This window comes from Amblyomma americanum, chromosome 3, assembly GCF_052857255.1.
Source record: "Amblyomma americanum isolate KBUSLIRL-KWMA chromosome 3, ASM5285725v1, whole genome shotgun sequence".
NCBI lineage: Eukaryota > Metazoa > Arthropoda > Arachnida > Ixodida > Ixodidae > Amblyomma > Amblyomma americanum.
The window spans coordinates 45,830,750-45,902,838 of record NC_135499.1 but is presented as its reverse complement, the minus strand read 5'-3'; the positions used below and the strand labels follow the sequence as shown (position 1 = coordinate 45,902,838).

Below are 72,089 nucleotides of genomic sequence, written 5' to 3'. Positions count from 1 at the left end.
TTCTTTTATTCGAATAAAACACCAATGGAGAACTTCTCGACGATAGTAGAAACGTCAATGCCCAAAAATGCAAGCATGCCGAGGGTAGATCTGCGGATACAATGCTTGTTTTAGTGGAATATTAAATTATATTAAAAATTGTCTCAATAACTGTTTCTCGTTGCAAATTGTTTTCGTATAGAATTACTGGGCATCTTTTACTGCCCCGCTCTTATTTTTGGTGGGACCCCTTCTATTGTGGGGCATATATGCCAACCCTCTCACGCGAGGAAATGCTAGACGCGCTCGCTCACACATAGGCTTGCTTGCGTGAACTAGCCCCTCATCGAATGCGCGATTAGGTAAAACAATCCTTCCAGTCAACACAAATGGTGAGAGTTTCACATGGCCCCGCAGCGGTGGCTCAGTGGTTAGGGTGCTCGACTACTGATCCGGAGTTCCCGGGTTCGAACCCGACCGCGGCGGCTGCGTTTTTATGGAGGAAAAACGCTAAGGCGCCCGTGTGCTCTGCGATGTCAGTGCACGTTAAAGATCCCCAAGTGGTCGAAATTATTCCGGAGCCCTCCACTTCGGCACTTCTCTCTTCCTTTCTTCTTTCACTCCCTTCTTTACCCTTCCCTTACGGCGCGGCTCAGGTGTCCAACAATATATGAGAGAGATACTGCGCCATTTCCTTTCCCCCCGAAACCAATTATTATTATTATTATTCACATGTGCCACCTTTCCCACTAGTGACAGTTTTGGCGCATGACTGCGAAAATCGATGCTGATGATCGATATTTTGTAACAAAAATCTTCTGGCTACACGAAGCGCATAACGCAAGAAGTGTAAAGATAAAATGAAGGATGGGCTCCGCGAAAAATTCAATATAAGGTGCGTCTCTATTGGAAGGAAGGTTTTATTCCCCTCACCTACGAAGATCATCCCGCTTATATAAATTATTTCGAAATTCCGTGGATAAATTTGTCAGCATCAGGTAAAAAAGAGCATGTGCTCCTCCTTCGGCTTTTAATCTAGAGTAATCGGCGGTTAATTTATCTTCTTCTTCATCAGCCTGACTACACCAACTGCAGGGCAAAGTCCTCTCCCATGTCTCTCTAGTTAAGCCTCTCCTTTGCCAGCTGCGCCCACCCTATGCCTGCAAAATTCTTAATCTTATCCGCCTACCTGACTTTCTGCCGCCCTCTGCTACGCTTGCCTCCTCTTGGAATCCACTCCGTTACCCTTAGGGAGAATCGGTTATCCAGCCTTCGCATCACATGCCCTGGCCGCGAATATTTCTTCCTCTTGATTTCGACCAGGGTGTCATAAACCGGCGTTTGTTCCTTCACCAAGTCTGCCCGCTTCCGGTCTCTTAACGTTACACGTATCATTTTTCTTTCCACGGCTAGCTGCGTTGTCCTCAACTTAAGCTGAACCCTTTTCTTTAGCTTCCACGTTTCTGCCCCGTAGGTGAGTACCGGTAAGATACAGCTGTTGTACACTTTTCTCTTGAGAGATATTGGTAAACTGCCATTTATGATCTGAGAGAGCTTGCCATGTGCGCTGCACCCAATTCTTCTTCTAGTTATTTCCCTCTCATGATCCAGACTAGCTGTCACTACATGTCCTAAGAAGGCGCATTCCTTTACCACTTCCAGCACCTCGCTTATCCTTGTGAACTGCTCTTTCCTTGCTATACTCTTAAAAATTATTTTTGTTTTATGCGCGCTTCTAATCATTTTTTTCTGTTCAAAAAAGCATGTTTTGTTACCATGGCATTTGATGCAGCTTGATCTTCTCGATGCAATTGCGATGCGATTTCTTATCTAGTGCCGCGATTGCGCAGTAAATATCTGGGTTCGTAATTATACATTAATTTTGACCTGCTTGCGAAAGAGCATCGATGAATTCTCGGTGTATACAAAGTATAAGCCCCGCCACGGTGGCTCAGTGGTTAGGGCGCTCGACTACTGATCCGGAGTTCCCGGTTTCGAACCCGACCGCGGCGGCTACGTTTTTATGGAGGAAAAACGCTAATGCGCCCGTGTGCTGTGCGATGTCAGTGCACGTTAAAGATCCCCAGGTGGTCGAAATTATTCCGGAGCCCTCCACTACGGCACCTATTATTCCTTTCTTTCACTCCCTCCTTTATCCCTTCCCTTACGGCGCGGTTCAGGTGTCCAAAGATATATGAGACAGATACTGCGCCATTTCCTTTCCCCAAAAAACCAATTAAACTAAATACAAAGTATAATTATTGAATATGAGATTTCGTGCGGAGTACTACTGCTTCTTGAAATATTTGTGCATTCATTCAGTAATGCTCTTTGGGCGATATAGGCTTTGGAAATAAATTAACAGCGTATTCTGTCAGAAATATGACAGGATGAAGAGGTGAGGTTGACGGCAGGGTGCGGCCCACATTGCCAGCAGTCATTACACAAGTTCCCGACGCCAATCTTCAAAGAAGCGGCCAAATGAAAAATGCAAATTGGTTTTTTGGGCAAAGGAAGTGGCACAGTATCTGTCTCACACATCGGTGGACATCTGAACTTCGCCGTAAGGGGACGGATAAAATTTGAATGAAAAAAAGAATGGAAGAAAGAGTTGCCGTAGTGGAGGGCTCCGGAATAATTTCGACCACCTGGGTATCTTTAACGTGCACTGACACCGCACAGCACACGGACGCCTTTTGCGTTTCGCCTCCATCGAAACGCGGCCGCCGCGGTCGGGTTTAAACCCGGGCTTAGTAGACGAGCGCCATAACCACTGAGCCACCGCGGCGAGTCACGGTGGGCAGTTTTCTCTACTATTTGGTGGTCAGGTTGTGGTGACGCGGCAAGGTGATGTGACCTACATGGCCCACCTGCCTACTAGGTTTCTCTCTGGGCACTACATGCCATTGTCATTCATGCTGGGTGAACAGCGCAACAAAGGCGGGACAAAGCAAGACAAGCGCTTACTAGCAAATTAGTTTATTGAAGAACAAAAAGTTGTAATATGTACTGAACGTAAATAATAAAATAAATAAAAAACCGACAAAAGGGGGTAAACAACATAGGCCATGTGCAAGTCCAGATATTGAATTTCCTTGTCACTAAATGTCGCAGAAGGATTTCTGATGCACTTTACTCCTAGATTATGAATGTGATATGCTTCCATGATTTCTCGGGTCACCTTGTTCTTATGGTAGAACAGCACTGCTGTCTTCTTGTAAAGCCATTGTCATCCTCGTGAAGTTTTCGCTCACAACGCCGACGCCGACAACGCCGACACAGGATTTTTCGCACAACGGGAGGCTATCGCATTAATACCCTTTTTCACTGTAGGCTTAAAGAGATGACAGACAGCGCAGGCTATTTAGCCATCATATAAACTGCAAACGATCTGAAATACACTGGACAGGCTAGGCTAGCTTGTTACCTACACGGGGATCCAGCTGGCCAGGCAGCGCTTGAAAAGAGATTGTGGAAATAAAATAGAGTACCTGTCTGCAGTAATGACTGACGCTTGGCTGACTTGTGTAGCCCTTGTACATGCGGTGTAAATGATAACGTGACAGGAATCGAAGCTTTGTCAAGATATATTAATAATAGTCTATCGGCTACAGATGTCCCTTAGTATTGCGGAAACATTACTTGACGATGTTCGCGTTTTCGTGTCAGTGGGACATGGACGCAAAGCGTGTCCGCAAGCAGGTCTTGTGTCGTTCGATAAAGGGTAGCGGTAAAATAAAGGTTGTATGAGGTAGATTATGACGAAATGTCGCTTCGCGCCGAGTTTTGTTGATGTTTTACCAGCGCAAGAAGACGCGGACGAAGGAACACGGGCAAGACAAGCGGGCGCTGAAATGCAACCTTATTTTGGAAAGACTCAAAACCCTTACATATATATATACCCTCAGAGCCACAGCCTACCAGGAAAAAACATCGGGAAATTAAAACACGTGCCAATAACCAGGATAAAACGGCACGTACAAAGGGTCAAACTATACAGACGAACAGATACCAAGCCAACCCCAGATTGGGTGAAAAAAGAAGCAGCGCGAAAAAGTAGCGCGAAGGAATTTTTTCTCCATTTATTTCCACGTAAAAAACGAAAAGGAGCTAATAAAACGTGACACGAAAACACGCGCACTTAAAAGTGAAAAAAAAAACAAGACAATACACAATATGGAAGCACTAAGACCATGGACACGATGAAAAACATGATGCACATCAAAACCAACAAAGAAACACGGCTATACGAAACCCGAGGTGGATGACAGAGTGCTTTAAAAACACAAAAATACACCTGCAAGCAAGCATGTCTATAAAAGCGAAAAAAAAAAGAGAGAGGCGAAGTTAAAAACCCGCTGAAAAACTTTACATAAGCACTGACAGCCAACAATGAACACAGCTATACAATAAAATATCGAGGCAAATGACAAGAAGTGACAACACAGAAGATAAAATGTGAATACTACAGGCGGAAGACAAGGCATGTAATGGCCACTTGTCTGTAAAACTGTGAATACTCGACACGGATTCTAAATGTCCCTACGGGAAACATAGAGCATTAAGTCAGTCATTAAATGGAGCGTTGTTAACAGGTTAGCTTTGATTTGAAACTCTTTCGGAAAGACATCCCCCTCCTTCCCTCCTCTCGTGGCGCCGCGATGGCTGGGTGGTTATGGCGCTCGGCTGCTGGCGCGAAAGACGCGGGTTCGATCCCGGCCGCGTCGGTCGAATTTTGACGGAGGTTAGATTCTATAGGCCCGTGTACTGTGCGATGTTATTTCACATTAAACAACACCAGTTGGTAGAAATTTGCGGAGCTTTTCACTGCGGCGTCTCTCATAGCCTGAGTCGCTTTGGGACGTAAAACCCCTGTACACCATTAACCATCCTTCAATCCTCCCCTCCTATCTGTTTGTAAAGAAAATGCCTTGTTGCCTTCCAATTTTAAGATGTGATTGCGACTGCGCCTTCGAGGCCTTCCGCACAATTCCAGCCAGTCTTTCTGCGCAGGTTCGCACTTTCGCTCAAGATTTTGTGTGTACTTCCATCTGGATTGGGTGACGTCTCAGTTCGAGTTCAGAGAGAACTTCCTTGCTTTGCTATAAGCGGCTTTCTTCCGAATGGCTTTGCCACTGCACATTTCTGTCGGCCAGTATAGAGTCGCGCCGTGCTAATCAAGAGAAAATGATACATCTTTTCTAGCTTTGCTACTGCCTGCCTCCCAAGCTACGCATTCCATACGTTTGCGAGTAAGGCCCTGCTCGCAAGCCGGACGTCTGTTTCCCTGTTGGCAACGGACACAGGAAGTAACCTGCTTCTGTTCCTTTTTCCGTGCTTCGACAAAATCAACAAGCTTCCCAATCCTTGTTATGACTCGCCATCTTACCTGGCTCCTTATTAAGTGAATGATTTTGGCGGAAATATTTGGCTTCGCTGTCGCTAAATCTTTTCTTGACGTACTGAGCAGAACTTCCTCTCCCGTTGCAACAGAGTACTGCACAATACTACAGAAAATCCTGTGGTCACAAGAATTCTTGTCGTCCGATCCCAAAGCACCGCACGAAAATCAGATGAGACGCCAAAAAGTCTTCTGTTGTGTTTTTCGATAGGCTACCTATTTATTTTTAATTGTGCGCGGTCTTAACTTTATTTGCCTTTTCTTTCCGCTGTTTACTTGCGATGGCTGGATATAATTTATAAACGCGGGAGATAAATTCCCTTTACGTCCGAAGCAAAAAGCACTCGACACGACGAGTAGAAACCAACAGAATTAAGAGAATAATTGCATATTTGAACGGTTTAACTGATGGCTGAAGACGCGGCTGCATGATTTCAATCACTCCGCAGCGGTGGCGCAGTGGTCATGGCACTCGGCTGCTAACCCCAAAGGGGCGGGTTCGATCCCGGCCTTGGTGGTTGCAGTTAGGTGGAGCTGTGTGCTAACTCGGATGCTTTGCTCAGCATAGCTTTTAATTATAACTTAAACCAGGTTGTTCAGAAACCTACGCGCATTACAGCAAATACGAGTTCTCTTCTTGACCTGGTATTTATATCAGACCCTGTTAGTCAATTGGGCTTTTCGAGAGATGTCTTTCCCGGAATATCAGACCATGAAGCGGTGCTCTTTAAAAGCGAATTGATGCGACCAGTAATTGTTCATCAGGAAGGAAAAGCGTTTCGCGACTTTAACAATGCTCAGGATGAAAGCGTTCTAGATCAGCTTGAACTGACGTATGAATCCTTTGCTAAAAAATACACTGATGGGCGTACAAGTGTGAACGACTTGTGGTTAGAATTCAAAAGTACGGTTCATCAATGTATTAACAAGTACGTGCCGCTTAAACATAAGAAGCTGAAAATGGCGTGTCCCTGGATAACACGCGAGATCATACAGTTAAAACGTCGCGTGAAGCGCTTATCAAGGTCAAGCAATAAAGTTGGTGGTGCTTTGCCGGCTCTTCGGGCTGAACTGCGTTCAAAAATGAAATTTTCACGGTAGCACTTTTTTAATGTCAAGATGCACAATTTTCTAAAAACTGACCCCCAAAAGTTCTGAAGGCATCTGTCACAGAAAAAAGACCCGGTTAACAAACTTCTCCTTAACAGCACAGTTGTTACCGACTCCCTCTGCTTAGCGACTGCCTTCAATGAGCACTTTTCTTCTGTATTCCTGAGTAACAGCAACTCAGTCTCCGAATCTGGAGCTAGCCATTTCAATCTGCCAGACCTAATTCTTAACGAGGAGGGTATTGTTTCGGCTCTATTGCAGTTGAACAGAAAAAAATCCTCTGGACCAGACGATATTCCTAACGCTTTTCTGTACAGATATGCTGAGTGGTGCGCTAAATACCTTTTCATTATTTTTACTGAAAGTCTCAGGACAGGAGAAATTCCAAACGATTGGAAAACAGCAAAGGTGATACCCATTCACAAATCAGGAGACAAGCTTTGCGTGAAGAATTACAGGCCAATTTCTTTGTTATGTACGTCCAGTAAGGTGTTAGAACATTTTATTTTCAAGCACATAAGTTCATTCCTAGAGGGAAGCGGTTTTTTTATTGAAAGCCAGCACGGGTTTCGGCAAGGCTTGTCGACAGTGACGCAGCTTATTCATATCATAAATGAAATTATGATGTCACTAGACAATAATGGACAGGTAGATTTAATTTTCATTGACTTCGAAAAAGCGTTTGACCGGGTATCGCATGGCAATCTTTTCTTAAAAATAAGGTGGTGGTTAAATAATCGGCAAGTAGTACAATGGTTAGATTCCTACCTTACACAGCGGCATCAGTTTGTCCAGATATCTGAATCTCACTCCACAAAAGCGCCGGTACTTTCAGGAGTTCCCCAGGGCTCAGTCCTTGGGCCGCTTCTCTTCCTTATTTATTTGAACGACCTGTCCTTCAACTCACACATACGCTGTCGGTTCTTCGCCGACGACTGTGTTATATACCATAGTATCACATCAGTCGAAGACCAGACACTCCTAGCGGAATACTTAACAGCAGTTTCCAGCTGGTGTTGTACTTGGCAAATGGGTATAAACAGTTCAAAATGCGGAAAAATGACAGTAACACGAAAGAAACAACCGCTCCAAAGCACATACAAAATCAATGGCCTTCCGATCAACTCAGTGACTTAGGTGAAATATCTTGGGGTAACCATGACATCCAACCTGAACTGGAGCGTACACATTCAGTCCATTGTCTTAGCAGCGTCCAAAAAACTTCGATTATTAAAGCAACGCCTAAAGCATTGCACGAGAAAAACTAAACTGACAGCATACACATCACTTGTGCGTCCAGTGCTCGAATACGCCGACGCTGTATGGGATCCGCACACAAAAACGGATATAAAAAATTTTGAAGGCGTCCAGAGGAAAGCACTCCGGTTTATTTACCACGCTTATGGTCGGCAGGTTTCGGTGTATGATTTGCTCAACAGATCTGGGCTTCCCACTCTTGAATCCCGTCGCAAGCAGCACCGACTAAAAATGTTGTTCAATATCATACATAATAAAACAAAACTGAATTTTCAGAGTTACATGCAATACAACACAACACGCCCCACCCGTAACAAACACGAAAGGACTATCTTGATGCCACGATGTCGAACAAAAGCATATTCTTGTTCCTTCTTTCCACGCACCATTTCCGAATGAACCGACTGCCAAGCGATATCACCAACCTGGTATCTTCAGAATCCTTCTTGTCGGCTGTTTCGGCTCATGTATCGCAGTAGCGTGTATAGTACACAGTGTATTTCGGTTTCCTTGTTTTTATTCTGTTCACTTAGTCTGTTTGACGTCAGATGATTTGCCTGTACTTTTTTTTTTGGCTTCCCGTTGGTCTTATTGAATTTTGTCCTCGTACTGTAATCGCCCTTTGTCGCTTTTACTTTGTTGTTACCACCTTGTAATTTTTGTCCTTTGTGCACTCCTGCCTTGACCGCCAAAGGGCAGTCGGCAGTATTTATGAAATAAATAAATAATAAATAAATAAATAAATGCTAATGGCCCATGTGCTGCGCGATGTCAAGCAGGTTAAATATTCTCAGGTGGCCGAAATTATCCTGAGCCCTCCACTACAGCGCGCCTCATAGGCTGAGGAGGTTTGCGACGTGAAACGAAAAAGAAATGATACTAGTGAGTTGATTTCTGTTCAGTTAAGCCTGAAGATTTTGTTGGTGTTTTATGCCAAACATAGCTCCTCCCACTCTGCAATGCCGCTATTAGGTTCTTTACAATCATGAAAAAAAATTGAACGCGTTTTTGAAAAATAACGGTGGTTTAGCTTTGGTTAAACCGAGGGAGAAGCGGTAGTATCACGATGGTTGAGCGCGGCAAAGTCTTGTTATGACCCGATTTTGGTTGACCTTGACTTCACCTTGACGACCATGCTGTCCTTGACTTGGCCCTGTCTTGACCTTTCGCCTCGGCCTCCGACCTTTGCAATGACTTGACCTTTGGTCCGACCATTGAAAATTCACTGGGTCTCCAAACTTGTAGACTCAAGGCTTGACCTTGGCTGAGCATTGAAAATAATGGGAAGTACACGGCGATCTCAGCCCGTTACCTCTAGTAGTCAAGCTATCGCTTCATAAAGACCGTTATCTCGAAAACTGAATCAATGAATAACCAGGAGCACTTATGCTAGTTTTCGCAAAAGCTTTTCCGCAGAACAGACGTAGATTGCGAAGGTAAATGTGCATGGTGCACTCAGGGCGCTGATTTGAAGGAATAATTATCGTGCAAAGTGCACAACGTTTTGCAGCTTCAACAAAACAAACTACTTAATGCACAGCATTAAGGGAACTTTCAAAATTAATCTACTTTGATGTTGTCTTTGACTTTGTTTGATCGCACACCTTTCGAGCTTCCAGCACCAGAGGACTAAGAATGCATTTTCTGTGGATGTAGAGAAAAGGATTTCATTAAAGGCTTGGCTTCGCTTCGTACGACGCCACCATTGTGGATAAAAATTGGTTTACAGTGGGAAGGAAACCGTGCAGCATCTGTCTCACATCTCGGCGGGCATCTGAACTGCACCGTAAGGGAAGTGTTAAAGAAGGGACTAAAAGAAGAAATGAAGAAAGAGGTGCCGAAGTGGAGGGCTCTCGAATAATTTCGACCATCTGGGGATCTTTGTGTGTAAATATTTTGTATATTTTGTAAATTTTGTAATAGTTCTTGTGTAAATATTGTATATATTACCTCTCCCCCTATCCTCTCTTCCTCTTCGCTTACCTCTTTCATTTCTATTCTGCCTGCTATCCTTTACTTCCGCTGCCCCATCTCAGGTGCTTCAGTATCGATGGCAGATGCCGGAGATAGCAAAAATTTTTCCTTCCATTTTATTATTATTTTAATGAAGCCACTTACTACTACTACTACTACTACTACTATTACTACTACTACTACTACCTCATTGTGCACTGACATCGCACAGCACACGGGCGCCTTTGCCTTTCGCCTCCACCGAAACGCGGCTGCCGCAGTTGGGTTCGAACCCGGGTACACCGGATCAGTAGCCGAGCGCCCTAACCACTGAGCCACCGCGGTGGGTAACCCTTGAGGAACCGTGGATAAACGAGGCAATGTGGTCTATACGTGCTTTAAAATTCTTGATTTTCGGCACACCCGTTTTGTTATGGTGCTACGCCAGGAGCACTATGATTGGCTTGCTTCGCAGCTGCAACTTACGGCGGACACGACCCGAAGTTTAGGATTCTCGCGTTATGAAGTTCACTACGGCGAAAAGGCCTAACTTCTGTGGCCTATTTCGCCTCAAACAGGGTGTACAAAAATTCGGCAGCAATCAATTAAAAAGCGACAATACAGACAGCTTAACAGGTTAAGACTAAAAGCTAAATATCGATTCGCTATTTTCCACTTAGAGTAATGGACGGGCCTCATTTCGAGGCCAAGGTCCGGCCAGGCGCAAGGCTAGGCCCGATGCTTCGATTCCGAGGCAGGCGCCGCTGCTCAAAGTTTTCATAAGGCGAGTTCCATAATTCCATACATTTCAATATGGATTATATGCGCTCAGTATGGAGTATATGGAGTCGTTATGGACATTGTGGAAAGCGGTTATCAAAACTTGCCGACTCCATATGACGTCAGGGACATATTATAGACCTTATGTGGAAGTTTTTATGAAACGTTTTTGAACTTCATTGAAAGATGTAAGGATTTCCATAAATAATTCCGCATCATGGGGTCTCCAAATTCCCATAATTCGATACAAGCGATTAGTATCCCATATAAGCGACAAGTAACGCCTCATAATCACCGAACAGCGTATGGCGGCAACTTTAAAGCAAATCGAACGACGGGAAAAGATAATGCTCACCAGCAGCTCTGTGCCTCCACAATAGTACCGCGAATCTTTGCCGTGTTTGTTCCTTCTTCAAATTCACATTAAATATTAAGAGGGCGAGAACTTAGCCCTGGGGCACTCCTCTGTTGGAAGTGAAGTTACCAAAGGGCTTTCCGTGGACACGTACACTGAAGGATCGATTTGCTAAAAAAGCGTGAATGGAGAGGAAGAACTGGTGAGGGAGACCAAGAATTTGAAGGGAGGCAAGAACGGCACAGTGAAGGATGTTATCATATACCTTTGTTATGTCTGTAGCGATCACATTTCCTACAAGGTGACCCTGCGGAGAGTGCTCAACCACACCAGCAGCCAAAGTCGCAAGACCGTCGTCTGTTCCAATTTATGGGCGGAAACCAATTTGGGAGTCTGGGTAAACAGTCAAGGGATTCCAGGCACCACGACAAGCGTGCGCCGAGAATGTTTTCATAAAGGTTGCAGATAGTAGGCTTAAGGGAAATGGGACGAAAGGCCGAGAGAGATATTGGAGGCTGACCTGACTTTGGTATTGGAACAACAATACTATGCTTCCAGTCTCCCGCCATGACGCCAGAATGCCACACTTCGATAAAAGTATAAAGTAGGGTTTTCAAAGCCGTCCCTTCCCAGTTACGGAATAACAAGTTAGGTATGCCGTCATGCCCGGGGCTACTGGAAGATTTTAGGCGTTTAATGGAGGCCAGCAGCTCTGCCATGGTTAGGTCAGAAGTAATCCCATCGAAGGGCTGTGTAACGGATAAGTCAGGCGGAGACGTAGCGGTGCAGTCATGGTGTGGAAAAACTTACAGGCCGCTTGTTCTGCAAATGTGTCCTCATCCGCATTCAGCGCGAGGGGAAGGCTCTTTGTGTAATCTGCAACCTGAGAAGGGCGCTTCATGGCGTGAAACACTCTCCCAAGATTATGATTTCCCTGCGCAAAAGACAGGAGGCTCACCATGCAGCCCAGCATTGCCTGCCTAGCCGCTTTGCATAGTGCCGCGCACGTGCGGTAGCGCGGCGAGGAGTGGGAAGAGCCTATGGTTCATAGGGTTGACGAGTATCGTAAAGATCAGCCTGGCGACGAAGAGCCCACAGGATTCAGGAGGTGTATGTCCGGGTTTGGGTCGTCTTCATTTACAGTAGTGGTAATAGTGTGAGTCGTGAGAACAGCAGAGAGTAGACAGTGCTGAAGACGGGTTGAATGTAGATTAATGATTGTCTGCGCGTACAGAGCCCATTATGTTATGCGTACGCTGCGGCGTAATTTCCGTAGACGCGTAGGCGTGAGGGAGATAAAAATAAAGCTGTGATCACTACTCCAAGTATCTGGATTAACAGCCCAACGAGGGTTTCCGGGGCCTAACTACCAAGTCAAATCAGGCAAATACGGGCCACCTCGTGGGCGGGTAGAATATTCGGTTGGTTTAAAGTTTAAAGGAATGATCTGAACACCTCCCTTGGAAGTGTGCGCCCCTTGAGGAATCCGATGGGTATCTCCACGAAGTGTGTGCGCCGTTGTTGTCACCACCAACTAGAATAGGGATACCCGAGTTGGTAGACCGTAGAAAACGAACCCATCCAGATTGGGAGATGCGGAGCCAGGACGACTATAAAAAGAAACTAGGACAAGGGGCGTGCGTGCAGGTTTTACGAGAAAGGCGACAACCTCTTGCCGTGTGTTGCATCACCGTGAAAGGTCGAGCGGTGTGCGGAACTGAACTGTGCATAGAAATTGCAGATTTACCTGGGCTAAGGGAGGAGGTGTTGCAACGGCGATCAGGGATAGAGGGTGAATGGTATGCGCAGAAACCTTAAAGGCGTAGAAGTGAATAATGTTCTTGCAGTAGGAACGCCCATGCCTCCAGCTTTCCGTCGCGAAGGCGGATGTTCACTTCAGATGCCTTATTAGCGAATCCTCGACAGTTCCACTGCACCACCATAGAAGATGCGCTATCTATGTCGAGGCCGAAGACAGTCTACGATGACGGACGTCAACTGCTTAATTAGCGCAAATATCTTATCCACTGTCGGTGTAGTCATGACTAACAGGTGGTCGGCACATGATTGTGGCCCAAGCTTACTCGAAGTGATTCCTCTGATGATTGCTCCCGAGTTATTAGAATTCTTCGAGAGGAGTGAGAACAACGGTGTTCCCGGCGCTGTGTGAGTTCGTCTAGTCGGCTGCGAGCCTCCGCGATGGCATTGCCTAAAGCTGTGTCTTCAATTGTGGAATCCGCATGTGATGGATGCACTGGTCGTTTTGATGTACCATTTGATCCGGGAGGGTGTGTCGCCGCTTGTGCATATGAACGCTGGTGAGGAGACGCATGGTGAGCAGCGGGCTCATATAAAGCAGTTCAGGGAAGTCGTTGTCTTCACATCCGAGAGCTCCAAAGCCATTACTTGTAGGGGCATTTACTTTTGCAGGCGACTTGTGAAACTTCTTCGCTTGCTTCTTCCTTTACACGCGGGGAAGCGAATGCCATGGTCCGTCGTTTTGCATAGGGTACAAAGAATTGTAGGTTCATTCGTTAATTCTTATCGGCCACAGCTGCAGGATCAGGGCATGTATTTTGCATATGTCCATTTTTGTGGCAGTGCCAACAAAAATACGACGACGTGAGAAGGGCTGTGATTTGACCATCGCACTGTAGTAGCTAATGTACTTCGGGAGAGTAAGCGGGCCTTGCAGGATTAGCGGGTATGAGCCACGGCGCCACATAGGCTTTGCTAGCAGTACCACGTTAGTTGAGCAGCGAATGTTTGCGTGCACCTCCTCGGGAGGGCCTGTGCTGTCGACATCATAAACCATGCAGAGGAGGGTTTCAGGACGAGATGCAAAATATATTTGCACCGGGACACACTTGCTTTCGTATAGGGGGATCTGCGTAAATGCACACGTTTTCTGTTCGTCCATCAAGGATGGCAAGTTTACCGTAATGGTGTTCGATGGGCGATAGACGACAAACCCGCAGTAGTTCAAAGAGACAAGAGCATGGTCAATTGTGGCTAGAACATTCTTGGCGACCCGCCGCGGTGGCTCAGTTGTTAGGGCGCTCGACTACTGATCCGGAGTTCCCGGGTTCGAACCCAACCGCGGCGGATGCGTTTTTATGGAGGAAAAACGCTAAGGCGCCTGTGTGCTGTGCGATGTCGGTGCACGTTAAAGACCCCCAGGTGGTCGAAATTATTCCGGAGCCCTCCACTACGGCCACTCTTTCTTCCTTTCTTCTTTCACTCCCTCCTTTATCCCTTCCCTTACGGTGCAGTTCAGGTGTCCACTGATATATGAGAGATACTGCGCCATTTAGGTTAAATTAATAATTAATAATTGGTTTTTGGGGAAAGGAAATGGCGCAGTATCTGTCTCGTATATCGTTGGACACCTGAACCGCACCGTAAGGGAAGGGATAAAGGAGGGAGTGAAAGAACCCTTTAGGTTCCCCAAAAATCAATTATAGTTCTGGGCGAGGATGGCAGTCATATCAAAGCGCAATGTAGGCTTGATGGTAACGCGGAAGCGGAACGAGTTTGCAGCAGATGGAAGAGAGGCTTGACTCTCGGCAGGGATCTGTGGAGGTGGCAGGACCTCAGACGCTGGTGACGGCGCTTGGTGGGAATACTGAACCGGCGTGACGGGCACAGTTTCTTGTGGTAGTGTCACGGGCACGGAGGCGGTAGAGCATACCATGTCACAGACCAAAGTCGTTGCATCGGAAGACGGCGCAGGCTGGAGGCACGGAGGCGCTGACGACTGCGTGGACGTGGAGTCTGCGTCAGGTGGCAACACAGCGGTCACCCGCGTAGCTGTCTTCGACAGAGCAGAATCCATGCAGACGCATAGCGTGGCATCGCTTGGCAGCACCTAGCTAAGCTTGGCTTGAATCTGAGGGTTCCAGTTTGGTTTTTTCACTTGAAAATGAGCCCACCTTGCCGGGAATTTCTCCGCAGGGGCGTCGTTGGCATTCGTTCTCACGGAGGGCACTGTCCGACCCGCGCCACACGCGAAAAACAAGCTAAAAACCGAATACACAGAGCTAAAACCAGAAACGTTACCACCCACTAGGTTTCCATCTTCTTCTGCTTGAATGTAAAATATTTGCCTTTAAGCACGCAATTTTTTTCTTGATGAGATAATGAATCATGCCCCTCACCCCTGATTACAGGGTGAGGGGCGCCTGCCCCGCTCGTACAATCAACTAGAGATTGTGATTGGTCCCCTAGGTGCCACTTACGGATTCTTCATGTGTCCGTCGGGACTCTTGGCCCTGCCTTACCCTGCAGTTTTCCTTTTGAGCACTGCTGTAATGGAAGGTTAGTTGTTTAAAGACCGTTACATGATGTGCCCCTTTATTTTCTACCGCTTCTATGGAATGTGGTAAACGCCCTTAATTAGGTTTGAGCATAAGAACCTGGCACATTACATGGATCATTTAGCCGTGATAGGAACTGACCACAATCTGAAGTAAAGAGAACAGGTTGGTTTGTTTCAGATTTCGAGAGTTGGAACGGACACTTGAGCCCCGCCTTAAGGTTATAACGGGATAGTGTAATAGGTGAATTCCCATATACGCACAAGGTTGTTCTATAATTTACATTCAGAGATCCCTGGCAGTCCTCATACCCTTCCTGGCGCAGTGGTGCAGCGGTTAAGCAGCGCGCAACCGCCCTGCGATGGCAGGTGCTCGAAGCGGTGGGTCTTGTGCGTCGCAGGTTGGTCTTCCCGAGCGACCAATCGTTATTGTAACGCGACAGCGTTAATGAGCTACCCGCCGCGGTGGCTCATGGGTTAGAGCGCTCGGCTACTGATCCAGAATTTCAGGTTTCGAACCCGACCGCCGCGGCTGCGTTTTTTTTTGGAGCCAAAAAGCTAAGGCGCCCGTGTGCTGTGCGATATTAGTGCACGTTAAAGATCCCCAGGTGGTCGAAATAATTCCGGAGCCCTACACTACGGCACCTCTTTTTGCTTTCAGTCCCTCCTTTATCCCTTCCCTCAGGGCATGGTTCAGGTGTTCAACGATATATGAGACAGATACTGCGCCATTTGCTTTCCCCCAAAACCAAATATTATTATCACTAGTAGTTAAGGAGCTCCTCTAGCCGAAAAGCCGGTGTCGGCGTAGGCGGCGTTGTCTGTGAGCGAAAAGTCCTCCTCACACTCCTCCTCCTCCTCGAAATGTACGCCACTGCCCCAACAGATACAATGGCTCCAGCCCTCCTCCCCTTCATAGCAACAGCCACCACCACCCCCTTCGCTCATGCTATGCCCTCTCCCCCGCTACGCGGCGCGCGGCGAGCACTTTACCTTGTTTCTCTCCCACTCCCCCTCCCTTCAACCACAGCGAAGCGACCCTCCCCTCAGAAGAGACAGATAAATGCACGTGCTGTGTCCCCCTTTCCACTCCCAACAAGAATTGCACCTCGCGCTTCGGCAGCGCCTCCCGGTCGTGTCGTTTGAGCGCAGTTGGGTCGTGCGGGAATGCAGGAATCACGCGGTGAGCGGCGAACACGGAGCAAGTCTTCCTCTGTGGCGGCAAGCAACGCAGCGCACATTGAAAGCGCGCTAACCACGAAGCTTGTGGCTTGCTGCCCGTTCGTTCGGAGTCGAAGGCAATCTGAAGGTGGACAAGCTAGCTCGCGAGCTTACTATCCGAGCTGGTGCGTCAAACGCCCCAGACGGCCCGGAGATAACGGTAGAGCTCACGTACGCAGCTATCCTCAACCTCATCAAAGGCAGAAGACGCAAATATCCCCAGCCACATCCTCTGCTAACACAATATGAAGCGACATGTTGGAGAAGACTCCAAACAGGAGCCTTCCACAACCTTCACATTCTACATAAGATGTATCCGGAGCAGTATAGGGATACATGTCTGTGGTGCGGGGCAACCCCCACGCTGTATCATATCACATGGAATTGCATACACAATGTAGCTTTCCGAGGTGACAAAAAGCCAAATGCGGAGCAGTGGGAGGACCAGTAACCAGCAACCAGCTCAAGGTCCAATGAGACCTAGTGAGCCACGCATGCCGGATGGCCAGGGACAGTGGTGCCTTAGACTAGGGGCGACAACCACGCTCAGCCTGGAAGACATCGGCAATCTTCGGGCAAGCAGCAAGACTTCTTTTTTAGAGCAATAAAGTTTATTCACTCACTCACTCGGCGCGGAGGCTACGCTGGTGTTCTTGGCATTGGGTTTGTCGAGAACAATGTGCCGCCGAACTACGACTGCACCTCCAGTCCCGCGCGTTTCAGCAAGGCGCCTAGCAGCGCTTCTACGTGGTTCGCCGCTCCACGCGTCCGTTTCAAACTACGTAACAGAGATATTTGTCTAACGGGCAAGGCGTCGCGCCGAGCGGGCGATGCGTTCCGTGGACTCCCTCGCAATGCTGCAACACCCTGTTGCGTTCCACTCTTAAAAACGAAGCTTAAGCGTCCTCCAATTTCTAACTGCCACCTGCCACAGAATCCGCCCTCGAGTTTCTAACAGTAACTGCCACAGAATCCGCCGCGGTGGCTCAGTGGTTATGGCACTCGGTTACTGATCCGGAGTTCCGAACTCGACCTCTGCGGCTGCGTTTTTATGGAGAGAAAACGCTAAGGCGCCCGCGTGCTGTGCGGTGTCAGTGCACTTCAAGATCCAGAGGTGGTCGAAATTATTCCTGAGTCCACCAATACCGCACCCCTTTCTTCTTGTCTTTTTTCAATCTTTCCTTTATCCCTCCCTTTACGGAGCGGTTCAGGTGTCCAACGATATATGAGCCAGATACTACGCCATTTCCTTTTCCCCAAAACCAATTATTATTATTATTATTATTACTGCCACGGAAAATTGTTTTTCGAGGAATAGAAAAACCTGCCAAAGTGGCTCAGAGGTTATGGTGCTCGGCTACTGATCTGGAGTTCCCTGGATCGAACCCGACCGCGGCGGCTGAGTTTTTATGGAGGCAGACAGACAAACAGAAAACCTTTATTGAACAAGTGAGTTTTAGACCCAGCTGGGTCCCTGGGCCACGCGCGGTACCGCACTGCATCAAGTAGGTCATGCCGGGACATGACGTCGGCAGGGCAGCCGAAAAGGATATGGGAGAGTGTGGCGTGGGGGTCACCGCATAGGGAGCATGCAGGAGACGTGCCGCAATAGTGCGATAAAAGCTGAGGGGATGACAGAGAGCGGGTCTGGAGGCGTCTGAAGAAGATCTGTTCGGAGTGCGTAAGAGAGGGGTGGGGAGGAGAGTAAGTCCGACGGTCCAAACGGGGTATTTGCGTGAGCTCCACAAAGGTGTGCGCCCGCTCCCTCGAGAATCCTGGATCGAGACTGTCCTGAGCCCGGCAAATCAAACGTCGGACCAATTTATCGGCAGCCTCGTTTCCAGGGTTCCCAGAGTTAGTCGGCACCCACTGAAGCTCTACCTTGCGCGGTAAATTTTGGGTAGGGTTGTTCAACATTTGTCAGGCAGGGGCGTGAATCCGGCCCCGGGCAAAGATGGACAGAGCAATTTTGGAGCCGCTGAAGATGTATTAGGCGTCCGAATGCGCAAGGGCTAGCGCGATGGCGGTCTCCTCTGCCTCCTCAGGCGTAGAGCCCGAGAGAAGACGGTGAGTTAGGGGTTGAGGAAGGTTTGGATTGTAGGCAACTGCTACCGCTTCATGCGCTGTACATGCGGCGTCTACCCAAACGGCTTCGTGGCCTTGCCCATAATACTTATGGAGTGCATTAGCGCGAGCTACGCGGCGAGGGATGTGATATTGGGGATCGACGTTTCGAGGAAGGGGTTTCACAACGAGAGGTGTATGGATGTGTCGAGGGATGGCTATAAGGGTTGACTGTTTAGCGGGTATGTTGATGCAAAGGGAGGAGAGTATATGGCGGCCAGTGGCGCTCGTGGCAAGTCTAAGGTACTGTGTCTGAAGGTGCGCGTCAACTAGTTCCTGAATGGTGTTATCCATGCCTAGTGCAAGAAGTTTGGCTGTGCTAGTGCTACGAGGTAGGTTTAGGGCTGCCTTAGTCGCAAGGCGGATCATTGCATTCACGCGTTCGGTTTCCGTGCTGTTCAAATTGAGATATGGGGTTGCGTATATAGTGCGGCTAAGCGTAAATGCGTGCACTACTTTCCTGTTGTCCGCTTCGTCTAAACCCTTGTTAAGGCAGGACACTCGGCGTAGGAGGTGCAACATGGATTGCGTGGAGGCCTTGAGTCTTTTAAGGGTGTGCTCATTTCGTCCAGAATCCTGCAAGTGGAAGCCAAGAATGCGGAGGGCGGGTGTGATGTGGATAGGGGATCCCTTTTAATTTGATTTGGATGGGTGAGTTAGCGCCAGATTTTGGCCTAATTAGGAAGAGCGCGGACTTAGATGGGGAACATTCGAGCCCGATGGAATACGCGTGAGAGGAGATGGTGTCTGCTGCTAACTGAAGAGTTTCCTCAACTTCCCCGTCAGAGCCATGAGTGGTCCATGTTGTAATATCGTCAGCGTACAGGGTACGCTTTAGGTGTGGGATTAGAGCCAGTTGTGAGCAAGAGGGAGGAGAGCAACATTAAAGAATAGCGGAGAAGATCCGCCCCTTGAGGGGTTCCGAGCTCTCCGAGTGTATAAGGGGATGTGGTAATCTGATCTATGTGCAGGGAGGCAGTGCAGCACGAGAGAAATGCGCGAGCGTAGTTGTAGGTTTTAGGGCCTACCTGTACAGCCTGCAGTTCCCGTAAGATGGCATCGTGTCGAATTGTGTCAAATGCCTTGGTGAGGTCAACTGCCAGGATAGCCTTAGTGTAGTGGGTGATAGTATCACCAAGCACATCATGCGCAATTTGAAGTAGGGCGTCCTGCGCAGATAGATGCGCACGAAAGCCGAGCATACTGTGGGGGAAAAGGTGGTTCTCTTCCATGTACGTTGTTAGCCGAGCAAGAATTATGTGCTTGAAGACCTTGCCTAGACAGGATGTAGAGGAATGGGGCGGATGTTGTCTAGGGTGATAGGCTTCTGGGATTTTGGAATAAATATAATTTTTCCATGCTTCCACGAGGCAGGAAGAGTACCTGCCTCCCAACATTCGTTAAAGTAGTTGACTAAGTCAGAGATGGAAGCATCGTCCAGATTTCTGATAGCTGCATTGGTAATTTGATCATCTCCGGGAGCGGTATTCCGTAATTTCAATAGGGCGGCGCGAAATTCTGATTCGGTAATAAGGGCGTCAAGCTCGGGCTGGGGTGGGCCTGCATTATCAGGATACTTGCAAGGGAGACCGGGGGTTGTATAAGTGCATTTCACCTGGGCGAGGAAGGCGTCGGTGTCCTGTCGATGGTTGTGAACAAGGCGGTGAATGCTAAGGCGCGTCTGAGATTTGGATTGCGTGGAGTCTAGCATGTGCCGTAAGAGATGCCAAGCGCAGGTTGTGGAAAGATTGCCGCGGAGACCGTCACAAGCCTGAGCCTAGTTAGTTTTGAAAAGAGTGGCACTACATTGTTCTATTTGGGATTGAATCTGGGCAAGTTTGAGTTTTGGTCTTCCATTGTGCTTCTGAGCCTTCCTCTTTTGCGGTATGTTGTCCTGTGCTTGGAGGAGGTGGGCGAGCTTGCTGTCAATAACAGGGGTGTCTGGCGTAGAGTCGAGCGTTTGAGTGTGTTGGCGAATGTCTTTTTGCAACTAAATAATCCAGGTGTCTAGGTCGAAGGTGGCCTGTGTTGGCTGCGCTTGTCTAAATTTAAGGAGCGCGTCCCAATTAGTGTGCTTAACGGTAAATTTGCGCTGAGATCGGCGATAGTTTAGTGTTATTCGAATTAGGTGGTGATCGCTGCCTAGTGGGGAAAGCATTTTTTCCCACTGCAGGTGGTCCAGGTTTCTACCAAGCATGAGGTCTGGGCTAGTATCGGCAGTAGCACTGTTACCAATTCGCGTAGGTAAGCTGAAATTATTAAAGACGGTATGGTGGAGTGCCAGCGTCTCATTGTATATAACTGTGCCTCTTTGGTCGGTGCGCCGATAGCCCCAGTCCACGTGAGCGCAATTAAAATCTCCGGCAATAAGTAGGGGGTTTGATCCGGCCAACTGGGTTGCGGATTTGAGAAGTGAGGGGAGTAAGTTAATTGGGTGACGTGGGAGAAGGTATCAGGTAAGAAAGAACAGGCCTGATTTTGCAGGGGTGGGGAGCAAGACTTGAATAAGGCTGAATAATCTGTAGAGAATTAAGGCCCGTCGGAGGAGTAATGTTGTTGGGTAGTGAGGGGAAGGAGCGGTGTGGAGAGTGGGAATGTGGGAGGATAGTCCGTTGAGAGTCCAGGAGTGAGGCGAGTTAAGCGCTCCTCTACCTTGCCCATGATGCTACATATGACACTCTCCATTAGACGGGTAATGGTAGATTCAATCATAAGCTGGCACTGTACAGTGAACTGCGCAGTAATGCGCTCTGTGAGCCTGGCTTTCAAGTTTTGGGCGGAGGCCTGAAATTTGGCGTCTCGGTCTATTGGTTCGACTGGGCTCTCATCAGGCCTTCTTTAGGGGGAGGTTGGGCGGGTTGGGTGGGTGAAGGGGAGGGGGTTGGTGGATGGGAAGATACAGCAGAGGTGGCGGTTGAGAGGGCTGCCCTGAGCTGCTTTACCTCCTCTCGCAGAGCCCTCACGTCCGGGTCCTGAGAGGTCCTGGTGTTTGTCCCGGCAGCCTTGGAGGACCATGTTACAGTAGACGGGAGGGTCGTTTTCAGCGGAGGAAAGTCATTCTTGTTCGTTTTCAGCGGAGGAGAGTCATCCTTGTTAGGGGCTTTGCCTTCTGGGGCGATGGGTTGCGTGGTTAGGCGGTGCGATTTCTAGCCATGCACGAGCCGGTGCCCGTGAGGTGCTGGCCTCCACAGAGAATGCAGGTCGGGATGCAGGAGGGCACATCTTGCGGTTCATGCTTGTCTCCGCACCGCGGGCAGAGACCAGTCTTGGGGTGCTGGCACACGTCATACCTATGGCCCGGCCGACGACTGTTCGTGCACGCGTCTGGACTTGCCTTTTACGGCGTGCATCTGTACACTACACTCATGTAGCGTATGGTATGGGAGACTGGTCCGTGCGCAAAGGTGATCAGTACGGAATGCGTCCTTCCCATTCTGCAGGCTGCAATGATATCAGCGTACGGTTACGGGTCTGGAGGTCCCGTAGCATCTGCTCGTCCAGTAGGCAAGCCAGTAGGCTTGCGAGATGACTCCACGCACAGCAGCCGCCGGCGGTGCAATGTAGGCTGCGACAGGGTAAGCGGTCTCTTGGAGGACCACTTCACTGAGCTGGACGAGGTGAAGGGCGGTTGTCTCGTGCGGGGTAGCGACCGTGAAGGTTTTATTCGTAGGGTGGATCCTCAGGTTAATATCCCCGAGGTCACGGCCAGCAGCGCTGCCTTGCAGGGCTTGCAGGAGTGGCTGCGCCATGGTGCCTTTAAAGCGAGGCCTCCTCTTGGTCGGTAAACGACTCGTATAGTGCCGAGAGGGAGTGAAGCATGTAGTTTGCTTCAGTGTGCGGCTGCGTGCGTCGCGCGCAGCTGTTCGTGTTGAGGCCTGTATGTAGACTTGAAAGTCGCAGGGGTAGCGGACGCGGACGCCGTAGGCGTAGATGGAAAAGACTCTGCTTGTTGGGATATGGCCAGCGTTTCCGCGCTTGAGATTTCACCCTTGTACGCGCGTAGTATCGGGGTCCACTCACTAGGATGAAGGTATACCCTCTGCGCTTGCACCTCAATGGCTGCTGCGGGTAGGTGCGCTGCCGGTGAGTGAGGAGCGCAGCGCGCCGGCGAGGCTCGCCTCGATGAGGCGAGGCTTAGCGCAGCGGTACAGCTGGCGGAGACGTTTTCGCTTGTCAGTTCTTGTGAATCATCGGGCACATCCAAAAGATAACGGTTAGGGCCCGTGTACCTTCCTGGATCCGTTGAGGGTCTTGATGGGTCCTTGGGAAGATTTACCTGGGCACAGGAGCCAGAAATTGGTGGAGTCGATGCGAGACGTGTCCGCTCACTCAGGCCCCTAGCGGCGATCCCCTTATGGAGGCAAAAAGCTAAGGCGCCATTGTGTTGTGCGATGTCAGTGCACGTTAAATATCCCCAGGTGGTCGAAATTTTTCCGGTGTCCTCCACTACGGCACCTCTTCCTGCCTTTCTTCTTTCTCTCCCTAATATATACCTTCCCTTACGGCGCGTTTCAAGTGTCCGCTGATATATCGGACAGATACTGCGTCTTTTCCTTTCCCCCAACCCTATTATTATTATTAAATTTGAAGCAAGGAAAGGGTGCAGTAACTTTCTCAATTATATCGGTGGACTCCCGAACCGCGCCGTGGGGGATTTGACTTCTGTCTGCCTTTAAGGTCAAAACCGTCATAACCGCGAAATTGTTAGGAGGTTGCATAGTGAAGCTTTCGTTTTTTTATTCGAGAACTGTGCCATGAGGCATAAGTTGGAGAAAAAGGGAGGGGGAAGAAATGCACGGGATAGAAAGTTGAAAGAAGGAGTGAATACCAGTTGCGGTGAGGCAGTCGCAGAGATTGCTAATGAAACGGTTGTCCATAGTCCACTTCACGTAGTCACTTTCGTGGTTCCGCCGCAGGCCCACCTCCCTGATGAGCCGTTTTCTTAAGCAGCTGTCGCTGGGCACGTCCACAACAAGTGCCGCACATCACAAATGTCCGGTGCAGCGCTACAGTGAGGGTACCTGTCAGGTGCTTGCAGATCTTTGGCACGCCACTGTTGACGGACAGATGGTGTCAGAGCCGCCCCTGCCCTGAAGGTAATTTGGAAGCTTGCAGTAGGGACTCTAGGTGTGTTAGCTGTGCGATATACGTCCGAGGCCCAAACGTTCCGAGCGTTTTGCCAGCGCTGCGGGGAGGATCGTTCCATAGTGAACTCCGTTAGTGCTCGTTCGTACACGGCCGCTGCTGCACATTCGGCCCGCCGTGGTCACTCAGTGGTTAGGGGGCTCGGCTACTGATCCGGAGTACCCAGGTTCGAACCCGGCCGCGTTTCGATGGAGGCAAAACGCAAAGCCTCTCGTTTGCTGTGCGATTTCAATGCACGTTAATGATTCCCAGGTGGTCGAAACTACGCCGGATGTTAGTACGGCACCTTTCTTCTGCCTTTTGTCTCTGAGTGCCTTCTTTATCCCCTGCCTTACGGCGCGGTTCAGGCGTCCGTCAAGATGCGGAACAGGTACTGCGCCATTTCATTTTCGCAAAAATCAAATTCCAACTTTCACACTAGGTCTAGCGCTCGCAATATTCTGGCGTTTAATAGGCGCTGCAGAGTTCCCCGCGGAAAGCTTCATGCTTCCAGGCAGGGATGCCTGTGCCTCACGCAACGCATATCACTAACGAGCCTCCATCAGAGACCGGCCATCCGATAGGGCGGCGCCCTGATCTGTATCATGTCGTGTCGAGACAGCCTCGACTTCACTATTTGGATATTTGGAGTCGACGGATGACTACCAGACGGCGCCTATTGCGTCGCTTCCGACGCAAGCGCAGCGTGTTGCTGTTGCGCTGTTTGGAACACCGCCTGTGGAAACCTTGCAGACAGCGTCAATCGGCACGAACACTAACCAACGGGAAAGACTGAACTTTAGCTGTTTCGACATTGCAGCCCGGTGCTACCGACACGTCGTTATACCGTCTGCGGATGTGGCAAACATTTTAAAGTGAAAGCTTTGCTGGCCGCGAACTTGTGATTTCGGCGTAGCGGTGCTCCGAGCAGGCACATGGCGTCACAACGCGCGCCTCGCCGCGGAGCCGAACCGGTTTGGCCAGGCCGGCGGTGGCTGCTGGTACACTCGGCGCGAAATAGACATGCTCCAAGTCTCCGGCAGTGCGGTCAGACTGACCCGACGCCGCGGAACGCTTCGGCTGTCAAGCGCAGTTGGAGTATAGAGGGTCTCGCTTTGGCCGACGTGATGTCGCCGTGCTGCGCGCACGCGCCCGTTACGCCGAAGTATAAACGCGCCTTAACAGAGCCTGCGCTTAGCCGCTAACCAACGTATTCGGCGGCAGCATATATGGGACCCACTGAAACCCCTCGCACATTCAATTCATAAAAAATTGGCAGTGGCTTAGCTCGGCTATGCCTAGGATATACGCAGCGAGAGCTGAGTTTCCCTGGCAGAGCTTGTTGTAGGTCACTGTATATTTAGCAATGAGAGACATTTCTTATACACATGTATTATTCATTTTGCTTGGTAGTGACGAAGACTGCCAGGTAATCTTTGAGGCAGCATGCAGTCTTCACAATTTTGTGGATACAGTAGTTCCATTTGATAGAGCATCTTTAGTATACAAGCTCTATAGTAGCTCCCCATTGTGTACTCTGGACGTGAGGGTCCGAAGCTACAGTAAAGTCAAACAATTCTTTCATACAATGACTAAGAAAGTCCTGTTTTCTGTTGTAATCACACAAAGTGCTTGGGCCAAGCAGTGGACTGCAGTATTCTGAAATAAAATAATAAGGTCACACACAAATGTGAAACCGTGCCGTAAGCTGGTATACACGTGGAAACCACATCAGTCGTCTGCTATGAGATGTTCCCGGTGCCACGTAGACTGCTTGGATGGTAATACGGCTTTCCGGAAGACGAACAGAGCAGGCTTCCCTATTATTCACTGCGATAGAAGGGAGGGAGATATCTGACAGCGGTGATACCTTGTTTCACGTACACACATACAGCTGCGTTATTATTTGGTTGAAGCCAACTTCCAGGCGACAACCTCAGGATCGGAAAATCTTCTCTTGTCTATACCGCCGCTTAGCAGCGGCTGCACTCTCCTTCTCTGCATGCATGTCAAACGTTCTGATACAGACGCCCACTACATATCCGCCTTTTATTCGGAATCCTGCGCATACCATGCGGGATTCAGTTGATAGAGCGGCGTATGGTGATGGTGGTGGTAAAAAGCCTTTATTGAATGAAAGAGGTGAGGCTCTTTAAAGAGCGCCGCAATTACTGGAATCATTATTCCGGGACCCCATTGGTCGAAGCCGCCAGCTTAGCCCTCTTGACCAAAGACTTTGGGCCTGAAGGTCTGAACAGCCAAGCAGGGCCGCCTCCCATTCCTCTCTGGTACGGATGGGGTGGGGGCAGAGAGCTGAGTTGCGCTGGCAAGCTCAAACCATGTAGTAGGTGTGGCCACCTCCTCACAGTGTTCGCACCTGCCAGTGAACACGGGATCGAAGTGTTTTAGTACTGCCGGGCATAGCACTGTGTTCGTGTATAATCGGAGTAGAACGCGTTCGTTTGCTTTCCCCAGTCCCTTTGCAGGGGCCGGGTAGAGGCGATGCCTATCGTTATAATAGGCGACGAAGCAACGGCGAAGAAGGCGGCGCAGCAGGGGGTCTCTCTGATTACCATGGTATTGGCGCATGCGCACTGCGGCTCATCCGCGTGACGTCATGCTTGGCTTTGACGGTGGAGCGGGCGCACGGCTGCGGCGACGGCGAAGCGCACGCCACACTTTGCTCCTCTTCGGTTTTCATGGTAAGGGCGCATGCGCACAACTGTCCTCTCCCATGTACCGCGAAATGCTCGACTGGTAGCCTAGTGTAGCTCCCGCTACAAAAACAAAATACCTGTGCCGAGACTCGGAATCAAACCAGGGCCTTTGGAGTTTGAGGCGCAGACGCTACCACTTCGCCAATACGGCTCAAGCTTTAACCTTGAATAAAGGCGCATCTACTGAATGCACTCTTCCGGTGCAGAAGTCTCCTTGCTTTCGCTACGTATATCCTGTCCTAACAGAGCTAGGCCATCAGGAATTTTTCAAAAATTACTGATGCAAAATTTTATTACTGTCTGAAGTCCATAAATGTGACTGAAAGAATAGTGCACGGATTATGTAAAGCGACGTTTTAGACAACTACTCTTAATCGCCCGTTCGATGGTTGAGCCGCGTCACCACCATCGGTGTAACATAGCCAGCCAAATAGTAAATAAATAAATAAATGAATAAACATACATTGCCACGACTGGGATTCAAACCCGCGGTGCAGCTGAGAGGCATGATTTGTCGGGATTGCTGGTTCATACTGAATGAAAAGGGTAACTGCGCCAGGTGGTGGTGGTGTAAACTTTATTACATAAAGGGGAGTTTAGGACGCACAGGTCCTTGGGTCCCCGCACAGCTCCACTGCACTCAAACGTTCATGTCCCGGAGGCTCATGACGATTTCAGCCCGGCCTGTGACGATGGCTTGCTTGGCCGGGTCCTCAGAGCGCAGTAGGGTCTCCCGAGTCTCCCAAGTGGTAAGTTGCTTCAGGCCCCGCGGGTAAGGATCCGCCGTGCAGAGGAAAAGGGTATGATCGAGAGTGGCTTTGGGGTGGTGGCAGAGGGTACAGGAGGGGTTTGTGTGGACTTGGTGATAGCGCGAGCGTATTTAAGGGGAAGGTAAGGTGCGTGTTTGGAGCCGCCTCCAAAGTGTCAGATGATAATTGCCGAGGGAGGGATGGGGTGGGGGGTACAGCCGACGCTCGGCTTTGCAGGCCTGCGTCAGTTCACAGAAAGAATGCATGCGCTCCCGTGAGAACCCCAGATCGGAGGCCGACGGTGCCCGGCTGAGAGAACCTCGGGCTAAAGCGTTGGCAGCCTCGTTTCCGGGATTCCCGGAGTGGGCAGGCACCTATATGAGCTCCATGTGGCGGGGCGGGTGTGCGGCGAGGGAGTTCAATATGTGAAAAGTAGGGACATGAACTATGCGGCGGGCGAAATTTAGTATGGTAGTTTGAGTCCGATAGTATATACCGGGCATCCGTGCGCTTGATGGCTAGGTCAATAGAGGCCTCTTCAGCCTCCTCCGAAGTGGCAGTGGGGAATATGTGAAGGGTAGCAATCGGTTGTAGGGAGGGGTTCGTGATGGTTACAACCGCGTCCTCGCCTGTGCATGCGGTATCCACCCACACGGCATCCGGTTCCATGCCATAGTTATTGTGGAGCGCCCGTGCGCGAGCTCTGTGGCGGGGTTCGTGGTAGGTGGAGTGCATGTTGTTAGGGAGAGGTTTAATAAGTAGTTCGCGGTGAATGTGATGGGGGACCGGGAGCAGTGTGGGGTTCGTTGCTTGTATCCTGATGCCGAGGTTGGGTAGGATGTGTCTGCCGGTGGTGATTCTCGCGAGACGTATTTATTGTGTCTGTCGGTGGGCCTCGATAAGCTCACCTATCGTGTTGTGGAGGCCTAGCTGGAGGAGTTTTTCGGTTGAGGTATTTAGGGGTAGGTGTAATGCTGTCTTAAATGCTGTTCGGATCATGGCATCCAGGGTGGAGATTTCTGTGGCCTGGAGTTTCAGTTAGGGGAGCGTGAAGAGAAAGCGGCTGAGGACGAAGGCATGAATGAGACGACATAGGTCATGCTCCTTCATGCCCCGGTGGTGTCCAGAAACTCGGCGGATTAGGCGGGATATCGACACCGCCGTCTGCTTTAGTTTCTGGATGGTGAGTGTGTTTTTCTCGTTCTTCTGGATGTGGAGGCCCAGTAACCGGAGAGTGTGCACCTCCGGAATGTACCGGTTTTCCAGTTTCACGGTAATGGGGCCTGTGGGGCAGTTTCGGGTTGTGGGGTGGAGTATGAGGATCTCTGGCGTCTCCGGAGAGCCTGAGAGTTCGATACTCCGCGCATGTGTTTGGGTGAGGGGAGCTACCGACTGAAGAGTATTCTCTATGTCTCCATCACTGCCATGGGTGGTCCATAGGGTGATATCATCAGCAGAGTGTATGCCGAAGGTGAGGGATGGTTTGTAGTTTGCGGGCAAGGGGGATGAGTGTGACATTGAAGAGGAAAGGGGAGAGGACAGATCCCTGGGGGCTGCCAACCCCACTAATGGTGTATGGGCGGGATGTGTGGGGACCGAAGTGAATTTGGGCCGTTGGTTAGTAAGGAACGCTTGAATATAGGTGTACATACGTTCACCTGTGTTCAAGCGGGAGAGCGCCGCCATGATCGCTTTATGGTCTAGGCGATCAAAGGCCTTAGAGAGATCTAAGGCGAGGACAGCTTTTGTGTAGCCCGGAATGAGGGGTCAAAAATATCCTTTGTGAGCTGGAGCATGGCGTCCGGGGCCGACAGGTGGGGACGAAGCCCACCATGCTGTGCGGATAGAGGTCTTGCGCTGTCATGTGTTGGGTGAGTCGGGCGAGTGCGACATGCTCCAAAAGCTTGCACAGACATGTTGTTAGTGAAATGGGACGAAGATTTGCAGGTGTAAGGGGTTTGTGGGGCTTGGGTGTGAATAAGATTTTGGCGTGACGCTAGGAATGCGGAAGGGTACCCTCCTGGCAGCTTGTGTTGAAGTAACCCGTGAGCTGGGCAATCGACTGATCGTCCAAATTGCGGAGCATGCTATATGAGATACACTCAACTGCTGGAGTGGAGTTAGAGCGGAGAGTCAGGAGGGCCGCTCTGACTTCTTCCGTAATCTGCACGTCGAGATTGGCATTCGGGGTGCCGGCATAGGGGGGCAGAGGTTTGAGGTACCGGGAGATGTATGTGTGTTCCTAAGTATGTCGACGAGTGCGTCGGGAGAAAGGTCGTTCCTGTGTATAAGGCGTGTGACGTGGTGTTGTGTGGCTGTTTTGGATTGCGTGGGGTCAATTAAGTGACGGAGGAGTTGCCAACTGCGTTTGGAGGACAGATTGCCAGCCATACTGTCGCAAATCTGAACCCAGTTGGATCGGCAGAGCTCCTCAAAGTGCTCAGTAATTTGTGTTTGCTGTGCGGCTAGCCGCTTGTAAGGGTCCGATTGAGCTTTTGCCCTTTCCAGCGCTCCAGGATGCTAGGTGGGCCTCCCATAGGTGGGCCAGGCGAGTGTCGAAGGTGGCGGTATCTGGTGTGGTGTCAAGCGTTCGAGTATGTGCGGAGACATCGTTCATGAGTGATGTCACCCACTGGTCGATGTCTGTAATGGGGGCGTCAGGAAGGGCCGCCCGTGCGGCCCGGACCGCATCCCAGTTGGTGAGATTGTGTGTTAGGTGAAGGGTCGTTCTTTGTTTGTACGGTACTGTAACGGAGAGGATGTAATGATCGCTCCCTAATGTGTGATGTTTTGTGTTCCACGTAATACCCGAAAGGTTGCGGCTCAGTGTCGGCTGGTGTCCGCGCTGACACTGTTGCCAGTTCTCGTGGGAGTATTAAAGTTATGTATTGTGAGGCGGAGCTGCTATACCAAGGACCAGAGTCGCCTTCCTTGCACCGTGGTGGTGCGGCAGCCCGAGTCAGTATGCTGACTGTTGAATTCCCCTCCGATAATCAATGGATGCTTGCCTGCAATACGAAGGAGATCGCGCAGTAGCGTTTCCAATGAAGCCATCGGATGAGACGGTGTGTGATATATATTTGCAAAAAAATAGATGGTGTGGAGTGTGCATCTGGTATGATTTCTGTGACCACGCAGGGCGTCTCAGAGGTGATCTGATGCGTTTGGTGTGTAATGGAACGATGTATGAGTGTGGAAGCCCTGGGTGTATTCGTTGCGTCCGAGTGAGCGGATGTGTAGCTGGGAAGTGTTGCAGGGACATGTGTGTCCTGAAGGAGAAGGATGTGGGGCGAGGGAAGTGTGGGGAGGAGGATTTGGAGGGGTGCCCGTTTGCCCCAGAAGCGGCGGCAGTTACATTGCAGAATTGAAAAAGAATTAGGTGGTCGCCCCACCATACTCTAGCTTGGGTGGAGTGAGGGTAGGTTGTTGGATAGGGGTTCTGTGGGGTAGGTGGGCGGGATTGATGGGGGGATTCGGTAGGTGCAGCGAGAGAAGGACCTGCTCTATTGTTTGGAGGCGGGTGCCGTACCGTGCGAGGGTCATCTCAAGGGTATGCACCATGCGCGTAATTGCCGCTTCAATTTGTTCGAAGCGTTGGGACAGGTGGTCGACGGGGTGATTAAATTTTGCCTCTAGACGCGCGCTCATTTCGGCGAGATCAGCGTCCATTCGGGCCTCTAGGAATTGAAGGTCAGTTTGGGTGACGGGTAGTTGCTCTGTTGTGCGTTTTTCTTGTGTGGGGGTGAGGTGGGATCTGATTGTTTCCTTTTTTCAGTGGGTGTTTGAGGTAGCAGCGTGGGTTGCGTGGAAGAAACTATTGGCGGAAGCAGTAGAGGGGTAGGGTTAGGGCAAAAAGAAAGGAAAACACACGACAGTTTAACCTCGTACCTTGGTCCTATTTTTTGGCGCTAACTACGTCATGAAAAAGATTTAACTCGCCCAACTTTCGACCTTACTACTTAGGTGTCGTATTTCGTGTGTTCTTAAGGGTCGTGTGTGTGCTCCTTTAGAGCTGGGAGGACTTCATGAACTGGGACGTCCTTCTTACGTCTGCAGACCGGCATCGCAGCTTGCTGCGGTGACCCGGGCTGCCGACACCATGGCCCGACATGACCAACCTGATGCAGTTCCGCACGGTGCAGTGGCCCAGAGACCCAGCGGGGCCTAAATCTGGCTTGCGAAATAAAATATTTCTGTCTGTCTGTGTGCGTTCCTTTCTCTTTGTCTTAACTTCCATTTTCACTCGGTAAAGACAACTGTGCTCTCCTTGAACCAGAGAGCGAAGGTCGGCTACAAGTCCGACCAGTGTAACTCCAAGGTCGAATAGAAGCACCCTATGTCTAACGCAGATATCAATGCGCCTACGGCGGCGTCGTCGGTGGCGTCAACTAAGCGCGCCAAGGCACATCCACCAAACTACCCTGTCATGGATGTGGTGGAGGTGGGATGGGAGCTCGGGGCCGTGTAACTATCATGTCCAATCTCGTTGTTTACGGTGTCAGCGAGCGCCGCTTTCACACCTGCTGGGCTGTGGTGGCACTTATGCAGCACTGTTATTTCTATCTGGCCGTCTTGTTTTGCGTTAGCGGCGAACTGCACAGGGTCTTTTTAGTGTGTGTTAGTTTACTGAGTTTTGTGCTACCTGGAGTTCGCTATAATGTATGCGCATATGTAAATCCTCGCTGAACCTAGCCCGTGCACGATTAGGCATACGGAAATCGTAGCGGTATTTCTAATCTATACCGTTTCTGGAGCACGGAGCGACGCAGCTTGCTGCTTCTGTGAGTCTGCTCGTAAAAGTTATGGCAAAAATGCTTTAATGACACTTTTAGAAGGCTTTGAGGGCGGTATCTTTATTTTGGAACTCTGTTCGTGAAGGCTGCTGCCGTAGCTCTTCTAACGAGGTCCTTCTGGTCTCTACCTTCGAACCTGGACAGGGCTGTCTCTCCAACTCTCCTGCGTTCACTTTTCTATGACATCTGTGCAACTGCTTCTCTGAAAGGTTCATACCAGGTGAGACTGATGGCTAACATCCTGGTTAGACTGATGGCTAACCTTGCCACGGAAATCATAGAACTCAGGGAATCCTTCAATGACTGCTGGCATACGGGATCCATCCCGCAGGCATAGAACACGGCCGACCTAGGCTCCATCCCAATTACAAGGGAAGAAATCAATGTAAAGAACGTGCGCCCAACATTTCCGACGTCGTGCGTGGGCAAAAGTATGGAGAAGACAGCTCGCACGTGTGTTTCCATCTACATGGAGCAAAATGAGCTGTTTCCGGACACCGGGTTTTGGTTCCGTGCACATCTATTTACACAGAACGAATGCTTAAAAACTCAAACATGAAGCCGTAGACCTACACAATCAACGCAGCGAGAGGGCTATTGTCACATATAATAGGGAGTCTGAAATAAAATTATGAAGGAAAGATGTGTGAAGAAGGCGACGTGGATTAACCGAAGACTAAAGAAGATGAAGAAGAAGCATTCGGTAAGGTGGGGAGAGTTGATTGGTGGAGAAGCATTCGGTGAGGTGAAGAGAGATGACTGGTGGAGAAGAGAAGGAGAAGACGACGAAAAGGCTTACGTGGACTAACGCCAAGGCAGAGGTTGTTCGAAACAAAAGGAAGGCGTTCGTTCGTTCGTGGGTGCTGTTGCTTCGTCACCGCCTGCCTGCTTCGTTTCCTGTTGGTGCCGGGTGTTTCTTTTGGTGAGGCCATTCCACGTTCGCGGGGTTTTTGCCAGGGTTCCGTGTAGCGGTGCTGACTCGGGGAGTGTAAATTTGCCGGCGCGCTGTGTGTAGGTATCTCTTTCACCTTCCCGGGAGGAGGCTCGGCAGCCTTGTTTCACCAGCTTGCCGGCCGAAAGCTTGCCTTCGAATTTATTTCTGAAAAATGGTGCCGATTCAATTCCGGTGGCGCTTGCAGCGACTGGAGATGATATTATCAAAATGAAGAATCCGAAAGCAACACAGGGAAAACTGAAAAGTCGAACCAGTCACTATCTGGACATCTCTGAAGTGCGACCTTTTGGAAGGCGTGGCATTGTTTGTAAGTCGGCAAACATAGAGTGCGCGTCGGATCTGCTTCGGTGTAATACCTTCACTTCTCTGTCGGTTAAAGCCTTCATTCCTGAGAAAGTTGCGTGCACTACAAGCATTGTCTGCAGAGTGCACCCGTCGTCTTCAATTCAAAAAATTCTGGAGGAGTTGCGGGAAGCCGGGGCGAGAATTATTTTTGTATACCGCTGCTCTCGCGAGATGGCTGGAGTGCGTGTTGCAACGGAGTCAGTCATAACAACTTATGCTGGTCGCACATGCCCTTCGGAGTTGAAAATGTGGGCAATTATCTACCGCGTGGAGCTGCTGCCTCCTCGACCCCTGCAATGCACCAGCTTTTGGAGATTTTGACATAGTCGTAGAGCCTGTAAGTCGCCGACCATATGCCGGGTGTGTGGCAAAGGTCACTCTTTCGATAGTAGCACCGCTGAACAACCAAGCTGTTGTCTATGCAGTAACAGTCACAGCGCTGATGATGCCACTTGTGAAGCCGGTCACAGGAGCAAAGTTTATTAGAATTAGATGAGCAGAATCGCTGCTCACGGGCAGACGCTTATGCACTCTTTAACAGCAAAAACATTCATATGCCAGCCTTGTGCGTTCCTCTACTCCCGAAATCGAGGCCACATTGTCTGCCTCAATAGCGTCAACCGTCGAAAAAGCACTCTCAATTGTGGTCGGGCGCATGATCAGTATCTTCACACAGGCGTTGTTTGATATTGGTGCCAATCAGGCTATTTCTCAACCTCAGCTTGTAGTTCCACCAGCATCAACATGACAGCAAGTCTGCTGAAAGTTTCCTTGCCACGTCATCACCCAACGTGCCGCCTCTCGACAGTGTCTCTATAAGTCTTTCTCGCAACACTGTTTACACTAATGATGTAGAAATGTCTTGTCCTAAGCAGAAGCGTCGTGCTTCAGCCTCTGCTTCTAAGTCCTCCGTTCCCCAGCTCAAGACAAAAAAGGGCCTTCTAGTAGGTCTTCCAAGTCAGATATTCTACAATAAGCTGTTTGAGCCTCTATTCTCGAGAGCAATCATGGCGGGTCTAAAGGTCCTCCAATAGAATTGCCTCTCTATTGCATCTTCTGTTCCTGATTTAAAAATTCTTCTATCTTCTGATCACCGTGATATTGTGCTCTTGCACGAAATTCGGCTTTCCCCTGTGAAGTCAGTTTTTTAGTTAGTTTTCGTGCCTTCCGTGCGGACCGCATAAATGCTAGAGGCGGCGGATTGGTGACCCTGATTTCGTCAAAATTGTGTCACCGGTAATTATTACTAAAAAAGTAATGGATTCTGATTGCGAGCTTCTAGCTATCGATCTCACTTTGCCGCACTGCTCTAGTGTGACAGTTGCAAACGTCTATTTTCCAATTGGAATATGCATAACAGACCACCTAGACAGCTTACTTGCAAACTCTAGCAGAATAATCACCGCTGGGGACTTCAACTCACATCACGTCGTCTGGGGTTCCTATACTGATTTACATGGACATATGCTATGGGTATGGATGTCAGCAAATTATTTGCGGTGTTGCAATTCTCAGGCCGTAACCTTCATCCACAGACACTCGCGCTAAGTTCTCGATTTGCCCTTGGCAGCAAGGGAAGTAGGTGTAGGGGCATGGTCCACAATTGACTGTGGCACATCTGGTGACCACCTGCCAATTACTTTTACCATATTGATGAGCCCACTCTGAGATCATGGTTTTCCCGAAAATTAGTTAATCTTGCAGCCTACAATTCATCTTTGAACGCCTCCCTTATATCTGCTCCTTGTTCATGTAGGACCGACAGGGCTCGTCGAGTGTTTTCTTCAGTTTTGAAGGCTACGGAGAGCTCCCAGTTGACTGTGCGTTCTGCTATTTGCAATAAATCACCATCCCCATTGTGGAATGATGCGTGTGAGACAGCTTTTCGTCGTTGGAAAGCAGCGTGGAGGACCCTTTGGCATAATCAGTGCCCGGCAAATCGGATCAACTACAAATTTTTCTCGGCCTCGTTGAAAAGGACCATAGCAAAGGCAGAGGGTGACTACAGTCAAAATTTGAACACATATATATATATATCAAACACAAAAAATAGGAAGGCTTTGTTTCGTTTTGTTTTTTATTTATTCATTTCAACACCCTAAAGGCCCAATGTGGGCATTACATAGGAGGTGATTCTTCAAAGAAAACTGGACCAATATACAAAGCAGCATATAAACGACTGAAGACTGGAATAAACAAGTCAAGAAGCCAGGTACAAGTTAATATGAGGGGGAATGGCTAGGAACAGGTACTGAAAAAAATGCACATGTAGCAAATCCCCAAAAGAAAACAAAAATCGCACCTTCAGAAGTTACAAAACAGGGCATCTAGCATTTAATAGAAGGTTACAGCCGACACGCACACACTGTAGCAAAAGTAAACAAAAACGCACATCATTCTACTTTGGAATTTTCAAAGTATGACAAAAGAGCTGTTCGAAATGATGTTCTAGCGATAGCCACAATGCTAGAAGGAAGCGAATTCCACTCTTCAATAGCTATTACGAAAGGTGAGTATTTGTGTCGTTCTGTCCGAGCGAAAATGGGTTTAGTCTTCTTTATATGATCCACACGAGCCGATGTGTGTGGCGCCGGGAGAAGATGTGAACTTGCAAATGGTGTGTTGCTGTGGTAAAGATTATGGAATAAAGATAAACGGCTGAATTTTCTGCGCATGACCGAAGGCAGGAGATGGAGCGATATTTTCAGTGCTATTACACTTTGATACCGAGAGTAACGGGAAGGATGAATCGAGCAGCCTTGTTTTGCACAGATTCCAACATGTTAATAAGACAGCTATAATGAGGGTTCCAGATCACCGACGCGTATTCTATTGCAGGCCTGATTAGCATGTTGTATGCGTGTAGCTTTGTCCTGGCTGGCTTGGTGTAGTCGGCGTTTAAGAAGACCAAGTTTTTTTAAGGCTTTGGCAGTGATCAGTTCAATATGAGAGCTCCAGGATAAATTAGAGCTAAAATTAGAACCGTGGTATTTTACCGACGCTGCAGTTTCAATGATAGTATTATTATTTGTGTAGGCATTAGGACTCGTGTTAACAGCGGCAGTAAATCTGAGATGTTTAGTTTTGTCTGCGTTAATTACCATTTTCCACCTGCCGCACCAATCAGTTAGCTCATCAAGATCAGCCTGGAGAGCAATGATGTCGCAAGGGCTCGAAATTACTCGGTAAATTACACAGTCATCTGCAATTAATCGTATTGTTGATGTTATGTTCGACGTGATGTCATTAATATATATTAAGAAAAACAGTGGACCCAGCACCGAACACTGGGGTACTCCTGAAGCAGCACCGGTATGTCTTGATGAGAAGCTCCCTAACTTAACTGACTGAAAGCAGTTTGTTAAAAATGCGTTGATCCACTGCGTAGTACGTTGATCCAGGTTCATTTTCGTTCTCAGCGCAACACGAACGGGACACAAGACGAAGGACTAGCACAAACAGGTGCAGGTTGCGTATCTACATCATTAGGCGGCTGTGAGGCACGCGATCAAAGGCTTTAGAGAAATCAATAAAGATGGAGTTAATGTAGAGGGAAGAGTCGATTGCTTGATGAAGGTTCTTTATTAACTCAAATAACTGTGTCTGACACGATAAATGTTGGCGGAAGCCATGTTGGTTGTTATGAAGCAAGTTGTTCTGGTTAAGATGAGTCATAATGTTAGTGTATATTATGTGTTCGAGTATCTTGCAACATATCGAGGTTAGAGAAATTGGCCTGCAATTGTTAGAAACGGATCTGTCTCCAGATTTAAATACCGGGATGACATAAGCGGACTTCCAAACTTTTGGCACAGATGTATCGAGTGACTGTTGGAAAATGAGAGATAGCAGGCAAGCTGTGTGCTGGCAGGTAATTTTTAACAGTTTCGCGTTGATACCATCGGGTCCTGGGCTAGTGTGGTGCGGGTGGCGTTCAATGGCACGAGCCACGCCAAGCGCAGGAATGGGTGAAAAGGGAATCTGGATGGAACAGAATGTGAACTCCTCAATATGCAGTTAACCAGCTCGGTGGTGCTCTCTCCACATGAGGCGAAAGATGAGTTAAAGCGAACTGCTCAAGGGCTTGCTTCACGTTTTCAGAAGCATAGAAGCGTAGAGTACCTCTGACTTCTTATGGAGGCCAACGAATGAACGCCGTGAGCGGACGCACTTCACCTCGGCTCCGTGGATTTTTACTCGGGACGGCGAATTTTCGACCTGAAATGGACTGATACCACCCACATTCGGTCAGTGAAGGTGTTCGGCACCCGTTCCCACCATTTTCTGTGCAATTCCGACCACTTTTGCCCGAAAAAGACTCTAACGCTCCGAGCCAGGCGCGGAACGCTAGGCCTCGCGTTGTGCGTAGCACAACAAGGGCGGTCCTCCAGCCCATGCCTCGCTCCGCGCCACGCTGCGCGTTGCTGAAAATGAGCTCGGAGGCGTCCCTGCTACCCACAACAAATGAAGGCTTGGATTCCGACATGGACTTAACCGACTCTCAAGACCGAACGGAAAACGGTCCGACGAGCAGTTCGTCCCCGGCCTCACCACCGCCTACTACCCCTCTGCCCAACGGCTGGAAGATAGCCTTGAGCAGACATCAAGAAAGGAAGCTTAGCAAAGCAAACCGGACTGAAACCAACAGCCAAGTGGAGGGCAGCACCGACTCCCAGGACCCCCCACCAAATCACAAACATCCTACGCCAAAGAAACGCGGCCTTCGAGTCCGCCTCCCGCCTCTACCGCAAACGGGCATCAAAATCGCGATTCGACCTCCCCGAGGAGACGCTTTAAAGAACTTCTCAAATCTCGATCTTGCCCAAGCAGTAAGCAACGCCTGTCCAGAACCGCAGCAGGTGGAAGGAAGGTACCTCCTCCGCTCCACTACAGATCAAATATCGTCGTAGCGAGCACTCCGCACGCAGAAGATGCCAACGAACTTCGAGAAATCAAGACACTGTCCCTTGGAGACCTCACTCATGACGTGAACGCCTACATACCTTTCACAGAGCACGACAGACGGGGCGTAATCCACGGAATTCCGAACCACGTGACACCGGAAGCTCTTCAGACGGGCCTATACATCCGCTCACGCGGGACCACCGTACTTGACGTACGACGCATGGGAAAAACATCGTCGATGCTGATCACTTTCAATGGCCCGACCACCCCCAAAGTTGTGTACTTCAAGAGCGCGGAGTTTCGTTGCCATCTGTACCGCCCAGCACTACAATTCTGCTATGTGTGCATGCAGCCGGGTCATTGCTCCGATGTGTGCCCCACACCAGACCTGGCGGCCTGCAGGAAATGAGGGTCCAAAATCCTCCTGACGGACATCAGTGACTGCCGAAGTGTGCTCTGTGCGGAGGAACACACGAAACCGGCAGCAAGGAGTGCCCCAATTGGTTGAAACCACTCAAGCAAAAGCCACCATCCATCCGATCCTCCACCCCACCCATCAAGGAACAACACCGGTCCAGGAAAGACAACCAGGCCCGAACTCGGACGCCGCGCTGGTTCAGCACGGACGACGAGTCATCCAGCCAAAGCTGCAGCAGTAGGAGGAGATCGAGATCCGTCTCCACCAACCGGTCAACCTCCCCTCCCCCTGCACCGAAGCAAAAAAAGAAATTAGCCGGCCACACAAGGGGCGAGCCAAGACCACAGACAAAAAATGGCCAGGCTTAGGTTGGTTAAGCCAAGAATGCGTTGCATGTCCCGGCGAAGGAGCGCAGCTCTTTTATACATATGCCGTGACGTCAATCATAGCGCAGCGCCCCTAGCGGGAGGAGCGGGAGTCAGGTGGTGGCTGCGGCCGCGCGCGACCGCGCCAGTTGGGGCGAGCTTTTCCTCCGTGACGTCACGCGCCGGTGCAGCGCCCCTAGCGGGAGGAGCGGGAATCACGTGGTGGCTGTGGCCGCGCGCGACCGCGCGAGTTGGGGCCCAGCTTTTCCTCCATGACGTCACGCGCCGGCGCAGCGCCCCTAGCGGGAGGAGCGGGAGTCAGGTGGTGGCTGCGGCCGCGCGCGACCGCGCGAGTTGGGGCCCAGCTTTTCCTCCGGCTGTCGTGACGTCACATCACGTGGTCGCGCTAAAGGTCAATGGTGGCTTCCCGGCCGCGCCCAAGGGCTGAACTGAGTGATTGCAATATGCAACGCATAAAAGGTGAGCTGGGCAGAGCTCGTTAAGAACTCTCCCACTGTTCCTTCAAACACACCCACTCAGACTGCGCAAAAATGGCACACACTATCGACAAGCTACGCTCCCAGGTAGCGGAGCTAGCCCGCAAGTGCACTCCTCTCACCACCCCCCACGTTCAACCTACCCCACCGCCTGCGCCCCGGGACGTTGAGACTTCCCCCAAACCACTGCTACCACCAGTGGCGACACCAACTCCCACACCTCGCCAACCGTCAACCACCCCCTACCCAACACATATGAAGAAATAGAGGGACGTCCCTTGAATAACATAATGAACAACATAAACCCCCTTCTCACAACATTCACCTCCCAGCTCTCAGCCGAAATCGCACAAATAGGCGCGCGCCTGGACGCACATAATGCCCAATTTTTTACCCTACAAGCACTGATAAACACCAAAGCCCCTAGCAGAAAACGTGTTACCAGCTCTGACCACCCTCGAGCAAGAACCTACAGGTCCGCGACCGCGGCGGTCGCTATGAGTAGCGATAACGAATCTGTCAGGAGCTTTACCAGCCACCAGGATGGCTCCGCTCTCTAAATCTGGCACTCCTGACCGCCTTGAGATCTGGCAATGGAATTGCCGAAGTTTCAGGAGAAAACAAAGCCTCTTGAAACATTACAGCAATGTCACCTCCCCATTCGACCCGATATAATCTGCCTGCAAGAGGTAGGAGCCGACCTGGCACCGACTCTCCCAGGATATTACACATTCCACAACGCGAGCTCGCCAAAAGTTGCCACCCTTGTTTCTAAGGACATCACGGTGGTCGAACACTCCTTGAGAGAACAGGAGATCAACTACAACATGATCGAGGTCATTCCCAACAAGAGGGGCCGCAAGAGCACCTTCGTTCTGAACGTGTATCACCGCCCACGAGCAACCAAGGCCGATTTCTCTGACTTACTTCAAGAGGCAGATCAGCTAGCTGTTTCGAAACAGCTTATCGCACTCGGTGACTTTAACGCCCCCGCAGGGAATGAAGATGCAGCGATGGCGTAGAGGTAGAACATCCGCCTCGCGTGCAAGGGGACCGGGGTTCAAATCCTGGTGCCGCGCAAGTCTCCACCGGGTTTAAAAAAAAAATCCGCGTGTCGATCGAATTGCATAACCAGGCCTGGAGTGCGGCCTGATCTAGGTGACCAGAACCGACAACGCACTCTCTCACTAGAGCAGGATTTGGCCACCCTGGTGTAGTACTTGGCCACAACCTTCTATGATCAAACCAATTAACCCTTGGCCCTCAGTCCCCAGCGGCTGCAGAGCAACTGACCACGGTGGCGGTCAGACCTGTGACGCAGCGGAGGGTGCTAAGAATCTCTGGCTCCGGACAGGCCGCCATTGGAATCGGAACCTGGCAACGTTTAACGCTAGAACTTTAGCTAGTGAGGCTTGACTAGCAGTGCTGTTTGAGGAACTAGCGGGAATCAAATGGATTGTGATAGCGTTTAGCGAAGTTAGGAGGACAGGTGAGGCGTATACAGTACTAAAGGACGGACACATACTGTGTTATCGCGGGTTAGAGGATAGACGAGAACTAGGTGCGGGATTCCTCATTAATAAGGATATAGCTGGCAACGTAGAGGAGCTCTAAAGTATTAACGGGAGGGTAGCAGCTATAGAAATTAGGCTGAATAGGAGGTACGAGCTGAAAATGGTGCAGGCCTACGCTCCCACATCCAGCCATGATGACCAGACCGTTGAAAGTTTCTATGAGGACGTAGAATCGGCAATGAATAAAGTAAAATCGCAGTACACTGTACTGATGGGCGACTTCAATGCGAAGGTGGGCAAGAAGCAGGCTGACGACCACGCGGTAGGTGACTATGGATAGGCTCTAGAAATAGCAAGGGAGAGTTATTAGTCGAATTCGCGGATAGAAATAATTTACGGATCATGAATACCTTCTTCCGCAAACGAGAAAACAGGAAGTGGACCTGGAAGAGCCCCAATGGTGAGAATAAAAATGAAATCGTTTTCATACTATGCGCTAAACCTGGCATCATTCAGGATGTGGCCGTCCTCGGAAAGGTGCGTTGTAGCGACCACAGAATGGTAAGGTCTAGAATTAGCTTAGACTTGAAGAGGGAACGGAAGAAGCTAGTGAAGAAGAAGACCATTAACGAGTTAGCCGTAAGAGGGAAAGCACAGGAGTTTAGGATAGCGCTGCAAAACAGATATTCGGCTTTAACTGATGAAGATGATCTTGATGTTCATTCAATGCACGATAATCTGACATCAATAATTACGGAGTGCGCAGTAGAAGTAGGCGGTAGGACAGTTCGAAAAGATACCGGGAAGCTATCTCAGGTGACGAAAGATCTGATTAAGAAGCGCCAGAAAATGAAGGCATCTAACACTACCGATAGAATAGAACTAACGGAGTTTTCAAAGTTAATAAATAAGCGCAAGGTAGCCGACATAAGGAAGTTTAATATGGAGAGAATCGAGCATGCTATAAAGAACGGAGGTAGCCTAAAAACAGTGAAGAGGAAACTAGGCATAGGTAAAAACCAGATGAATGCATTAAGAGACAAGCAGGGCAATGTTATTAGCAATATGCATAAGATAGTTAACGTAGCCGAAGAGTTCTACACAGACCTGTACAGTAGCCAGTGTAATCAGAGCGTTAATGAGAAAGACAGCAGTGCACAGCAATGCGTCTTCCCGCCAGTGACGAAAGATGAAGTAAAGAAAGCATTAGAAGCAATGAAAAGGGGAAAAGCAGGTGGGGAGGATCAGGTAACAGCAGATTTGTTGAAGGATGGAGGGGACATCGTGCTAGAAAAACTAGCTACCCTGTATACGCAATGCCTTATGACCTCGACTGTACCAGAAGCTTGGAAGAATGCAAACATTATCTTAATTCATAAGAAGGGAGAAGCCAAGGACTTGAAAAATTACAGGCCGATCAGCTTAGTATCCGTTGCCTACAAAGTATTTACCAAGGTAATCGCTAATAGAGTCAGGGCAACGTTAGACTTTAATCAACCAAATGATCAGGCAGGCTTTCGTAAAGGATATTCCACAATAGATCATATTCACACTATCAATCAGGTGATAGAGAAATGCGCAGAATATAACCAACCTCTATATATAGCTTTCATTGATTACGAGAAAGCATTCGACTCAGTGGAAAGCTCAGCAGTCATACAGGCATTGCGTAATCAGGGGGTAGAAGAGCCTTATGTCAAAATACTGGAAGATATATATAGCAACTGCACAGCTACTATAGTCCTCCATAAAGTCAGCAATAAAATTAAAATAAAGAAGAGCGTCAGGCAAGGAGACACAATCTCGCCAATGCTGTTCACCGCATGTTTACAGGAGGTATTTCGAGGCCTGAATTGGGAACAGTTGGAATAAGAATAAATGGAGAATACCTAAATAATCTGCAATTTGCTGATGACATTACCTTGCTGAGTCACTCAGGAGGTGAACTGCAAATCATGATCAACGAGTTAGACAGGCAGAGCAGATCGATGGGTCTAAAAATTAACATGCAGAAAACCAAGGTAATGTTCAACAGCCTAGCAAAGGAACAACAGTTCACAATTGGCAGCGAGAGCCTAGAAATTGTGACGGAATACGTCTACTTAGGGCAGGTAGTCACAGCTGATCCGGATCATGAGAGGGAGATAACTAGAAGGATAAGAATGGGGTGGAGCGCATATGGCAAATTCTCGCAGGTCATGAGTGGCAGTTTACCAATTTCCCTCAAGAGGAATGTGTACAACCGCATAATTTTACCGGTACTCACATACGGGGCAGAAACGTGGAGGCTAACGAAAAGAGTTCAGCTTAAGTTAAGGACAACGCAGCGAGTCATGGAAACAAAAATAATAGGTGTAACGTGAAGAGATCGGAAGCGGCCAGAGTGGGTGAGAGAACAAACACGGGTTAATGACATCCTAGTCGAAATCAAGAGAAAGAAATTGGCTTGGGCAGGGCATGTAATGCGAAGGCAAGATAACCGCTGGTCCTTAAGGGTAACGGATTGAAGAAGGAAACCAGCGCAAAAGACGAAGACACAGGAACAAGGAACACAGGACACCGCTGGACTATCGATCCTTGTTCCTGTGTCTTCGTCTTTTGCGCTGGTTTCCTTCTTCAATCATGTACCGACTCGCCCAGCTCTCCACTCTACTAAAGGGTAACAAAGTGGATTCCAAGAGAAAGTAAGCGTAGCAGGGGGCGGCAGAAGGTTAGGTGGGCGGATGAGATTAAGAAGTTTGCAGGCAAAGGGTGGATGCAGCTGGCAAAGGATAGGGTTAATTGGAGAGACATGGGAGAGGCCTTTGCCCTGCAGTGGGTGTAGTAAGGCTGATGATGATGATGATGATGATTATTATGATGATGACAGAGAATGAGGCAGATCAGCTAGCGGTTTCGCATCAGCTTATCGCACTAGGTGACTTTAACGCCCCCCACAGGAAATGGGGCTTCAAAACGAACTCGCTTCGTGGTGTGAGCGTGGTACGAGCTCGGGATGCCCTGTGCCTGGAAATACTTACTGACCCTTTATACCCAACTCGCGAAGGAAACAGCGTCACGCGCGATTCATGCCCTGACCTTACAATTGTCAAGAACATCCATAACCCTACGTGGACAAATCTCGGAGAAAGCTTAAGTAGCGACCACTACATCGTAAGCACGCAAACATTCGTCGCACCCTGGAAACAGCCAAAATCATGAACTGGACTAAATACCGTGCACAGACCGTTCCGGAAGACCCCATTCAATCAATCAGTGAATGGAGTGAACAGATTCGGAAAGCACACAAGGAGGCCACCACCGAAGGGCAATGCACACCCGATAATCCGGCGGTCGATCGTCACCTTCTGAAGTTGTGGCAGACCCGACGGACTCTAGTTCGCAGATGGAAACGCCAACGCCTCAATCGTCCCTTGCGACTCCGCATATCATAGATCATGGCAGAAGCACAAGAGTGTGCACAACACCTCTCTCAACAGAATTGGCAGGAATTTTGCGAGTCACTACGCGGCACGCTGGGGACCTCCCGCACCTGAGCGATCCTCCGCAGCCTCGTCGATCCGCAAACATCGTGGTCTGCCACTAACCGTACACTCAAGAAAATCGCCCATCTGTACCCCGGAGACGACGCGGCCCTCCTCACCGCCCTCAAAACCAAATACATCGGCGCCCCCCATCCTCCCAGCAAAATCTCGTACACGGGAGGCCCAAATGAGAGGCTCGACGCCCCCATCACCACTGCCGAGGTTTACGCCGCGGCTCGATCTGCCACACGCAACACGGCAGCTGGCGCGGACAAGATCACAAATGGGATAATTCGAAACCTGGGCAAGTCGCAGATCGAGGTCCTCACTACCTACATAAATGACACCCTATGGGAAGCGGGATAACTCCCTGCAGAGTGGACACACTCCGAAATCGTGACTATCCCAAAACCAGGCAAACCACTAAGCCTGGAAGCATTACGACCCATCTCCCTCACCTCTTGCCTGGGCAAACTATACGAACGCGTTATCCAGACCCGCCTCCAAAACTACATAGAGCACAAGAACCTCTTTCCACCCACTATGGTCGGCTTCAGAAAAGGTCTTTCTACGCAAGACGCTTTCCTCCTTCTCAAGGAAGAAGTACTCAGTAACGTCCCGAGAGGCGGCGAGCACCTAATTATGGCACTTGATCTGAAAGGCGCTTTCGACAACGTTTCTCACGACGCCATCTTGAAAGAGCTCAACGCCCTCGATTGCGGACCCAAGACCTTCAACTACATCAAAAACATTCTCAGCAACCGCACGGCCACGATTGGCATGGGAGATGTCCGCTCCGGCACAGAGCAGACACCCAACAAAGGCACTCCCCAAGGTTCTATCATCTCTCCTCTCCTCTTCAATATAGCTATGATCGGCATGGCAAAAGCACTCGAGGCTATTGAAGGCATCGGCTATACTATCTACGCTGATGATATTACCATCTGGTTCACCTGGGGTTCCCTTGCCGACAAAGAAAACACCCTACAAGAGGCAGTCAATTGCGTAGAAAGACAAGCAGCAAATTGCGGCTTCCGCTGCGCACCCGACAAATCCGAAATTATCCGCATTCAGTGCTATGCCTACAAATCTCCCCCCGACATCGAGGTTTACCTCAAAGGCACGAGAATAAAGGAAGTCCCTCTTATCCGCATCCTGGGCCTTTGGCTTCAGAGCGACAGGAAAGCCAACCACACGTTACAGCGTCTCCGGACAACTGCCCTCCAGATCTCCCGCATGATTCGGCGCATCACTCGCAACCGAAAAGGCATGAGAGAGGGGGATAAAATTCGACCGATACAGGCTCTAGTTATGAGCCGCCTGTCATATGGTCTCCCATTCCTACCACTTCTGGGGAATGAGCGAGACAAAGCAGATGCCATCATCCGTACCGCCTACAAACATGCGTTAGGCCTCCCGATGTACACGGCCAACTGCCACCTCGAGGACCTGGGACTGACCAACACAATAGAAAAAATTCGAGAAGCCGTCCTAGCATCGCAAAAGGAACGCCTCCTCACCACCAAAGCTGGACGCGCAATCTTGGAAAGAGTGGGTTCCCCGGCTGACATACGCGCCGTCCAGGACAACCGAGACCTACCCTCAACTCTGCGAACTCGCGTGTATGTAGCTCCACTCCCGAAGAACATGCACTCGGACTCACTAAAGGGACGACGAAAGGCGCGAGTGGACTATCTGCGCCGCACACATCGACAGGCACAAAATGCTGTATACGTGGACGCAGCCATGTACCCCGATTCAACAAACGCGGTGGCGGTCGTCTTGGACACCAATTTCAAGGAAATCGCCAGCGCCTCCCTACGAAACTGCTCCCCCACAGTAGCAGAAACTGCTGCAATTGCCCTCACAATCCAGCACGGCGATGCTACGGGAAATGAGTTAAAAATTATTACCGACTCCCAGTCCGCGTGTCGCCTCTTCCTCTCTGGCAGACTTCCACACTCCGTCGCTCCAATTCTGAATACCCCACAAGTTCAAAATTCCACATTCAAGCGCCAAATCACTTGGACTCCTGGGCACGAGGGGCTCGAGGGAAACGAGGCCGCGGACAGTCTAGCTCGAGGATATACTATCCAAGCGACTAACCTCTCCGACCTCACCCCTCTCCCCTCTACGTACGGCGAACGCCTCTTCCTCCTCCGAACACAAAGACAAGTCTATCACCCACCACACCTTAAGCTAGCGGCGGCAGAGGCGAGGGAATGGCGACAACTACAGACGAACACCTTTCCTAACCTACACAAGTACCACATCATCTTCCCCGACAGATATGACAGCAACTGTCCCTGGTGTGGCGGAATTCCAACATATCATGTAACATGGGGCTGCTCCGGTCCCAAGCACCCCGAACTAGGCTAACATCACTCCGAGGAACAGTGGGAGTCTGCTCTGCTCAGCTCTGACTTGGCGACGCAGCGAAAGCTGATATCCCAAGCAAGAGCAACTGCGGTGGACATTGGGGTCCTGAAATAAGGACTCCACCCAAAATCTGTATTTTCGCCTCTCTATCCTATCTTTTTGGAATAAATGTTTTCTACTACTACTACTAGAGTACCTCTGTTCGCCCCCTACCCCTGCTCAGACTATGTTGTGGTTGACAAATCAGAATTAACAACTGCAGTTTCTTTAATGCAATCATCAGCTCCGTTTTGGGATGGTGTTACGATCGGTATGTTGAAAATATTAGCGCAAGAATTCACTCTGGACCTCCTCGATCTGGTTAACACATCATTGGAAACTGCATGGTTGCCGCACTCCTGGAAGGTGGCGAAAATAATATTGCTCTTAAAGGATTCAAAAGAAAGCTTCCACATTGATGATATTCGGCAGATAGCTCTAACTTCCAATTTGGTAAAGCTCATAGAAAGAATTGTGCACAGCCGCGTATCCGCGCATGTTTCCGTATTGAACGCTTTGAGCTCTGCCCAGATTGGCTTTCGCCGGGGATGTTCCATTTGGTCTGCTCATGTCGATTTAGAGAGCAGAATCCGCCTTGCTATGCGTAAGAACGAAGTATCAGCATTAGTGACGCTTGACATTGAGAAAGCGTATGAGAGTGTTGAATATTCAATCCTTCTCTCTAAATTGGCATTATTACACCCGACGTACTAAATTTGTACATAAATCCAAGAATTTTAACAGGACGGCAGTTCTTTCGCTATGACGGTTCCTGCACCTCAGACAACTATGCCCACACCAGAGGCGTTCCACAAGGTTCTGTACTTTCGCCACTTCTATTCAATCTGCTGATGTGCGACATTCCAGTGCACCCCGATGTTACAGTATAGGTTTATGCAGACGACATAGACTCCTTTGCTTCTGCGGCAGACATTCGTGCCCTATATCGATCTCTCCAGGACTACCTCAATGCGCTCGAGGTTTGGCCGGCTACATTAAAATCGGTATTAAATGAGCACAAAAGCAGTGTGCTCGTTTTTAAAACCAACATGCCTCTATATAAATCGATACACTATCGCTCGGACAGCATACCTCAGGTAGAATCATTGATGTATCTTGGCGTAATTTATGATGCCAATTTGGATTGGCGGCACCACATCAAGACTAACGTTGAGAAACGTGAGCGTGCACTAGGTAGACTACTACGAATAAGTAATAGGAAATTTTGGCATGCGCCGGTTCACGCTTGTACTTTCTACAAAGCCTCTGTCAGAACAATTTTGGAATTTGGCTGCATACGTTTTTCTGGCTCCTCTAAATATAAGCTTCTTCCGTTGCTGCTGTTAGAAATGCGGGCACTGCGTATCTGCCTTGGTCTCCCTCAATACGTTTCCACCGCAGTTCTGTACTTGGATGCCCGTATTTCCGACCTTAAATACCGTTTTCACCTTTTATCTGTCAGGACGTTTTTGCGGGCATTTGAGTCGGCTCCTTGTGTGGCTGCACCTATTTTCGTCTCGCACCCAGCCCCTTTTCTCACTCCTCATTGGCCAAGGCTCCGTCTCTCTCAAGTTGTATTTACTCAGAACCCTATATCCAACATTGGAGAGAATCTCAATTTTGTGTGCAGGTTGGGCAACGTCCCCTGTGGATATTACAAACTGGAAGCAGCAGACTTTTTGGCACCATCAGCTCTAAATACACCAGTTGCCTGTAGCGTCCCTAATCTTTTTGTTTTCGACATAACTGGATTTCACGTTTTCAGTTTATAACCGCCACGTGCAACGATCCCTTACTCTCTACTGTTGACTGCCAACATCTCTGGTACCCACGGAAGGCTCGTGCGTGTAAAACCCGGAGTATCACGTAGCGATGACACTCATGCGGTGCAGGATTCCCCGTTTAAATCTTTACTTATGAAGATGCGAGTTCAGTCCTACAAACCTTTGTGCAGCTTGTGGTGAAGTCGAGAAATTGGAGCATTTCTTAGTCTCTTGCCGTAGATATCAACAACAGAGGAGATCACACCTAGAAATTCCCATTACGACTTTGGGTTTCACTTTGTCGGTTCCCCTCCTCCTCTCTTTCGGCGCGAGCGCCAGGGGTGTTGCATTGCATCAAGTATGCGACTACCTCCACAGTTATATAACAGCTACAGGCAGATTCCCTTGCTAATTGTTTCCAAAATTTCTGCTTTCAAAAGAGCATCTGGGTATCTTCATATATTTAATTACTTAATTATCCGATATTCTCTCCGATATTTTGTTTCTTCCTTTTCTTTTAAATTACTCTGAAACTTCACTCAAGCCAAAATAATTAGCTTGACACCAGTTTACTCTATTATATGGGGTCTCCCCACTGAACCCTGACCAATGACCCATCGTGGCTATGTGCCATGTCACCAAGGCAACAACAACAACAACGCCACTATAAAAGGCTATAAAAGGGCGAGGGAGAGCGAGGCATGAGGGGAGGAACAGAGAAGCTGAGGCTCCGGTGGGTCAGAGACGCTTCGGCTGGAAGAGAGCGACGCCGGCTACAGCTCCGGTGAGCTCGCGTTCTACGGCTTCGCATTGTGGACTTCCTGCCGTTCCTGAGCCCGTTCCGGGGAGTTAACTGAGGACGCTACCACTTGCTACGACCAGGGGTGTCTCTAGCGCTGTTGCCACCCATCCGGGCGGTGCCCCCAACGCCAACAACACCGGAATCAACTCCACAGGCGCTTGGGCCGGGTGCTTGTACGACGCAACGCAACCAACGACGCCACTAGCGACGCCATCCCAAGAACATCGAACGCCACCTCGACGCCGGCTACTGGACCCATACTACGCCGCTGTCGCACCGAACTAACCGTGAGCACGGACGCCGACCACCAATAGTAGAACGCTAGTAGTAGACGCTGGTGGCAGTGTTCCCGGGTCGTGTGTATTTATAGTCTTTGTGTGTTGTGTTACTTTTGTTAGTTTTGCATGCTAGTGTGTGTGTCATGTAGGGTGTATTAAATGTGCGTCTGTGTGGGATCACCTGTCTCATAGTCCATTCTTTCGGTCCGAGTGTTCTCCGAGAAGATCCGTGACAAAGATAAGCGGCGAGCCTCCCGAGGATTCATTTCCTTTTTTCTTTTTGCTTTGCCTCGGATCTTTCCGATTTCTCAGCTGCAGAAAGGATAGTTAAAACTTTAGAACTGGCGCTCCCGCTGGGGTTAAGCAAGAGAGAGGCGATGCGTCTCTATGAGGAGGAGGCAAAGAGGAAGAAAGAAGAGGCAGATAGGCCGAGAAAGGAAAGGGCGCAAGGTTAAGAGAGCTCGCGAGTCAGAAGAGTGGGAGGCGAAAAGGGCTCACGAGGCAAAAGAGCGAGAAGCTAGAAGAGCTCGCGAGGCAGCAGAAGAGGAGAAAAGAAGGCTAGAACGGGAGGAGTTTATTTTGTGGAAACAGGCGCATGTCGTGGGAGGATATGAGGAGATCACGGACAATGATCAGCGTTCCTTAGCGGGTACAGAATCCCCTAGACCGGCTAGAATTTGTCCAAGAAAGCTAATGGCTCCTTTTGATAACAAAAGAGATGATTTGGGCGCATATATGCAACGATTCGAGCGGATAGCTTTGGGGCAAGGCTGGGAGCGCAGTGAATGGGCCACGGCATTAAGCATGTGTTTAGTCGGAGATGAGCTGAATGTGTTTGGACGGATGCCTGCTGCTGCTTATTCCATGGACTACGAGAAAGTCAAAAAGGCAGTCCTCTAAAGATTCAGGCTTACGGCAGAGGGTTTTCGTGCGAGATTCCGCACCGCGAAACCTGAAGATTCTGAAAGCGCTATGCAGCTTTCCTGCAGGCTGGCCAACTATTTTGGTAGGTCGCTTGATATGTGAAACACAGAAAATAGTTTTGAAGGGGTGCGTGACAAGCTGGTCACAGAGCAATTTTTAGCATGTTGCAGATGAAATCCTGCAACGTGCCTAATAGCGATATTCCTGAAAGAATATTTTGTTAATTTTTATAGTTAGCTGACACTGCAGACCAATTACTAGCGGAATTGAAGGGCAGAGAAATTTCAATAAGACAAAGGAGGAAACCCAAAAGGTCCTAGAGACAGATGCGACCAAAACCAAGAGCATATGGCAGTGAATCTAAGCCGCCAGTAAGGTGTTTCCTCTGCGGCAATGTGGGACACCACGCTGTGGACTGTCGGACTAGTAGCGTTGTCCGCCGAAGGCAATTACCACCAATGTAAAAACAATTGCAACACATAATAATGTGGGTACCGGGACCCACAGTCATCGCGGGGAATGTCGAGGTGGATAGGAGAGCTCGATAGCTTACAAACCGAGCCTCCAACCAAACCAGCCTCGAGCAGCCTAACGCGGAACCAGTGCCCTTAGGATACTGAGAAATTCTGAAATACTATAAGGGGTCAGGATTAGATATCCTCACCTCACAAAAACCTCCACCAGCAGGAAGCGATCTATTGGAGACAGCTACAAACGGGAACTTTCGAAATCTAAACATGCTAAGCAAGATCCACAAAGGCTTATATAGCAGCAAATGCCCGTGGTGCGAGGACAAAGCCATGTTAATTCATATAACGTGGAGTGAAAAGAGAACAAATGCGGCTCCAATAAACAGAATCCTGAGTGCGGAGCAGTGGGAGAGGATGCTTTCCAGCGAGGATCCTGCGGTCCAGGCAGGACTCATCCGGAAAGCCTACCTGGCGGCAAGACTCAGTGAGACCCTGGGCTAAAGGCTCCAACCCTGCCACAAGAGCCACAGACCGCATCAAAAGATGTGAAGAGTGCCTTTACACCGAGACCCACTCATATATTTCTATGAATAAAGTTACTACTACTACTACTACTACTAGTAGAGTTGCCCAAAAGACACAGGTTGTGTGTCAAGGTTGTAAGAGGAAGAGTCATACTCTAGATGTGCGCCGATACAGAATGCAGGACCGAGCTGCATGCGTTGTCGACTCTCGGACAGAACTTATCACACCTTCTGAAGTTCCACTGCTGAAAGGAGAGCAAACGCCGCTGGGAAATGAAGCGGTGAATGGAACATCCAAGTCCAAAGGAGCTATGCCGGTGGTGGTTGGACAAATAGGGGACCGTCCTTTATTGGTGCTTAGAGACAGCGGAGCCAACACAGTTTTGGCTTGGAGAAGCCTGGTGAAGGACGAGGATCTTGCAGGGGAAGCGTCGGTCGTCACTCTCGTAGACAGCACAGTAAGGTACCTTCCTGAAGACAGGATTCTAGTGTCCACGCCATATTATACTGAACAGGTTGTGGCAAAATGCGCAGACCAACCCATCTACTATCTCATCTTGGGAAACGTCACGGGTGCAAGAAGTGTCAAAGACCCCGATCCCAAGTGGAGCATACTCGACGTTGAACACCCAAGAAAGGAAAGGGTGCAGTCAGTTTCTCGTCAGTAGTGGTGACAGAAGCTCAAGCGACAGCCCGAGCAACGCAGCTTCCGCTTTCTATTCCTGTTACGATGTGCCTGAGCGTAACACCGGGAGAAATTGAAATCAGGCAAAGAGAAGACCCGATCTTGAAGGCCTGCTTCGAAAGAGTCGGGGAATTAAGGAAAAGAAAGAAGAGTCGTACGTCATTCGAATATCAATTGGTAAATGGTCTTCTGCACAGGGAATGCATATTTAGTTCAGGAAGGCGGGTCCAACAGCCGGTGTTACCGTATGATACGAGAGAGACCGTGTTACGTTTAGGACATGATGCCATTATGGTCTGACATCAGGGTGTTCGAAAAACGGTGACTAGGTTCACCGAGCCGCTCTTTTGGCCAGGGGACCAGAGTGACGTTAAGCGCTTTGTTCGCTTATGTGACGTGTGCCAGCGCACAGTTCCGAATGAAAGAGTTGGTCCCGTACCTCTGGGCAAGATGCCAGCCATCGACGTACCGTTTCAAAGAGTGGCTGTTGACATTGTGGGGCCTATCTATCCAGTTTCCGCCAGAGGCAATAGATTTGTGCTTACTCTGGTTGACGTGGGCGCTCATTATCCTGACGCTATTCCCTTGAAGGCTATTGACAGTATCCGAGTGGCGGAGGGTCTTGTAGAAATGTTTTCGCGCTATGTGTTCCCGAGGGAAGTGTTGAGTGACCGGGGCTGGAACTTAAAATCGGAACTAAAAAGGAGGTTAACCGCCTTTTGTCAGTAAGGCAATTACTGACAATGCCTTATCATCGAATATGTAATGGGCTTGTAGAGCGGTTTAACGGCACCCTCTAAAGTATGATCAAGAAAAGGTGCCAGGAGAGACCTACTGATTGGGATAGATATCTTCCATCTTTTTTGTTCGCTTACTGCGATGTACCGCAAAAGAATCTTGGTTTTTCGCCCTCCGAGAAGTTGTATGAGAGAACCATTAGTTCAGTTCAGTTCAGTTTATTTTCCTTAAAGACCCCCGTTTTCAGGGTATTGCATAAGGGGTGGATACAAGATTTAGATTAACACTAGTTCAAGGAACGTTCAAGTTCAAGCACGCATATAAATATACACATACATAGTATACATATTCAAGTATATTCACACATGTATTTACACATATCAAAGCCTATATATGTAGACAAACATACACGTATGTAAATACAAACAACACATATAAGAAAAAATCATGTACAATGTAATTGGAGATGGTCAGTAACATGTTGTAAAAATACGGATGGGCAGATTATGTCGACAATGGCAGCGGAGAGGCCGTTCCAGTCTGCCGCCATGCGAAGAAAAAACGAGGCTAAAAATGTTGATGTTCGTGAGCGTGGTAGTGAAACTTGCAGCGAGTGGCTCGTCCGGTATGATATGCGCGCTGCGGTCGTGATATATGGTGCTTGATGAAAGATAGAACTGTAAAAGAATTTGTGGTAAATACAGAGGGAAGCGATGCGCCGACGTAAAACGAGGTCCGGAAGCCCAGATAGTGATTTCAGTGACGTGACGCTTACGTCATATGAGTACGACGAATGGATGAATCGAGCGGAGCGGTTTTGTACCGCTTCAAGAGCGTCGATGAGATATGCTTGATGCGGATTCCAGACTGCTGAGGCGTATTCTAGTTTCGGTCGTACAAGTGATGTGTAGGCAAGTAATGTTACGTGATTTGGGGCTTTCCGCAAATGACGTATTAGGAAACCTAAAGTTTTGTTAGAAGCTGGAATGATGGTATGCACATGCGTACGCCAGGTGAGATCGTCTGGTACAGTGACACCGAGGTATTTAAAAGTGTCAGTTGATTCAAGAGTGACATTATTAATTGTGTACGCAAACGTCCGAGGGTTATGGCTGTGGGTGAACGACATGCTTTTGCATTTGTTAACGTTTAGTGTAATTAACCAAGTGGTACACCATTCTGAAATATTAGTAAGGTCACTTTGTAGGGTTATCTGATCCGAAGTGTTAAGTACGGTGCGGTAGATAACACAGTCATCCACGAACATGCACATATTACAGGATACATGCAAAGGTAAGTCGTTGATATAGATTAAGAATAGGAGCTGGCCAAGAACCGATCCCTGGGGGACGCCTGACGTTACTGGAACCGGTGTGGATAGGCGATTATTTATAACAACGTACTGCGATCGATTAATAAGAAATTCTGCAATTCATGATAAGACAGTAGGATGTAAATTTAACGAGGAAAGTTTCGCAAGTAATCGTTGGTGAGGCACTTTATCAAACGCTTTAGCATAATCAAGATCACGTCAGTATGTATGTTACTATCCAGGTTAGTGTGGATGACATGTAGAAAAACTGCAAGCTGTGTTTCACTTGACAACCCCTTTCGGAAGCCATGTTGTGAAGGATGGAAAAAGTGATTACTGTCAAGGAAGTTTATTATGTGGGAGTAGATCACATGCTCCATGATTTTACAGGGGACGCTTGTTAGAGAGATAGGGCGGTAATTTAGTAGGGAATTTCTGCTACCTGACTTGAAAACAGGAACGACCTTCCCTGTCCTCCAGTCGTCTGGAATGACTCCTGAAGAAAGTGACTGTGAAAAAATTAGGGTGAGATAAAGTGAGACGTTGTGTTTGGTGTTTTTCAAGATTTTGGTATTAATTTCGTCCATTCCTGCAGAAGATGATATTTTAATATTTTCTATTATGTATGAAATTCCAGTTTCAAAAAATTTATCGCTGGCATATCACAATGAAAGTCAAGCAAAGGTAAACATGGGGGTGCGGTCCCTTCATCAGAAAAGACAGTAGCGAACGTGGTGTTGAACAAGTTCGCACAGTCTACGTCCGTAATCCTTTCATTCAGGTCACTGGTGAGTACAATTTCTCGCGGTTCGTCGTCTTTCAGTGTTTTCCAAAACTGTTTGGGATTAGTTTTTAGTAGCTTGGGCAATTTTAAGTGGTAAAAAGAGTGCTTTGCTTGATGTAGAGTAGAAAAGTAGTATTTATCTGCTTCATAATATTTCTCCCATGCATTTGTTTGATCTCTAACCTTTGCAACCCGGAACAGCCGTTTCTTTTTATTTTCAAGCCTTTTTAATGTTTTCGTAAACCATGGTTTGTGAGGACTGGCTCTGAAACTTACTTTAGTAACAAATTTATCGGTTAATTCCTTCAGCTTTTCTTTAAAACGTGTCCAATTGGCGTCAACATTATGGTGGTGGAAAGTTGTCTTAAATGTGGAAAAAATAGTGCAAAGGCCCTCATTTATCGCTTCATAATCGCCTTTGTCATACAACTGTATCGTTTTCTTGTACATTTCGCACTTTGTTAGTCGAAAAGAAAAGCCAGCATGAATTACTTTGTGGTCGTTTATTTCCTTGAGATAATAGATGTACGAAAGGCTTTCGGGGTTGTTGGTTAATATTAGATCTAAGATTTTGGATGTATCCTGTGAAACACGTGTTGCTTCAGAAACCAGCTGGGTCATGCTAAAATTGAGGCAGATATCGAGGAAGTTCCTGGCTTCGGTTAGTCCTGTCGAAGAACACAAATTGTCAGTGTGCCAGTCTATTTGCGGGAAGTTAAAATTGCCAAATAGTAGTATGTGTGCATTTGGGTGAGCAGCAATAAGCTGACACATGGTTTGGTTAAGCTGGTCGCAAAATTCGGAAGTAGTGTGGGGAGGTCTGTAACAAACGCCTAGTAGTACGGTGTGTGGGCGTGATTGGATAGTCACCCATAATATCTCCAGCTGTGACCGAATATTGATGACTGCACACGAAAATCGTTCGTGGAATGCAATCAGTACACCACCACCGCGCGTAGATGCACGGTGATTGGGGTACACACGAAAGTTCGGGATGTCCGATAGCACTTCGGTATCGCTCACGTCGTGAGTGAGCCACGTCTCGGTAAGTATTAGTACATTACTGCTAGAGGACAATACAATGCTAGATATACGTTCACGTTTTTGAAGAAAACTGCGGATGTTAGTGTAAATTGCAGAAAGTGAAAGAGCATCGCTAGAGACAGCATATGCTCGGTTCTTTTCTTTCTTTTTTTGGTGCTTCGTCTGCTATGATAATTCTTTGATGATGTTAGTACTGTCGTCAAAGACGTAACGCTTCTGGTTCATATACAGAGTTTTGAAACGGACGGAAAATGGCTTGTTCTTGCTTTTCGCAAAAGCAATTAGTTGTTTAAGCGTATTTTGGACTGGGCGCGAGAAATCCTCACCGATGCCATAGCTTGTCCCTTTAAAGGTGAATTCACACGACGGACCGAATCGCAGATTTCGCGGACGAACCGCGCATACGTAGGCTTGACGTCACGAATTCAGGCCAACCAACTCATGTCCACGGATGACGCGGACGGAAAATGCAAGGCGCTTTTTCGCTTTGGGATTCTGGCGGGAAACAAATACGAATTCAGAATGAAACGCCACGTTGTCTGGCCACCTTGTTACTTTTCGTGCATTTTTTGCGACATGCGAAACGTGCGCATGTCTATTGTCGCGTCTTCGTCGTTCTCTGCCCAACGTGCGCACCATGAGTGTGTGACGACGTTGCGCTTTTCTTAAATAATCCCGTAAAGCAGTTCCCAACGCTTTGGGACATTGCCCGCAATGATTTTCCAACACCGAGTTGAAGCAGGCGTTGTGGGATAAATTAGCTGAACAAATGACTGAACAATGGCCAGCCTACGCTCCCTACAATACAGGTATGTGATATTTTGTAAATTCCGAAATGCACCTCGCCTATTGTTTTTTCGTGTTTTCTTGTAGCCTTGCTTATTTCGTCATAATTCACGATGTGACGATAAATTAACTGCTGCGAAAAAAAAACACGCAGCATGATTGACACGCAGTGCACTGTGTGAAAGTCCGGTGTACATTTGTTTGATATGGATAATAATTTTTGGCAGCAGCGGCGGAGCGTGTCGGACGTGGTATAATCCGTTCTTCGCTGTGTTTTACAGTCGCAGATGCTGCAGTGTTTCCGCGGTGCTTCGGACAAGAATCTCACCGTGGCCGGTTTTCCTTGGGAAGACTGAATTCAAACACCGTTCTCAAGCATCGTTTCCATATCAGCGAGACGGAGCCAATCAACGGGAGCCGACGGCTGTAACGAAAGCTGTGGAAACTTTTGCAACGGGGGGCGTACTTCGCCAGGCACTTTGGCAGCAGCGGCGGAGCGGGTCGGACGTGGAATAATTCGTTCTTCGCTGTGTTTTACAGTCGCAGATGCTGCAGTGTTTCAGCGGTGCTTCGGACAAGAATCTCACCGTGGCCGGTTTTCCTTGGGAAGACTGAATTCAAACACCGTTCTCAAGCATCGTTTCTATATCAGCGAGACGGAGCCAATCAACGGGAGCCGATGGCTGTGACGAAAGCTGTGGAAACTTTTGCAACGGGGGGCGTACTTCGCCAGGCACTTTGGCAGCAGCGGCGGAGCGGGTCGGACGTGGAATAATCCGTTCTTCGCTGTGTTTTACAGGTTGGTCAAACCTCTTCATATTAAGTTCGTGCATGTTGCTTAGCTATCTGCCGCTGCTGCCAACTTGCTAGTCGATATTGGTCACCATGAATCGGTGTTGCAAATGTCGCGAAAAGCTAAAGAATGACGATAACGCTATCACATGCAGTGAGTGTGAATTTCGTTTTCATGGCGCGATTTGTTCAGGCATGAGTGAAACGACATTTGCTTCAAAACGAGGGTCGACTAAGAAGGCTTGGAAGTGTGAAGCGTGTAAACGAGGAAAGGGTGATGCCTCAAACGGTGACTCTAATACGGATCCCGACCTGAAAGTTCTAATTGTGGAAATGAACAGGAAATTGACTTCCCTTCTCCCTCTTACCGAAAAGCAAGATGCAGTAGAGAGCTCAATCCAGATGCTGCATGAAGAGTTTGCCACTATAAAATAGCGTCTTGATACGCAGGATAAGGAAATCAAAGGAATTAAAGGCAGAATTGGCAAGCTGGAGAGAGATGCTGGCTCAAAAGATATAACTCAGTTACAACTCAGTGTCCATGACTTAGAATGGCGCAGCAGGCGCTTGAACATTGAGATTCATGGCATTCCTGAGGCGGCAGGAGAGGACCTCTTGTCAAAAGTCAACGAAGTGGCTGACAAAATTGGCATGAACCATCTCACTGAGGCGGACACCCTCGCACTTCATAGGATGTCGGCGAAACCAGGAAAGACAAAAGGTGTGATCGCCCGTTTTGTTAGGCAGGATCTTCGAGACGCTTGGCTGCAGAAAAGGGTGGTTCTTAAGGAAAAAGGCGAATCAGTGTACATCACAGAAAACATGGCCAACTATTCGAGAGTGTTGTTGCAAGCCACAAAAGAGTGGGCTAAACAGGCTGGCTTTGCATATGTGTGGCACGTCGACGGGAAAATTTTGGTGCGTAGAAGGAGTGGCGATGGCGCTAAGGTTATCAAGAGCGTAAGTGACCTCTCCACACTTGTTAGCTAAATGCCTTTTCGTGTAGTCGGAAACCCGTGACCCTTATCTTGAAATGGCGCACCTAGGGCACGTTACCTTAGAAGAACTCTTAAGAGAGCTTGGTGGTCAGACACAAGGTTATCTTCGTTGTTTTCACTTAAATGCACAGTCTGTATTCAACAAGGTTGCTGAACTAGAATCCTTGTTAAAAAAGCTTGAGAATTGTTTTGATGTTCTGATGATAACAGAGACATGGCAAACAAGCAGTTGTGACACTTTTAACCTTCCTAATATGACAACTTTTTCTGTTATTAGAACTACTCGTCGCGGTGGTGGTGTGTCTGTGCTAGTAGGCTCTCAGTTACAGCCTGCCTTGCTTTCAGAATTCTCTTGTCACAGATAATTTTGAGATTATTTGTCTGCAAATCAAAGACGCTGTAATTGCAACTTGTTATCGCCCTCCGGATGGTTCTCTCCTTGAATTTTTTCTGTTTTTAGATAATTGTCATTTGTTAACCAAAACAGATACAATGTGATACTTGCCAGTGATTTCAATGTTGATATGAGTAGCAATAGTATGAAGAAAACAGATTTTGAAAATGTATTGCTATCTAATGGCTGTATAAACCATATTGTTTCTCCCACACGACTAACGTCGTCCACGCAAACAATTCTAGATTTAGTAATAACAAATTATGATGCTAACCTTGTCAGTTCCTGTGTTCTTACTTACCTTATTAGTGATCACTTGCCTGTGTTTTGTAGCATAAAATTTAGTACTCGGGGAAACTTCCACCATAAAGTGTTTATTCTTTTTCAGCCTGTTGCACCTACCCTCTTAGAAGCTTTTTATCATGAGTTGGAAACAGTTTGTTGAGACAACGTCCTTCAGGCAACAAATGCGAACGTAGCTTATGATGCCTTTATGACTTTGTTTCTTTCGGTATACCAACGTCACTTCGTATTCCAACGCCACACGGGTAATAAGAGATGTCGAAAACCTTGGGTGACAAAGTACCTATTGAAGAAGATTGAAAAGAAAGAACGTCTGTTTAAAACATTTATGCGAACTCGTACAGCATCTGATCTCGCTACGTTCAAAAAATTTCGTAATGACTTGACTAAGCAGCTATGAAAAGCAAGAGAACTCTACTATCAGAATATGTTCGGTTCCAACGTAAAGCGCACTGACTTAATGTGGAATAACTTAAATGCACTGATGGGTCGGAGCGAGAAAAAACAGATAGTTGAAGAAGTTTTTCACGAAGGACAATTATGAAAAGGAGAAGAAATGGTAAATATTTTTAATGACTACTTTGTTAACAGAGATTTTACTAAAAACCAGACAACATCATACAAAACTTTAGGGCAGAAAAACTCTAGCACAATATTTTTTGAACCAACAGATGCAAATGAAGTGTGTTCTCTTTTTTTGAGTTTAAATAATTCTCATAGTGTTGATGCAGATGGTATACAAATTAGACCTGTCAAGTATGTGATACGTATAATCAGCCCCATTCTAGCGCATATTTTTAATCTCTGCATTTCTACAGCTGTTTTTCCAACAAAAATGCAAGTCGCCCGTGTGATAGCCTTATATAAGAAAGGTGATAAAAATGATGTATCTGACTACAGACCGGTGTCAATTCTTCCTGCCTTTTCGAAAGGTCTCGAGAAAATCATCCTAGATCGAATATCGCGCTTCTGCAACAAGCATAATATAATAACTACTTCGCAATATGGCTTTAGAAGGGACAGGTCTACAGAGCTGGCGCTGTTGGACCATAAGGAATATATTCTAAAACATTTTGAAGAGAAATGTATTGTTATCGGTATTTTTGTTGATTTTAGCCAAGCTTTCGATTATATTAGTCATACTATCCTTTTTGAAAAACTGCATCATTATGGTATCCGGGGACATGTTTTGGCCCTGCTCCAAAGTTATCTATCAAATAGATTTCAATATGTCGACATAAATGGTTTCATTTCTCACAGAAAAAAAATAATTTCAGGAGTCCCACAGGGTAGCATTTTAGGCCCTGTCCTATTTAATTTGTACATTAACGATATTGTACACATCTGCTCAGATACCAAGTTCGTTATATATGCCGACGACACGAGTGCTTTGGTGCCATCACGTTCTGAAGCTGAAGGAATTACTAAAGCAAATATTTTTCTGCGCAAATTGGACTCGTGGATTTCCAGCAATCAATTAAAACTTAACGCAAACAAAACAAAGGTGGTAATTTTTCGACCAAAAAGTAAACAAATTTCGTTACAAGGAACCGTAATGTTTAGATCCGCAGCCATTGATGTGGTAGATACTGTCAAGGTGTTAGGGGTATATTTTACTTCAACTTTACAATGCAATGATGATGTAAACCGTCTAATCAGCAAACTGAGCTGCATAACTGGAATTTTAAATCGCAACCGCTATACTCTTCCAAAAAAAGTTAAACTAATGGTCTATAATGCTCTCTTTGTTTCCCACCTAAACTACTCTCATTTAGTCTGGGGAACATCAACAAAAACTAATCTGTTGAAGCTTGAAAGGCTACAGAAAAAAATAGTACGAATAATTGAAAACGTTGAATACACAGCGCCTTCTTCAGATATCTTTGCTTCGATTAATTTATTGAAAGTAAGAAATAATTACGAATACAAATTATGCAGGCAGTACCGTTTAAGTGTCCAACGAGAGAGTACAGTTTTTACTGAAATGGCAGAACTAAAACCCAATTATCCCATCTACAGCACCAGAACTCCAGAACGATGGAAAGTTCCAAAATGTCGTACTGCCTATGGACAACAAACACTCCGGTATAACCTTCCGCGATTATTGAATGCTGCAGAAATAGAAGGCGCTGATGTATCCAATATGTCTCTTCCAAATATGTACAAATATTTTGCTACTCATACTCTTTTTTGTGAATGAACGCACAGGTCTATATTTATGTTCAATTACATTGCATTGTTTACTTTTAAAAAAAAAATGTTTTTCCAGGAGTCCAAACCCAGTGTTCTATTCAAACTCTTATATAGGCTTATTTTATTTTGTGATGCGATATAGTGCTGTTTATTTTTTTTTTCCTCTTTGCAACAAAAAAAATGTGACTGTCTATTGTCCCGCTCTGCTGCTGTATGCACTGTAAGGGGGCGGAGGATTTTTCAAGCCACAAATGTACGGCTTTTCCCTCCGCCTCCTTCCGCTTCTTTGTGGAGAATAAAACTTGTATGTATGTGTATTGTTCTTTCATTTCACGCAGAATCATTTAAGACCTTCTTTAATAACAACAGGCGCACGTACCGCCTAGAGAAGAAAAAAATGCTCCCCACAAAAAGTGGCCAGGCAGCCGACGAGGCGTACACTGGGAAGTGGAAATTTTTCAGGACCCTGCAATTCTTAGATGGCGTGCGAATGCCGACTCACCGCTCAATCAACGGGCAGTACGAAGGCAATGCAGCGAGCGCAGAAGTGGTAAGATATTTTGTTTTACGCCTCGCATATCTGACCCTCACAATATTAGTAGTATATTATTGGCAGTTTTCCTGTCAAAAGCTTGGAAAATGCGAAAACCTGTGACCCGTTTGTTTGGCGCAGCGCATGTGCGCATGACCTCCAGTAAAAATAGCAGATTAAGCCTGCAGAGCGGACAAGGATAGAGAAATGAGGGGCTCGTTATGGAACAAATACGAAAGCCAGCCGCTTTCGGAGACCAGGCAAGCATAGGGGAATATTGCTTGCTTTTTGTTTGCAGACCTTATAAATGGAAAATTAAGTATCCTAATGCTATCGCTCAAGAATATTTCCACTCATTTTTAAGGCATAATATAATTATAGTTACTATCCCACTTGTCAACCCCACAAACAAAAAAAAATTGAAACATTCGCCTTGTTTTTCCTGGCTTTATATGGCTGTTGGCTTCCTTGATATTATGCTTGCAGTAAGAACTGCACGTTTGGGGCAAGAGTTCAGTATGTACTTATGTTTTTAAGTTCGAATAGGAGGTTCGAGAAAAAATTTTCCTGCAATAACTGTACTTGCTACTTTTCCGTAACAATTACAATAACTTTCAAGACCTCCGACCATGTGTAATGAACACACTGAAAGCAGTAATTAGGACCATTATTATTTTTTATCATTTCAGTCTCCAGAGCAAGACACAAATGAAGATGTAGGGGGAACTGCAGCAGAGTCTGGCCTACTTGAAACCCAGGCAGCACCATCCCCACCCTCTCCAGGTCAGCAACCAGGCAAGAAGAGGAGGAGAAATGAACGGACTCAAGAGTCGAGTGCTCGCTGGAGCGACCGCCAGCAAATACTGAAAAAATTGGCCAGTTCATTTTAAGTGCATGTGCAGCCAGAGGATCCAGCAGACCAATTCGGAAAACTGGTTGCTGCACATATTAAATCTGTGCCCAGAGAGAAAGTGCTGTCCTGTCAGGCAGAGATTTTGAAGGTCAGAGAGATTTTCAAGTGATATGAGTGAGTCGGGAATAAAAACTTTTTAAACATTTTTTTTGAACACTGTTTCACTGTTGTCAATACTTGCTCACGTCTATGTGGGCAGCCTCACGCTGCCATGGCACAGCACCTTCGTTGCCAAAGAAGTTGCACAATTTTTGTCGTACTGCTGCACCGATGGCATTACTCTGTCCACGAGTTGAAGGCTGCATGGAAAGTTCTGAGGTGTTGCCAAGCTTGAGATGTGCATCTCCATCACTTATACCATCCATTCCCAAAAAGTTGTGTAGCACACACGCCGCGTCCACAATCGCTGTAGAACGTTCTGGCTTGGCATTGATCACGGTGTGGAGGCAGCGAAACCGATTGGCAAGTATTCCAAAGGCATTCTCAACAACGCGTCGTGCACAGGACAACCTGAAAAGCAAAAATACAAATCAGTCTACAAAGCACGCACACAAAAGTGCAAGAACAGGCACGGACAGTGCCTAAAACAATGAAAAGGGGAGGACGAGATGATGTACTATCAAACATCTGGATCAAGTGACTGCAGGAATCACAATTTTAAAGCTCGAAATGTTGTATTCAGTATTTACCTGTAGTTGAATATCTTCTTGTCCTCAGTGAGCATTCTGTCGCTGAACGGCTTCATGAGATTCCTGCCTATTGGAAATGCATCATCACCAACTAATACAGGTGGCACCACAATGTCAGGTTAACTTGCCACTTTCACGCGGTCTGGGAGGCCGGCTGTTTCGTTGGCGATATCTTTCTGCAGAGGTGTTGTTTGCCAGACCCCCGCGTCTCCTTGCGATCCTGGTGCACCAACATCAGTGTAGATAAACCTTTTGTTGGCGTCCACCACAGCAAACAGGATTATGCTGAACGTCTTCTTATAGTTATAGTAGACCGAGCCCGACTTGGCAGGTTTGGTAATGGTGACATGCTTGCCGTCAGTTGCTCCGGCACAGTTGGGGAAGTTCCATTGACGTCCAAAGTCGTGCATTACTTCTGTCCACGCTTCCTCTGTTTTTGGCGTTTTTATGTACTCCGCTCTCAGTTCATGGCATATAGCCATGCAGGTTTCATGAATGATATCATTCACGCTTGAATGGCCGAGCCGGAACTGGCAACTCAGTGAATGATGGCTCTCTCCTGGGAAGACAGAGCATAATGCAATGTAAATTCGATAGCAAATTAAAAGAAGTGCACAAAAATGTTTAATTTGGGATTTGTTTCACAAGAGCACCAGAATATAGCAACCCTTGTGATGTTTGTTACTCTAGCGTAACGAAGCTTATCGGGTGACTAAGTCCCCATTCCTTTGCATCTCGTGGATGTCAAGATGTTAACAATCAAAGCAAACGAATATGTCGCAACAACACATTTCATAAGTTCTCGTGTTACATGGTGCCGCTAACTTGAAGACCCGTAGACTGGTAAAATAGTATCGAGCGGCAGTAAAGCACCAATTATTAGACATGCGGAGCCCCCACCAGCTTCATTTTATCTTTATCGTCAAATGCACTTCTGAAGCAATTCCGGGAATAAGATTCCCACACTAACACGTTCCCTTCAGCTGCCCCCAAAGAAAGAAAAAACTTCCTCTTCACTGCCGCTACAAGCACCTACACAGAAAAGTACGACACTCACCTGAGGCAAGGTACCGTAGTGTCACCTGCAGCCTTGTCTTCGCAGGAATGGCTATCCTCATGACAGTATCTTGCCTTTCAATCCGTGGACCCACGCATGCCAACAGCTGCAGGAATTGTTCTTCGTTTACTCGGAGCAGCCGGCGGTATTCGGCTCGATCTGCTTCCAAAAGCTTCTCGTACAACTGGTTTTGCAACCCGAGCTCCTTTTTGGCAATCCAGTTCCTTTGCCAGCAACTTCGTTTTGCGCAGTAATTATCACAATCACCATCGAGCTGGTCTAATTCGATTACCACTGCAGCGATCGCTGCCAACTGCCGCTTCCGCTGCACCTCCATTTTGACAGACAGAATAAACTTGTACGCTATCAGAGACCCGAAAATAGAGATGCCGAGGATAAGGACAAATTATGGTCGTCAAGCACTTTCTTTTCAAGTTATCAGAATTCTCAATAGAAGAGATATAAATATTAATTACAGTAAACCCTTCTCCACTTTCAAAAACGAATGTAAGGGAGCTCTTCTCTGCAGCGATGTCACCTATAGCAATCGCTAAAATTTCTTATGCGAGCAAGTTGTGGTCTATTTTTTTCTTTTTTTTTACTGATTCTGTGTTCGCCTCTCTGTACTCTTTTTTGTGTTTATATGTACATAATGTCTTGTTTTTTAGTAGGCTAGAACAAGCCTTAAGTAGAACTTTGTTATTTGATGTAGTGTTTCATGTATGTCTTGGTCCTTGTTTCTTATTTATATACTCATCGTACATTTATTACGCAAATTTTTTGTCACGCGCTTCTGTCTTTTTTTTTCCGTATGTATTTTCCTCTGTATAACGCTTACATCTGGCCTACTTTTTTTTACCGGCCCGCCGGACTGTTATAATTTGTAATTTGTATGTTTGTTTGTCATGTAGTAGGGGGCTGAGGCCCTGTCAGGCAACATTGTGCCTTTAGCCTCAGCCCCTTCTTAGGCAAACGTCTAAGCAACAAATAAAAAGAAAGAAAGAAAGAAAGACTACTCTCGAACCAGGTCTCAGCTGCCGTTCGCTGTAAACCTGGTGTCGAGAGATTGGCTGCTCTTTCCGTTTCCGTCCGCTCTGTCGTCTGCTATTCACGTCCGTCGTGTGAATGCTTTTAGCCCGCGGACGGAACATGACGTCACGGATTCGTTCGGCGAGGTCTGCGATTCGGTCCGTCGTGCGGATCCACCTTAAGCATCCGGCCATTTGACAATATTGCAGCTTTGGTCTTGTGTGATGCAAGCTTTACTATTATGGGCCGGCAGCGACCAGCTGAGGGAAGGCCGAGGCGATGCGCACGCTCTATATCCTTTGGTTCCAAGGTTAACTGTAAATTATCCCGTCAAAGGTTTGCGACCAACTGCTCTGTCTCTGCGAATGTTTCCGAGGAGGAGGGGTCGGGGATGCCGTAGAAGATTAGGCTGTTCCGCCTCGAACGGTTCTCGGCGTCATCCATACGAGGTTCCAGCTCCGAAATTCGAGAGGCAGTGCGTTCTGTGTCAATGCGCATGATTTCAATTTCTTTCCGCAGTGGTACCAAGGCATGATAACGATTTTCGAGATCTGTTAGTCTTTCGTTCAATTTTCCTATTGTTTTGTCAGTAATGCCGAGTTGCGCTTTCAGGCCTTGTATTTCTGCAATTACCTTCGCTTGGCCGCTAGTCAGACTACGCAATTCCGCGAGAAGGGCTTCAGTAGAAGGGCCAGGGTTAGATTGAATATCTCCAGCTTGGAGTAGTAGCGAGTGCATTACATCAGCACATTCAGCAATAATAGTAACACAGTACCGTGGGCTCGGTAGCTGTACCAGGCAATAATTACTCGTTTTTTTTGCAAGCTTAAGGTAAGGTTCACCAACCTGCATAGCGAGAGTGAACTGAATAGTGGTCCGTGCACTGGCACAGTCACCAAGCCCACAGGATTGCTCCGAAGGTACTTGTTCCTTTATAGCTGGTAGACTCGTTGCTATCGACGATGATGCGGCAGCCCGAGCTTTGGAGAGTTCCGCTGTCAAGTGTGCCCCATGCGGCTTAGGCAGGAACTGCAGCCTGCCGACAGGTAGGAGCCGGGCAGTGGGTCCGTAGCTTCCAGGATCGGTGATTCCGCATTCCGATGTGGTTTGCGATGCCGCATGCGCAAGCGCAGGCAGCAGCAGGCGCACAACGTAGTAAACCATCTGCATAGCGAGAGTGAACTGATTAGTGGTCCATGCACTGGCATAGTCACCAAGCCCACAGGATTGCGCCGAAGGCGCTTGTTCCTTTTTAGCTGGTAGACTCGTTGCTATCGACGATGATGCGGCAGCCCAAGCTTTGGAGAGTTCCGCTGTCCAGTGTGCCCCATGCGGCTTAGGCAGGAACTGCAGCCTGCCGACAGGTAGGAGCCGGGCAGTGGGTCCGTAGCTTCAAGGATCGGTGATTCCGCATTCCGATGTGGTTTGCGATGCCGCATGCGCAAGCGCAGGCAGCAACAGGCGCACAACGCAGTAAACCATCTGCATAGCGAGAGTGAACTGATTAGTGGTCCGTGCACAGGCACAGTCACCAAGCCCACTTACAATACTCACTCAAGAGGTCCACTTACAATACTCAAGGAGCTGTGGGCTAATAAGGAGATTGCATCAGATCTCAAGACAACATACACCTACGTACTTGAGTTGCGGGACGAATTGGAGGAAACATGCAGGTTGCACATCAAGGCCTGGAAAGGTCGCGCGAACGCTATAAAAGATATTATGACAAGAAAGCCATTCACAGGAATCCGAATCCGGACGACAGGGTTCTCGTCCAGCTACCCACGCATCATAATAAGTTACTGCTGCAGTGGAAGGGCCTTTACTTTGTGACGCAGAAGAAAAATGACATGATTATGAGTTATTAGTAAACACTAAGGGTTTCCATCTAAATATGTTGAAAAAATACGAAGGAAGAGGTGCCGTACGATATGGCTCCAAGGTAGCTAGTTAGGTAGTGGCAAAGGAGACGGGTGATGTTGCCGAGGTGCCCACGTGCAGTGGGAAGAAAAATGCAGGAGGGAATAAGGTACTAATGAAGCCCAGTGTAAATGAAGTCTGACGATCACAGCTCTACTCCAAATCAAGGGAGATGTTTTCGGATAGGTCAGGCAAAACGAAGATCATATGTTACAAATTAGACCTGTATACAGATAGAGCCAAATAAACAGCTCTAGGTATTTCTGGAATGTATCTTCTTGTTGTTGCTGTGCTAATTTATCTCTGGTATTTATCTTGTTTTTTTGTTGTTATGTGATTATACAGGATAGTGTGTTGTGGACATCAACATGTTTATTAAGGATTCTGTACGAAAAACGGCAGCGGTGTGTTAATGTTCCGAAAATGCAGTTGAGTTTGCTGTGTTAGTGATGGTGTGCCTTTGGTGTGTGCTGGACATCTGCGGTGTGTTGTGTGCTCGGTCCGGTATCGCCACAGAAGATAGTCAGTTGGCTGGATGGCTTGAAGATGAGGATGACGTGAGTAATTTTTCATTGAAAAACTCTTCAGAGAGGAGGTCCTTGTCACATATAATAGGGAGTCGTACATAAAATTTTGAAGAAAAGAGGTGTGAAGAAGACGACGTACATTAACCGAAGACTAAAGATGATGGAGAAGAAGCATTCGATGAGGTGGAGAGAGATGATTGTGGAGAAGAGAAGGAGAAGACGACGACAAGGCTTACGTGAACTAACGCCAAGGCTATGCCACTCCCTCGTAGTGGGTATGTGCCAGCAACGTCTGAGGCCTTCCTTCCTTCCTATAAAAGGGCGAGGGAGAGCGAGGCACGGGGGGGGGGGGAGGGGGAATTTCACAAAAGCGGCGGCTCCGGTGCGTCAGGGACGCTTCGGCTGGAAGAGAGCGACGCCGGCTACTGCTCCGGTGAGCTCGCGTTCCACGGCTTCGCATCGTGAACTTCCTGCCGTTCCTGAGCCTGTTCCGGGGAGTTAACAGAGGACGCTATCACCTGCTACGGCCAGGGGTGTCTCCAGCGCTGATTCCACCCATCCGGGCGGTGTCCCCAACGCAAACAACACCGGCATCAACTCCACGGGCGTTTTGACCGGGAGCTTGTACGACACCGCCAACGACACCGCTAGCGACGCCAGCACAAGCATGTCGAACGCTACCTCGACGCTGGCTACTGGACCCATACAACGCCGCAGCCGCATCGAACCAATCGTGAGCATGACAGCCGACCACTAACAGTAACACGCTAGGAGTAGACACTGGTAGCAGTGTTCCCGGGTCGTGTGTATTTATAGCCTTTGTATTTTGTGTTAGTTTTATTAGTTTTGTGTGCTAGTGTGTGTGTCACGTAGGCTGTATTAAATGTGCGTCTGTGTGGTACACCTGTCGACTTGTCCATTCTTTCGGTCCGAGTGTTCTCCGGGGAGATCCGTGACAGCTATTCTAGTACTCGACTTTAAGGGAGCGTCCGACAACGTCAAACGCTCCATAATCTGCGAGAACATGCAACAGATCAGCATTTCAAATATATTATTTAAAGTTTCCATCGACTAAAATATAAATCGGATCAATATTGGAAATTTAGAGTGATATATAATTTGATGATTCCAATTGGTAATGCTAAGGTAGTGTACCAGCGTTCAAAAACAATATGCTCTATACTTTAACTCAGTAATTGAATTCCCTTTTCACTTGCACGCAAACAGATTGTAGAGAGGATTCAAGCATCAGCTGCTGCACATTTGTAGGGGACGAAACTCAGAACAGCGAAAATCGGTTTTGCTGTGTTCACGATGCGGAGATGTGCTGTCGAATTACTCAGAAAAGAGGGTAGCTCGCTTCGTCGCTCGCTTCGCTTGTGAGTTGCTGATAATGGCTGGTGCACAGCCTTCGTCCACATAACACTTCTCTCCTTCGCGAACAACTTAAAATACCGGTCACCATAACTTACTTCTGAAAGCAAATTTAGCAGACATAGCAAGAGATAATGTGGTGTTTCTTATGAGATACATATGAAGGTAGCCTCGGTTCTGATGGCTGTTGGATTCCTTCATATGTTCTCCTAGCAAAACGTTCTATGTTGCATGCGTCAATGCAGAAAAGGTAAGTTCAATTGCATTCATTCTATAGAGCGACATAACAGGCTTTCTAATCAGGACAGTCTGCCCCGGACAAAAAAACATTTGCACTCGAGCTGTGGCAAACAGTTGCTCTACTTATTGAGTGCGTCAGGCTTAAACAAAAGTGTTTTTCTAAGCGCGGATTAAAATGATCAAACATTGTTGATACGTAGCAACGAGTACATTGTTCTTAAAGCGAAATTCATGGTAAAATAAGAATGCTGATTTTGCGAAAGTGATACAATAAATGAAGCCAAAAACTCGATGAAAAACGAAAACCAGACGAAAAAAGTTGTGCTCCATAAAAAAAATTACCTTCTCATCAATGCTTTGCTTAAGCAGTTTTTCTTAGACCTCGAATAGCCTTGGTTCGCAGAATATTGAGCACTGCACGTTAGTTGTCGCTGTCTGCTAGGTGTTGCATTATAAGCCCAATGAGGCTTTGGCTGGCTTGAGCTCGTAAAGCGTTTTCCGTAGTGTGAAATAAATTGATTGATTGTTTGATTGACCAAATAATTGATTGATTAATTTAGTGATTGATTGATTGATTGAAGATTTTCATGCTTTTTCAATTTGTCTTCTGACAAATGCGCCAGCTCTCGCTCATTGACGAGCCACACAGATTTGCCTCCTGTAACATGTAAAAAGTGAGCAAAAAAATTGATGTTAATGTAATTATGAAGCATCGTTGTTGTAAAGGTACATTTCATAAGCTGCTTCTTTGGTGTATGTATATGTTTCGTTTCGTCGCTTGTGAGCAGTAAACACTGCTATAATTGGGCAAGACCGGAGCGGTGGCCTAGTCGCTTGTGCACCTGCCTCGCATTCGGGAGGGGCGGGGCTCGATCACCAGTTCCTCTGGGTACCCACCGGTGATACAATAGGTACAAGCTTCCTCTGGCCTGCTGCTCGGCTTAATCAGGGTGAAATGCTTGGGAAACGGGTCTTTGACCACAACTTGAGCAGTCATAAAACTCCTTGTGCCATGGCGCGCTTTGGCCGCAGATGAACTTGCGCCATAAAAATTCACTATCATCGATAATTGGGCATGTTGTGATTTTGTGCAAGTTTTGCAGTGAGCATGGTGAGGTACAAGCAAACATTTAGCTTAACTTTTCCGTTTCTCCATTGCGTCCCTAAAATTCTGTTTCCGATTTAGGTGTAGAGAACACACCTTCGGTTTTAACATCCTCAGCCCCCTCCCTCTCTCTATGAAACGTAGCCGCCACAGTATTCCACCAAAGATTAGATTGTAAAAATTTTAGGCAAATGATAAATCTGAGCACTCAGGCTTCAAAATAGTGCCGGCAAGAGATTGAAGAACTGTACCTCCGCTGTCAAAATCACGGTACTTCCCTCGCACTGAGCGTTCGCAAACCATCTTGAGCGGCGCCCAGAGTGACTTCCCGCTATGTATTGTGGCCGAATATCCTTATATTGTGTCCGGCCCGGATTCGTATTTCTGCAGTAGTACTCATTTGCTTTCGCAATCGCGTACTTCCTTTGCATGCGTACACACGCCTTGGACGCGTATGAGTGATCTCCCAGATGCTGTCTCCAGGCGCGCATGTAGCCTCCTTCATTCCCGGGTCTTATTTCTTCCACGGAATTTTACGAGTGCAATCTAGGTGCCCAGTAAAGACGGAAGCTCTGCCACGCCTCATTCCTGCTTCTCTGTGATACATTTCGCTCCTGTCCACTCAGCCTTTCTGGTTTATGTGGTTGCGGTGTTGCCGGAAAGAGGATTCCTTAGCCGAGCTATGTTCCTTTGCAAGTGAATCTTGGCTTTCCTAACGGCCTGTTTATTATATATATATCGAGATTTTGCTCTCTACTTGTTCGGTTAAGAGGTGGTAGCGGTCTCAATGTTTTCAGGAAGAGCAGGGATGATTTGCACGAAGCAATTCCGGAGGTGCAACTTTCGCGGGAACAGAATCCCTCCAGAAAAAATGTGCAGAGTAAGAGTGAAGATTATCTCCCCTCTCTCCGTTAATGATATCAACTTCCTTTCCTGCGGCCGGTGGGAGAGGGTGAGATAGAGAATTGGTCTGGCTCCTAAGGGAACGAAGGTGTCTGCTGACGTGTTCACAGGGAAAACTGTGACGTAGCTATCATTCCTAGCCACAATACGAAATAAAGTTTTTTGGCAGGAACAGCGCTGCACGAGAGACA

At 48.1% G+C, this 72,089-nt stretch overlaps 1 long non-coding RNA gene and 1 pseudogene across 1 annotated transcript; one reads left to right on the top strand and one right to left on the bottom strand.

The window, feature by feature from the left end:
- Positions 1-56,308: 56,308 nt before the first annotated feature.
- On the bottom strand, positions 56,309-67,317 carry LOC144122940 (uncharacterized; annotated as a pseudogene).
- LOC144122939 (uncharacterized) lies at positions 57,198-63,172 on the top strand. Its single transcript, XR_013312952.1, has 3 exons — positions 57,198-57,728; positions 61,948-62,159; positions 62,831-63,172. It is a non-coding gene; the product is annotated as an uncharacterized LOC144122939 (long non-coding RNA).
- Positions 67,318-72,089: the final 4,772 nt, after the last annotated feature.